Source organism: Astyanax mexicanus, chromosome 1 (genome assembly GCF_023375975.1).
Source record: "Astyanax mexicanus isolate ESR-SI-001 chromosome 1, AstMex3_surface, whole genome shotgun sequence".
Classification (NCBI taxonomy): Eukaryota; Metazoa; Chordata; class Actinopteri; order Characiformes; family Acestrorhamphidae; genus Astyanax; species Astyanax mexicanus.
The window spans coordinates 64,262,982-64,335,070 of record NC_064408.1 but is presented as its reverse complement, the minus strand read 5'-3'; the positions used below and the strand labels follow the sequence as shown (position 1 = coordinate 64,335,070).

General features: G+C 37.5%; 1 protein-coding gene across 4 annotated transcripts; it reads left to right on the top strand.

Annotated features, from left to right (window-relative positions):
• Positions 1-31,050: 31,050 nt before the first annotated feature.
• On the top strand, positions 31,051-70,221 carry kita (KIT proto-oncogene, receptor tyrosine kinase a). Of its 4 annotated transcripts, none has more exons than XM_022664448.2 (21): positions 31,051-31,292; positions 43,120-43,380; positions 44,131-44,415; positions 45,661-45,800; positions 46,639-46,807; positions 48,855-49,041; positions 49,142-49,257; positions 49,866-49,980; positions 52,848-53,032; positions 57,127-57,233; positions 58,456-58,582; positions 58,821-58,925; positions 59,316-59,426; positions 59,627-59,759; positions 59,854-59,936; positions 60,048-60,175; positions 61,350-61,472; positions 62,435-62,546; positions 63,617-63,716; positions 65,180-65,285; positions 65,416-70,221. In XM_022664448.2, the coding sequence occupies exons 1-21, from the start codon at positions 31,238-31,240 to the stop codon at positions 65,590-65,592; spliced, it is 2,925 nt and encodes a 974-aa protein (XP_022520169.1). In that variant the 5' UTR covers positions 31,051-31,237; the 3' UTR covers positions 65,593-70,221. The 4 variants fall into 4 exon arrangements, with proteins under 4 accessions (XP_022520169.1, XP_022520167.1, XP_022520162.1 ...); XM_022664446.2 differs by having other exon boundaries at positions 44,128-44,415; XM_022664441.2 differs by having other exon boundaries at positions 44,116-44,415.
• Positions 70,222-72,089: the final 1,868 nt, after the last annotated feature.

The following is a 72,089-nucleotide window of genomic DNA, read 5'->3' as shown; positions in this document are numbered from 1 at the left end:
CACAGCACAGTAATGACTCAAATAAACAATACAATGCTTCCTTACATGGTTAACTGGTTCTTTACAAACAATAAAAAAAAATCTTAAACCATGTATTAAACAGCCGTAAATATACAACAAAAAGCTTCAAATTCATGTTTAATATTTATATGTTTATATATGTTTATATTTGCATAAATATATTTTGTGTGTTTCCAAACACAACCTCTCTGCTTTTCTTTGTTATGGAGCTTTTCCATAATAAAAAAAAGAGAGAAGGGTTTAGGTTGAGGTGTAGGTTGAGTTTAGATTTAGGTTAGCGTATATTAAAGGTTATTTTCGGGTATAGGCTAAGGTTAGATTTGGGTTAGGTTTAGATTGTGGTGTGGGTTAAATTTAGGTTTAGGTTGTGGTGTAGTTTAAGTTGACGTTTATGTTGAGGTGTAGTTTAAGTTTAGGTCTAGGTTTGATGTGTAAGTTAAATTTAAGTTTATGTTGAGGTGTAGTTTATGTTGACGTTTATGTTGAGGTGTAGTTTAAGTTTAGATTTGATGTATAAGTTAAATTTAAGTTTATGTTGAGGTGTAGTTTATGTTTAGGTTTAGGTTTGATGTGTAAGTTAAGTTTAAGTTTAGGTTTGTTTAGAGAGATTCTTTGTTCACATTGTTTTAAGCGATTTTACAGAATCAAATATATCATACTTATCTTTAAGAGTGCATATTGAAAATACTCGGTAAAAACAGATTGTACTTTTCACTAAAAACATTTTAACATCATGTTTATATCTTTGTGAATGGGATGTGTAGAAGTAGTCAGTTGCAGATTGATGCCTTGCAGTTTCTCTGCACTGGTGGCTAGTTGATCCTTTCAGCTCGGCTAGGCTGTCACTCAGCTCTCTCTTTTCAGGTCAACTAGTCTCTTTTGCAAATATACAGAATTTATGTATACAGCTGCAAGAAACAGTATGTGACCAATACTGAGATATTTGGAAGGAACATACAACGCTATGTGTGGAGAAAAAAGGCACAGCACTCCATCATCAAAACCTCATCCCAACTGTGAAACATGGTGTAGGGGGCATCATGGTTTGAGGCTGCTTTGCCTCCTCAGGGTCTGGACGGACTGCAGTCATCAACTAAAAAAACGAATTCCCAAGTTAACCAAGATATTTTGCAGGAAAACTTAAGACCATCTGTTCACCAACTGAAGCTGAACAGGGGATGGATCATGCAACAGAACAACGACCCAAAACATAGAAGTAAATCTGGAGAGTCCTGACCTCAACTTAATTGAGATGCAGTGGCCTCAAGACCTCAAGAGAGCGATTCACACCAGATATCCCAAGATTATTGCTGAACGAAAACTGAAGTTTTGTGAAGAGGAATTCTCCAAAATTCCTCATGAATGTTGTTCAGGTCTGATCTGATCTGCAACTACAGGAAATGTTTGTTTGAGGTTTTTGCTGGCAAAGAAGGATCAACCATTTATTAAACTCAAAGGTTTACATATGTTTAACCCCCTCACTGTGAATAATAACTTGTTGTGTTCAATAAAACCATGCAAACATATAATTTTTGTGTGGTTATAGTTTAATCAGACTGTGTTTGTCTATTGTTGTGACTTAGATGAAGATCAGAACACATTTCATGACCAATTTATGCAGAAATCCAGGTAATCCCAAAAGCTTCACATACTTTTTCTTGCAACTGTATAAGCTTACCCTGAAGTTAATGACAAATATGCTACTTGGTTACTGTTATTTGATTAAGGGTGTTCAGGCCTCTGTTTATCAGCTGTGTTTTATATGATCAAAGATTTCACTCTAGTTTTCAGGCAGGTAACAACTGGACTCTGACCTCTGACCTAACTATAGAGTTTTACAGGCCGCTAATGACACCGACGGACATGCGGCAGGAATGAGGTAAACCGGTAAGTGTAAAGTGAGACTCTCTCAGCCTCTCAGTCCAGGTCAGACGTGTTAACTGCTCTCGTTAGGGCTGCACTGACAGCTTCACTCCAACAAAAATAAACACGGACCTGTTTGCTACACGGGTGTGAAAGAAATGAAATAGAAGGAAAAGCTACACTCAGGCCAAAAACAAACTGAATTGAGGAAATATTTTAGTTCCTCTGAGATTTGTTCGCTTGTAATCGCTCTTATGACCTTTTCAACATTTACAATATGTTCCAACTGCATTTCTAAATTTGCAGTAAAGTTACTTATACTGAAACTGGCAGTTAAGTGCTGGAAAACCAGGGATTTCAGTTAAATGCTGAAGCAGAAAGCTTTCCCAACAAATACAAATCCTTTGGCCCCTTGTGAAATACTGCTAAAATACATGTAGTCTCCCCTTTTCATATCTACATCCTGTTTGTGATGGATCAAAGTGCAGAAAATGTTTGATTGCACCTGTGTGCCGTTAACTGCAAGTTGCAGATAAGTCTTTTAGGATTTGGAAATCAAGAAACCATTCCGTTTACCTTGAATGCTGAAGCTGGGAATGATGTTTTTGTGGTGTCCAGTAAAACAGCATCAGCTGCATGCATTGCATTGTTCATAGTTTCACAGATCTACAGTCACTAATGGTCACATCAGCATTCTAATCTTCAGAAGCCATGCGTTGGCATGTGCATTAAATAAAACTGTCTATTAGGGAAGTCAATCTTTCTCTTTCACTTTATTTATGAGAGGATATAACATTTCCATTGCTAGAAAAGGACAAATATGATTCATTTTATTGTTAATATAGTTTAATTCAGGCTTTAAAGCTCAAAAAAGAATTGCTTGCGTGAGAGTAAATAATTATGCAAATGTAATTTTTGTATCATACAATGGGGTTTTTATTTCTTGACCTTAGAAACTAAGAAGCCAAATGCGGCAGAACGGTCATAAGTTCTCCTAATAGAGTTTAATGAAGCTGTATCATCACTAAGCGAATTAAGCGATCAAGCTGTTTTATAAGAAGACCACGCTGCTCTAGTTCTGCCTTTTTCTCTGAACACTTTACACTTCTTTCTGTAATAAGTACATAAAATAATTCTGTACTTTTACTTTCAGTACTTGAGTAGTTAATTTTACAGTAAACGAACTGCAACACTTAAGTGCTAAAAGTGTTGAATATTTTAGTACTTCCACTCAAGTGTGGTGCTTCAAGACACTTCAACACTTTAACATCTACTGGGTCTCTAGTATTTTATACATGTTTGATAACATATATACACATATTATAGAAGCATTAGGGTAATGAGGGTAAAAGAGGGTAGGGTAAAATAATCTAGAACTGGTAAGAAAAGCACATATAAACACATGAAGCAAGGAGAGGAAGCGTGGAGCGGTTTATTACAAAACGGGAACCAATAACCGAACAAAAAAAAAAAACATGATAAACAAACTCAGAAACAATGAATACACAGAGACAAGGAACTAATGAAAACCATCAACCAAACAGAAGTAAAGAAGTGCAAGAACAAACAACCTATCACTGAAACAGATAACATCTGGGAACGGGTAATGAGGGGATGGAGCTACAAATGAACACAGGTGGGAGCACTGAAGACATGGGCGGAGACAAGGAGAACACACAAAGGGCCATGTGCTTAAGAAAGGTAAAAAACAAACATGAGGGCAGAACAAACACAGAGACAGACAGGAGAGACAGAACAGGACGAGAATGTGACAGAATGGTACCAGGCACGGCTCTCAGCAGATTAAAAGGGTAAAACCTGAATATTCAACAAATTTTTCAATAGTCTACAAGCAGCTTGTGATACGTCCCAGTTAGCATCACTTTGTGCACTCTTAATGTAACATTTCAAGATATCGCAAAAGTCTTACAATATGTGTTTGACATTATTCTTAAATTAAATGAGCAATATTATAATAAGATTGAAATAGAACTAGCTAGCTTGCTAGTAACCAAAACCAATACCATGACACTGGTCGAGGTAATGCACTGTACAGTACATGCAACAAAATATTGTTAAATAAAAATTAGATCCCTATTTTAATGTTCTATAGGTGAGCCATTAACGCAAAAGGCATGTACTTAGGTGTAACATGAAAAAAAAACAATCAGCGTGTCACTTGTCACTCCCTTTAAGAAGCAGTTGTGCTTTGACTTTGGCACATTGGTGCCAAAGTTAACAGTGCAGAACTTTGTGCGTCCCACAAAGTTGGACGTGGGTTCATGCTGTGTATGTGCGACAGCAGGTCATTTAATGGAACAGCAATGTCATTTGTATTTTGTATTCTGTTTATTTATTTATTGTTGATGTAAAAGCTGGATTTGCACGCTGCAGCACCTCCATGTGTGTGTGTGTGTGTAGGAAGCAGGGGTGTACACACACTGAGCATATACCTTGCTCATGGTGCACCTGCGAAGCTAAGATAGGTATGGGCTCTGAGTGTTGACTGTTGTTAGGGTTTAAATCGGTCAGTGGCGCACCTTTTTCTTCCGCCACCAAGATAGAAACACACCAGAAATTTACCTGAACGCACCTCACTTCCAGACCACCACTCCTATCAATTCTATTTTAACGATGTGGGCATAAGATGTGAAGCATTGTATAAGTATAAGCAATGTATAAGATGTATAAGCATTGCAATGGCCATTTGTTTTCTTTCCCTTTTTAGTTCAATTGTAGCTCACAGCCTCAGGGACAGTGTTGGGCACGTTACTTTGAAAAAGTAATTAGTTATAGTTACTCGTTACTTCTCCAAAAAAGTAACTGAGTTACTAACGGAGTTACTCCACTATAAAAGTAATTAGTTACCAGTAAAAGTAACTATCGCGTTACTTTTATTATTCGCCCGTCAAAAAAAAGGAAATCAATTATGCATTTACTATTATTATTAAAAAAATAACAAACCAAAATAAACCCAAAATGTTGACAAAAATATAATCTAACGAATTTCAAAAAAATAAAACGAAATTCTCCACACAACCAAAGAAAATTACTAAAACTTGTAATACTGAAAAAAACGGAAAAACGCATCTGGGGATGAAATTAAACAAACCAAGCCACACTCAAAAAAAATATGTATATATAAAACAAAATAATAGACAAAAACAACAATTTAATGCCCGTTAAAATGGTATTAATATAACAGCTTCACCAAAAGAGAATAGAGCTTAGATTGTGCCCAAAAAATCCGACCCGACCCAGCCGGAGCCCGTGCACGTTCTGCCCGAGCCCGACCAAACCCGAACCATAAACTGTCATTATGAGCCCGACCCGATCCGCCCCATAAACTGTCTGTTTTCGGGCTGATTGAATGAGCGAAATATAATCAGAATTATGTTAATTAACACTGTAACATAAAAGCATAGAACTATTATTTAATTTAAATAATTTTTAAGAACAGCTACACACAGCTCTGCAAGTCAAACGCGGAGGCGTTCACGTGCGCCCAGAGCTACGTGATTACATTTTTCATTTTTATTATAGTTTAATTTTATTTTGTTTTTATTTTTTCTGTTCAGTAAGTTTTTAGGGTGGGCTTGCTAGCGCGAGCGCTTTACACAAAAACTGAAGCACCACAAGGTGCCACGCGCTCGGCACAACAACTCCCGCTGTACAACTCCGCTGTACAACAGCGCTTATAAATAAATTAAACGCAAAAATTAGGGTATTCTATCAGTAATTTCAGTTCGTTTTAGTTAGTTTTATAAACACAAAATACAGTTCGAGATAGTTATGTTTTTTCCTTTTAATTACCGTTTTTATTAGATTCAGTTAACACAAATGTTTTTCACTTTCAGTTTTCGCTATTTCGTTCCCTTTAGTGAACAATAATAATTGGTTACTTAGCAACATTGTGATTATCACACCAGAGCTTTATATAAAATAAAAATAGGAGCCCGATTTCGGGTCGGTCCTCGGGTCAGGTCGGGTTCGGGCAGAGAATCTAAGCTCTAAAAGAGAAAGCAGCAGCACCACAAAAACCGGAGCAGCTAAAAAGAGTTTAACGTCCTTAATTCGCAACTTGGCCTGTCCACGGCAATCACTGAATTAATTAGAACAGCAAATAGTCACAATTGTGCCTCACTTCACCACGCCAAACCACAGGCACAGCGGCCAGAAGCTCAAGTTCACCGGAAAGAGGAGGGGTTAACCAGGGCAAAGCAAAGTTAAAACAAAAAAAAGTTCATAGAGCGGCTAAAGTAACGTGCAGTAACGGGGTGTCGGAAATGGTAACGGCGTTATAGTTACAGTCATAGTAATTAGTTAGATTACTCGTTACTGAAAAAAAGTAACGGCGTTAGTTTTAACGCCGTTACTCCCAACACTGCTCAGGGATGACTGTATAGTGAGAAAGCTGACGAGCATGTGAATCCTGATGGCTACAGGAACAACCAGGCAAAGCAAACATTCAACCAACCGGACAGAACAACATTTTCTGTTGTGCATACAACACTGATTATTACCAATGAATACCAGGCCACAGGCAGCTAACTGCAAGCTAACATTTTTAACTCTTCAGTCTTAACATCACTTAGTTAAATAATTCATGGTTAATAGTAATAGTAATACAGCAGGGAGAGTTTCTAACTAGTGTCTTTTCTGGGGCACTTTGCATAAACCCCCAAGCTTACATGTGTTTGTTTCATTTAAATATTTGTCTACGTTCTTTAATACTCTTAAATCAGCTTATACGCTGACTCATTCGTGTTATGTCTGGCTCACATGCCGTTGCAGCAATCACTTTCTAGAACCACAACAAACGCCTTTCTTAAACATTTGCTGAGTGTCACATGGTGCCATGACTGCCAGAGAAGCTTCCAAACAAGAGCAGCTGAAAGCACCTAACTGAACTTGTTGTTTTTCTTCTGGTCCCTCACTCTACTCATCTTTCCATGTTCTATCCATCACAGGGGACAGGCTAATGTTTGAACACACACTTGTACAGACAGAGGCGCAGTTGGCAAAGCAGATGTGAACAATAGGGAGTCTTCATGCTCTGTGGGGCTAGGATAAGGGACACTGGTAGCTTTGGGCAATGTTCACAAAATCACATGCGTTGCTCTAAAAAGAGATCTTTAACTCAAAGCCCACTTTGTCGCCCTCAACGCAGACTGGAGAGAGAAGTTCTACAGGGTGACTAACCGAATGTAAATTTGTGGTATAAAAGGTACAAATACAGAGAAAAAATAATAGGAGACATTTATTATACAGATAAATCAATACACTACCCTACCAGTCAAAAGCCTTAGAACATCTTAATTTTTTCTGTTTATTTTGAAGCCCATTAAAAATCTCTTTAGGTCCAGGAAAAACATGAAATGGTATAGAAATCCTGTAATCCTAATTGGTATTAGCAGTAGGCTCCCCAGGCTTTTAAGAACAACAAAAAAACTAAACATTAAAACAATGTATGTTGCAAAAAAAATAATTAAAAAAAAATTACATACTGGAAAAAAAAAACGTACAGCTGCTCTGTAGTAATTGGAATACACTGAGCTTTGGAAATGGATGCAAAAAAATAATAATTTATCAAGCATTTGATGGTAGTAAAAAGCAGTACTGCAGCATTTACAAAACACACAGCAGATTCAGGAAAAAATAAGGGTGTTCCAAAACATTGAATCGTTCAAATAAATAAAGGAAGTTAATAAAACCAGGAAAATAAAAAATAGGTTTTGATCAAATTAAATCTACATTGAACTGAACTTATTTTTACTGTTTGCACATAGACAGATATTACATCTAGGATAAAGGGTCTGGATTGCGGAGTTTTTCAATCAAATTAACAAAAATATTTTTTTGTTTTAATCAAAATGTCCTGCTGTGTCTTAAATGCAAAACATAGTTTTTGATATAATACAAAAAATAATAGGGAAAGAAAAGTAAAGGGCCAATATGATTAATGACATGAGAATCCAAATAAAGTAAACTCTTGAGCTGTTTGATCCTGTAACAGTGTTTACTGTGGTAAGTGGTGTTTATGGTCTTGTTGTGTCCAGTGAAAGAACTATGACTAATTGCTTACATACTTTGCATTGTTTCACAGATCTACAGTCGCTCATGGTGATGTCACCGGTCTAATCTTCAGAAATATGGCATTAGCATGTGTATTACTTTAAGCACTTTGTAATTAGCGGTGTCAAGCTCTCTCTCTCTCAAATGCTATGTGTCAAATAAGAGTTACTATATACAGTAACTATATATTTATATAGTCTGAGAGTTTCTCTGTAATAGATTTAACAACTATATTCTTTTTGTGTCATAAAATTGGAGACAGTTTGGCAGTTATTATTTCTTGATCTCAGAAACAGCCCAAAGCCACAGAGCTCTCATAAGTTGTTTAATAGTCTCTAATAGTTTTACATACTGCGCATGCAATGCAGTTTATTCATTAACTGTTTATTCATTAGTGTCCAAAGCAAAATGATCATGGGTGTACTGAAAATAAATAAAAATAGTACAATATATTGGTTAAACAACAAAGAATATTCTGATTTTTCTGTCATTTTAAGCAAGATTGTAGGAAAGAAAGAAAATATCCACTGTTATTTTCTGTTTGACTTTATGACATAGCTCTGGATGTGTTAAACTGTAGCTCTGCTTTGCATGTGTCTGACTGTAATACAACTGTAGATCTGCTTTGTATGAGTCGGGATGTAGCTCTGGATGTGTCAAATTATAGCTTTAGATGTGTCTAACTGTAGTTCTGGATGTTTCTGACTGTAGCTCTAGATGTTTTAATTGTAGCTCTGGATGTGTCTGACTGCAGCTCTGCTCTGGATGTTTTCGACTGTATGCTTTAAATCGTAGCTCTGAATGTGCTACAGAATATGTCTGTAGCTCTGGATGCTTCAAACTGTAGCTTTGGATATGTCTTTCTGTAGCTCTGAATGAGTCTGACTGTATGCTTTAAACTGTAGCTCTGAGTGTAACTTTTGGACCCTCTGGGTGTCTGTCCCAGTTAAAAGTTCAATTTGATGCATTGTCATGCAAACCAAAATATCTGAGTAATATTTTGAATAAGCTTAATGTTGGGTAGCTAATGTAACGTTAAGAGTAAGCAATAATTTACCTTTAGCTTATTAATCAGTCTAAAAACACTTAATTACTGGAATTAGGGACTAATTGTATTTTAGTATTGTGTGTATCATTGTACCAAAGCTAGACAAAGCTAGACAAAGCTAGACAAAGCGACAATTTTGACTTCAGACACTTAAAGCTATTGTCTAAATAAAAGCAGTGATAGCTTTAATCTAGTCAACGAGCTAAAGGTAGTGCTGCTTTGTACACTTTTGTTCTCCCTGGAGAAAGAAAATAAGACTACGAATATCATAAACAAATATGAAGTGATACTGGAGTAGGTACACAAATACCGTGGTCCTATAAATAATGCCACTGGTGAAAGGGAAACAGTTGCACCAGGGAGAGCAAAAACAAAGTGAAAATGTGAAAGAATAATTTAAAGTGTACAAGAAGTGGCTGTGAATTCTGCTTTCTGTAGCTAAAAAAAAGGCACATTAGAGACGGGCTTGTGGTGGTGCTTCAGACAGAGAACTGTCGAAAATGATTACAATAGACATTGGATTTCACCCTTGAGACAGTGTGTAGACAGGCTCGTCAGTCGTAACAAATCAAAGCCCAAATCTCTGCAGAACAGAGCAACTGAAATATGTGAAGTCGTGCACAAACCAACACAAGACAGCTTTGTGCAGCCAAAGGACAAAAATGTGCTATGGGCAATACAGCATACAAAAAAAAAAACTCAAGTATGCTGAACTTTATTATTCTACAGGGCACTGATGTGTACTTGTGCACAATAATGATCAATGCACATAAAGTTATACAGTGCTTTAGTTATACAGAATGTACAGTAACTACTACTGCATATGTATGTGAAGCCATATTTCACATGTATATTTGTGTGCAATTAAAACATTTCTAGTAAGAATTACAACTAAATTTATATTTATTATTTTTCCAAACAGGGATTAAGCCAAGCCAAAGTCGTAGACATTTTCTTTTTTCTTTTTAATGGAAATCCTCCAAAATACTGTGTAGCCTCAGACTAAGCTTAATCCCTGCCTGGAAAACTGCCTATATGTGTATTACAAATATGCTAAAACAGACATTCATTAATATTCACAATAAAGCAGTAAATCCAGACTCTATTCCTTGATTATGTTCTTGTTGGAAGTTAAAGGTTAATGTAAGTGTGAACATGTGGCGTAAAGTAGCCTGGGGGAATGATTACATATGGCCTAAAAGTTACTATATTTCATTAAAACAACTCAGTTAACTCAGTCAATGTAACATATTAAGATAAATCTGGCCTAAATTAAAATACTACATTATACATATACAGTATATTTCAAAGGCGATCCACTACTACTTACCAGCATTTAAGAGAAGTACAAGACACAGCAACATTTGTCTTGGATCCATCACAGTGTAGGATGGTACTGAGCCATGATCATGATGAATGTTTTGTATCCAAGATGCAGATACCGCTGTTATCTCAGAGCATATGTCTGAAACTATGAAGATGAAGCCAAATCCCACACAAGCCAATGCCTTAATGGAATGTCCTGGATGTGAACTATCAAGCTTTGGGAATTTCATGCTTAAGGTCACCACAAGGACAATGAGTATCACTTTAACATGCATGTTGTCGAAGGGTATGCGGTTAATAATCTTTTGGGCTGGGAGGTTCCAGTAGCTAAGGGCCTTTTTTTTCCGCACAATAATAGACGTGTCTATCATGTCTAGCGAGTTAGCAAGCTTTTAAAAATGTCTCTTGAAAACTCAAAGCTGGTGCAACACTATACTCCGTTAGTGCAGCTAGCTGATTGCCAGCACCTCTACAGCCCAAGGCAAAAGAGGAATTGGATTGAATGGTCAAATGTGTTATTAAAGGGATCATGGAACTGACTGCCCTTGCCAAGAACAAAGGGCAAGGTGAGGATATGTGTGGGCCTCAATCTTCTGTTCCAAGCAGTGGAAAGAGAAAGTACACTCTGCAAATCCTCAATGACATATTGCCCAGGCTGGCTGGTTTGAAGTTCTTCTTACTACTGGATAAAGCCAGCAGGATTTGGCAGATTCAGTTGGACAGAGAAAGTGCAAAGCTCACAACCTTCACAAGACCATTCGGAAAGGTATTTTTTTCATCACCTGCCCTTTGGAATAACAAGCACGAGCAAGAGTTTTTCCAGCAAGAAATAAAAATCACCTTAAGCCATCATGGAGGCACTGTAGCTTACACGGATAAGATAATCACCTGTGGCAAGATCCAAGAGGAGCATGATCAATGCCTTCGCAAAGTATTCACGGCACTCAGAAATGCTGAGCTGAAGCATTAACAAAGAAATATGTCTAATAAGTCAATAACAACTGCAATTTTTGAGATGGCATTGACAAGGATGGCATAGACAGATATCAAAAAGCTGAAAGTTATTAAGAAAAAAAAAATCCAGTGCCTGTTTCAAATCTACTCTTGAGCATCGTGCATTGTTTGAGCCGCTTCTTAACTAGAAAATGGAGTTTTTCTCCTAGAAAATGATTACAGTTATACATGTTTTGTTGTACACGTATCTATTTATTTTGTGTGTAATGGAGCAACACTAAAACAACAAAATTTCACACAAAATCCAAAAAGTAAAACATTGTGGGTAAATAACTTTGTTTTAAGCATGCGATGCTCGTTTAAACTCACCTGTGGAAAGTAAAAACATAAGCAATATAAAAAATATACAAATATAAAATTTATTTCTGAAACCATTTAAAAAAAGAGAGAAGTTGACTCAAACTTTGCATTGTGTGTCTGTGTGCCACACTACGCATGAAGAACAAAAATAGGAGAAGACAACCGAAATATCAAAAACTCAATATTACAAGTCCATCTCCATGGATCTTGATGTTCCTTTGCCTACAGTGCGCAACATAATCAAGAAATGTACAACCCATGGCACTTTAGCTAATCTCTCTGAAGGTTGTAACATAGAAAAGTGTGTACGGTGGAAAAGCAGCCCCAATCAAGTACCAAATAAATTCATGCTGTTCTGGAGGTACTGTTCAGGGTACGTCCTAGGTCATGGGCCTTCCAGCAGGACAATGACCCCAAACTTCAAAAAGAATGAATGGAAATGGATGGAAATAAAGCACTGGAAAGTTCTGAAGTTGCCAGCAATGAGTCCTGATCTAAATCCTATTAAACACCTGTGGAGAGATCTTAAAATTGCTGTTGGGAGAAGGCACCCCTCAAATAAGAGAGACCTGGAGCAGTTTGCAAAAGAAGAGTGATCTGATATTCCAGTTGAGAGGTGTAAGAAGGTTGTTGATGGTTATAGGAAGCGATTAATTTCAGTTTTTTTTTTTCCAAAGAGTGTGCCAAAAAGACAACAGTTTTGTCCATTATATGGACACACACACAGATGAATTTGCTGCGACTCACATACACACACACACACTTGTAGCGAGGTCATACGTCATGTGATTGAGATTGGGAGTGATAAAACAGCACAAAAATAGTTTTTTTGCAAATAATTACATAATTTTTATTCTTTTTTTCTTGTTTTTTGTATTGTTCCAATACAAACAAAGAAAATAAACATATGTATAAGAAAACATCTGTAATCAATACTTCTTCTGGGAGAAATATCAACTCTTTCTGCCATGACTTTATTTAATATAACCACTAAACAAACTCCCAAAGGCTAAAGCCCGTATATGGGAGGTCTGACACAAGAGCAGGCTTTCTCAATGATTAAACATGCAGAGGCTGAACTAACTGTGAGGACCACGAAACATCTCAGAAGTGAGATGTTTGCGTGTCATGAAAATTCATGAGTAAGAGCTGAAATCCTGTTGTTCTTCCCCATCCACTCCTTCGCCCAAACTAAAACAGCCTGAAAAGAGCAGCACAGGAGCACTTTTTCACTAAAACAGTCTCACACTTTACAGTTTAGCAATAAAGTAGCTAAGCATGAGGAACAGAGAGAAGGGTTGTCCTTGGATATTGACCATTAGCCATTAGTAGAGGCTAGGCTCATTTTGGTGTTTCAAAGTGGATATGTGGCCTGGCTGCACACCAGTAGGGTTTCTGTACTGGCACACACACACACACACACACACACAGACGAATTTGCTGCGACTCACATACACACACACACTTGTAGTGAGGTCATACGTCATGTGATTGAGATTGGGAGTGATAAAACAGCACAAAAATAGTTTTTTTGCATATAATTACATAATTTTTATTCTTTTTCTCTTGTTTTTTGTATTGTTCCAATACAAACAAAGAAAATAAACATATGTATAAGAAAACATCTGTAATCAATACTTCTTCTGGGAGAAATATCAACTCTTTCTGCCATGACTTTATTTAATATAACCACTAAACAAACTCGCAAAGGCTAAAGCCCGTATATGGGAGGTCTGACACAAGAGCAGGCTTTCTCAATGATTAAACATGCAGAGGCTGAACTAACTGTGAGGACCACGAAACACATACTCAACCACAAGGAGCATGTCCTCGCTCTTCTCACTTACGATGCCATACCAATTTAAGCCGTGGGCTGCATTTCAGCCCAGTTTCTGCTGAGACACCAGCTAAGAACTAGAACTAGAGTCCCTATATTAGAAGATGTTGTTAACACAACAGTCAATTCTGATTTAAATTTAATTAAATGTCACCAATGTAAAAATCAAATACGTATTTTAGAATGTAATTTGTACTGTAGCAATTGTTCTCTACCTGAAGCCCAACTGAATAGAGCCTGATGGAGTAAAAGACCAGACCAGTCATAGTCCAGCCAAAGCCCCAAATCTACTGCTTCGTCAAATTCTATACCTGAGAAAGGGTCATGAAGAGGACAGGAACTCAACACAACTGATAAGTACTCAAGAGAGATAATGCAACTGCTAACAAAACAGCCTGTTGCTGAACCAGCTCAAGTGGTCACCACTTCTTGAAGGTGGGTCATAAAACTCATCTATATGATTTAGTGTATGGATAGCCAAATGAGACAGAATAACAGTTGGTGTTTTTACTACTGAGCAAAAAGTTGAAGTAGTTGAAGTAAAACTAAAATAAAAATGAAGAAGAAAAAAGTAAATATATTAAAAAATGAAACAAAATAAAAAAATAAAATGTAATCATTTTGTTGGTGAAGGCATATTAACTAGTTGTTATTATTAGCTCTCCATAATGGACAGCATGTAGAAGTAATGAGGTCAGTTTAAATGATAATTTAATATAAAAATGTAGTATTCCTCAGTTTCTCAGACATTTCTGATTTTTTTCAGAATTACAGGTGCTACTGATTCAGGATTTCTCTGGGATTTTGGGATTTTGGTTGTCTGTCCAGAAAAAAAAGAACAACATTATTGAACATGTTTATATTAAAATAGCACTTTCAAAATCATTGTGATGCTCTACTGTGATGCTAGCTACACTAAGTAACTTTGAAGGGAATATACCTATATTCATAATTTCATAACAGTTAACATAAAATATTAGTTAATCCGGTGCAGTTCCTATTGTGTTGCAAAAGAATTCGCTATAATGTAGGGTTGCCTACAACAACTTACAGCATGCAAGTGAAACTGGAGGAGGTAGTGTCAGCCGCATTGCCATCTCACAATCTCTGGCTTTTGCTAAAAGTTTATTCTTTTGTTATATGCCCTCAAAATTATCCTTATTATCCGATTAGACCATATGTAAAATTATTGTTAAACTAAAGAATGAAATATTAGGAGTAAACTTTGCGTTATTTACTTTAGGTAACAGTAGGGTATTGTTAAAGGCATCATTTCACTAGACACCATTTAGTACTTGCTCTTTTTGAAATACAGTAGGTGACTCCTACATTACATCTACTGGCTATATTATCCAATAAAAAAACGAGTGAATTAGGAAAAGCCACTGGACTGACGTCAACCTGTAAATTAGATTAGATTCATGGCCTCGCCCACCTTGGTTCACGACCACCCACTGCAGAGCCATGGAGGGAGCATCACAGTGCTGTAAGCCAATCAGAAGTGAGATGTTTGCGTGTCATGAAAATTCATGAGTAAGAGCTGAAATCCTGTTGTTCTTCCCCATCCACTCCTTCGCCCAAACTAAAACAGCCTGAAAAGAGCAGCACAGGAGCACTTTTTCACTAAAACAGTCTCACACTTTACAGTTTAGCAATAAAGTAGCTAAGCATGAGGAACAGAGAGAAGGGTTGTCCTTGGATATTGACCATTAGCCATTAGTAGAGGCTAGGCTCATTTTGGTGTTTCAAAGTGGATATGTGGCCTGGCTGCACACCAGTAGGGTTTCTGTACTGGCACACACACACACACACAGACGAATTTGCTGCGACTCACATACACACACACACTTGTAGCGAGGTCATACGTCATGTGATTGAGATTGGGAGTGATAAAACAGCACAAAAATAGTTTTTCTTTCTTTGCATTGCCTACAGACATGCGTAGGGTGGCTGCACAGTCACACACAGAGGCCCTTGTGTCTGAGGGCCGTGCATTTGTGTGCGTGTGTGTTTGTGTATGAATACACACATTCACCCTTGTCCTGGAAGCCGAGCAGGGTTTGCTTTTAGGTCTGACCACAGGTTTTCAGCCTCACACAAACGCTCACAGACAAACGCATCCATACACACTCACTCACACACACTAACAAACACACACAGAACCAAGGTGGTTTCATAAATTCTTTATGGCGTCCTCTATCTTGTGATACCACTTGAATGTTGTCTTTAACAGGTCCCTTAAGGAGGCTCTGTTTAGACATGGAACATTATCCACAATGTATTCAGTGTTTCCAAGTGCACCTGAGGGCTCTATAGTGATATGATGGATCACTGTTACCTCAGCAGTAGCAAGCTCTCCCCTGAGTGGTGCACGCTGTGCTTGAATGTCAGAGTCCTGTAATAGATTGGAGTATAGGCTAGTCTGGTCTGGGCTTGAGGATCGATGAGTGGTGTTAGGAGAGGATATCTGTGTGACTGTAAGAGGACGGGGTTAATCGTTTGAAATGCTCTGATTTAATTTACATTAAGATCACGTTCCTCTTAAAGCTAAACACCTGACCCTTCCATCGACCGGCTCTTTGCTGAAGTGCCAGGGAAGTTACACGAGCTGTTACTGTGTGTGTGCATTGATGTGCGGTTGTGTAGGTGAGAGTGTGAGCGTTGGGAAGACTTCTATTCAGTTTGAATTAGTCAAGGCCCTCAAAATAAAAAAAGAAAAAAAAAAAGTTTATTGCATTTCATACAGTTGCAAGAAAAAGTATGTGAACCCTTTGGGATTACTTGCATTTCTGCATTAAATTGGCCATTAAATGTGTTCTGATCTTCATCTAGTCACAACAATAGACAAACACAGTCTGCTTAAACTAATACCACACAAAAATATATATGTTTGTATGATTTTATTGAACACAACATGTTATCATTCACAGTGCAGGGTGGAAAAGTATGTGAACCAGACTATATTTAAGGGGGTTTACACACTTATAGTTCTTTTTTCTGGTCTAAATCTGATTAGTTTGCTGTTTACTTGGAGTGTTTTCTCCCTCCGTTAGGTCTGGTTTCACACAGGCATAAACCTAAATGCACCAAAATGCGCACCAATAAACCATGAGATCACGCTGTGTCCTCTGATTGGTCAGAGCTGTCTGGCGTGGGAGTAAATATATGAAGAAAGTAAAAATAGCGAGAAGATTCTGTGTTTTGGCGTGAATATCTGTGCTTTAACACTGAACGCTGAAACTCTGTGCTTTCAAACACAGTGTTTGGACTTGCAGCGCAGATGTGTACATAGTAAACCGAGTCACGCGCCTGTGAGCAGTGAACACAGCACAGACAGCGTGTGCATGGAACAGACACAGCGGTTGTCCATAGCTGTGGTAATTAGTGGATATCTGGCTAATAAACCAGTTTAAACTGCACCTTATCAGCAGTTTAGCTCAAATAAAAAGGAGTATATTTGATAGCTGGGTCGGATCAAGACCGAATCACGTTCTCACCACAAGTGAACCGCTTCAGAGTTCGTTTGGGACTGGACCGAGACCACCTGCTCTAGGTGGTCTCGGTCCGGGTCATTTTCAGTTTTACACCTGCTCAATCAAACCGCAATAAAATTACAAATGAACCAGAGTTCGTTTTAACCGGACCAAATAGTGCTGGTGTGAAAACGCCCTAACAGTATCCAGACACTCCTTTTTATTGCTGAATTCAGCTTTAGCTCAAACAGTATTTCAGTTGCACACCCAGTTTTGTACACAGTCGTATCAGAATATTATGACCACCTCCTTGTTTATACACACTTAATCCATTTGATCAGCTGAGCACACAGAAGCACTTCGTAGTGTAGAATTACAGACTGTAGTTTTTTTGTTATCATAGAACCACAAAGTGCTTCTATATAGTTATAAGACTAAAATGAACAGTGTGTATATATATATATATATATATATATATATATATATATATATATATATATATATATATCCTCAGAAAAAAATATTACCAATACTTTAGGATGCTATTGAGCCACCATAGAATGAGCCTTACGGTCTCCATGTCAGTATTAAATTTCATCTAGAGAGAGATACAAGCCCCCGTTTCCCAGCGTGATGCTGTTAAGTAGTGGAACTGCGTACCATCCAGTGCCTTCAGAATGAATGAGTGGTAATTGTCACCAGAAACAAGTAATATAACTAATCTCACTAAAGTTCTTATGACTCAAATCCTCACAGCAATCTGGTGTAAAGTCTACTCAAAAGAGCAGAGGATGCTGTTGTTAGATAGCACTTTTTTTTAACAAAACAGACTTACAACAGCATGTATATTTATGGTAAATCATTTTAAAAGTACTAACTTAAAGGTATAGTGTTGAATAGTAGTTGAACAGTAGTTGAATAGTAGTTATGGTGTTGTGGTGAAACACAGCATAAAAACAGTGATTTGATACATGGGGTGCCTGAATAAGGTTAACAAATTATTAACCAAAAACATTAAATAAATTTAATAAATAAATAAATAAATAAAAAGTCCTACATCCATTAAGCAAACCACTTTAGAATATCTCTAAAATATACAATATCAGTAAAGATATGGACACATCTTATTACATTTTTATTAAATTGTGTTTTAACTCTTTTACTGGTCTCATGTTATAATTGTTTGTCTCAAATCCCTTGTTCTTATGGACTGAAGGGACTGTGTGCGTATATAGATTTAGTTATAGAGACATAAATCACCTGTTCATAAATATAAATGTTACCATGAAATACATTTCAGCAGCCAAGTGGAACATAATTGAAGGGAAAGCTCTTTTATGACTGTGTCCAAACATTAACAGTATTGTCTATTGCACATGCAAAATTGTCGGATTCATGCAAATATCTGACTGCAAATATAAAACACTGTATTCAAACCACTGAACCAGCACTTTGTTGGGCAGCATATTTTATTAAAAATTGAGTGCTTATCTCAACTTTTTATTGTTTGCTTAATCAGCTTAAGTGACCAACATTTCTATAGAACGTAATTTGTGATAATTATTTATTTTATTTTGTTAATCTAAAAAAAGTACTTTGGACTTGTTTTACAGTTTTACTGACTCTTTAAGTGACACAGCCCTTAAACAGCCTTCTGAAAGAAACTGAAACTGGCGAAAATAGAGCTGGTGTGAGATTTATGTAATATTCTTTGTATAGCCCATAGATCTGCATAAAAAGCGGTATAATATGCCCCCCTTAAAGGTTAAAAAAAAACTAGGCAAATGTTTTACCAACGTTATTAAATAGAAACAACTAATTTATTTAAGGAATCGTATTGCCTAAAGAGGAAGATGGATGATCAGGAGTGGCATAAAGTTATCCAAAAGCAGTGTGTAAGACTGGTGGAGGAGAACATGCCAAGATGTATAAAAACTGTGATTAAAAAACAGGGTTATTCCAGCAAATATTGATTTCTGAACACTTCAAACGGTATGTTATATGAACTTGTTTTCTTTGCATTATTTGAGATCTGAAAGCTCTGTATATTTTATGTTATTTCAGCCATTTCTAATTTTCTGCAAATAAATGCTTTAAATGACAATATTTTTATTTGGAATTTGGGAGAAATGTTGTCCGTAGTTTATAGAATAAAACAACAATGTTCATTTTACTCAAACATATACCTATAAGTAGCAAAATCAAAGAAACTGATTTAAAAGCTGAAGTGGTCTCTTTATTTTTATCATTTTTAATATATATATAAATAAATAATACATTTCATTTACTCCCACATAAAGGCTGTTATCATCTAATTTATGGTCTATGTATTCAGTCTCATTAATCATATAAGTAAAGTGTGAGTAAAGTGAATGACACCCAGGGGAAGGCAGCCTGGGGAAAATGTCAACATGCTGCTAAACGATGATAGAAGACAACACCCATGATGCAAACAGATAACACCAGGCTCCAATAGGAATGCTGGATTTGACTTTGTTTTACTCAACAAGGCTCCACTGTCAAAACATAAGCCTAACCCTACAGGTCAACGTAGTTCAGTGAAACAACACAAATTCTGTTGTTTTAGTCAGAATGTATTTTCATTCAGAAACATTAATAAGGGAGAATTAATAAAATACGCTGTTTTTTATGTTATATTCAGTCACTGATATACACATTTAGTTAGCCTGTCTTTGTTAGCTTAGTTATGTAAATTATGTAATGTAAATTGTAAATAAGTTAGGTTAACTTAGTTAGTTTATTTAGAAGAAAAGTTATCGTTTACAGTGTATGTGTCGTATAATCATAATAGATCTATAACACAGGGTTCGTACGGGTGCTTGAAATTGCTTGAATTTTAAACGTCCTTTTTTTACAGGCCTGGAAAGTGCTGGGATTTTGGAGAAAGTGCTTGAAAATGCTTGTAATTCTAACTACATTTACTTTACAATAAATAACTATCTGACTAAATAAATTTTCTTAAAGAAAAAACTGCAGAGAGTAAATTTATAAAGGCTTTAATTTCTTCTCCTTCTGCTATTAACAAACACAATTCTGGTTGTGTTTACGTAAACATAATAGCATCTCTTGCAGTGTGACACAAAGCAAATCAATAATTTCGAGTATATGTATGTATAAATGCTCTCGACTCATCCTGAATTTGACATATTACGGTAACTCAATCAGCTCAATCAAATGAATAGGGCTGTCACAGTGGGGGATGACCCAGGCAGGGTGACGAGGAAAGCGGACACAAGTGCAGGTAAGGACTAAATAAATAAATAATTTATGAAATAAATAACAAAGAAACAAGAAAACGCGTAACAAAGATAATAAACCAATAACCAAAATAAACAGTGAAACAAAATAACATAAACCTAAACAAACAAGATATACTAGAAATAAACTAACAGGGCTAGGGAAATATATACAAGGGAATAAACTAATAAACACAAAGCAGGGGTATATACAGGGAGCTAAGGAAGACGGAATTAAACAAGAAACTAGAAACATGAACAAGGGATAAACACAGAGACTAAGGCGCGAGGAACAGAGCCTATGAAACAGACAGAGACGAACGACAGGGGAAGGTGCAAAGACCGACGGAGACAAAGTGGTAGAGGAGGGCTATATATACTAACAGGAAACACTTTAGAATTGGAAACACCTGGGGAAGGGGCGGAGCTACAAATGATAAACAGGTGGTGGAAAACTACTGACAGGAGACACAGAGGGGCACAGGTCACGTGGGAATAACACACAGAGACATGAGACAAGACCAGGACGTGACAAGGGCAAACATGCAGTGAAGAACATTGGTATTTAAATTGTGTAAAACGACACAAATAAATGTATAATTTTTTGCTATTTAGTATCTTTTTTCTCAGTAGCATAGTCGCTGTGAAGTGTGGAGAATAGTTTTGAGATATATTGATTATGGCTAAATCGCAGTTTTGAGAAATTACAGTTATCATTAATTTACCACAGCTGAAAGACTGGAAAAACAGCATCCCAGCAGTAAAGCATGGGCCTCATGTTTTAGCAGGATAATAATTTCAGTATTGGAATTATTACTGTCTAGAACAACCTGCCTGTCATTTTAATATAGAATATTTAAATCTAATAGTTGAAAGCTTACAACAACCCATATAAGACCCTGAATGTACTGTTAATAAGTATATGTGTGGTGGCTGGATCAATGCTTTTACACATATGCATGTCCGTAAGGCTGTCCCTCACATTCCCCTTAGGTACTCACACTATGACTAAGTCTTCTATTAACTTACATAATGTCTGTACTTATGTATTTTTTAACACAGTAATGATTATGAACAGGCTGATCTATCATTAGCATAACTATAGGATGCAAAGCTGGAGGGAACTAGGATATGCAGGATCGACCATGTGACTGACTGAAGGCCCTGTTGTCCTAAAGATGCCTTAGGTGTGAAGACCCTTTTAGCACAGAATACTTTTGTTCTAGTAAAAATACTGCATTCTAGCTGCTGGACATTTTTTAACTTGGTTGTCCTTTACATTTTATGCGCTCAGTCTCAGTCTATTGATGCTAATCAAATACAGTTGCAAGAAAAAGTATGTGAACCCTTTGGGATTACTCAGATTTCTGCATAAATTGGTCATTAAATGTGTTCTGATCATCATCTAAGTCAGTGGTTCCCAACCTATGGGTCGCGACCCAACCTATGGGTCGCCAAAGATCCACGATGGGTCGCGTGGCCCTCTTGATTTTAAGGGGTTTAATTTTAATACTATATATAGTCTAGGGTAAGCAAAATTTGCCGCGCTGCGCTGCGCTCTCTCTGTCTCTCTCTCTCTCACTCTCTGGCGCGCGCGCGGGCGCTCTCTCCGGCAGCGCGAGGCTGAATATAATAATATAATAATATAAGAATATAAAACTCAGTTTAGTTAAATAAATGAAAATGAGTGAGGGCCTGTAAAGTTAATCAATTATTGTCCAATATTTGGACAGGTTGAGGTTTTGGTGAGCTGTTTTACTGATTTGAAACTGAAACTGAAACTGATATTATTCTTTTTTTTTGTTTGTTTGTTTTTATTTTATATAAATAATTTTTTATTCATTTTAAATAGTTGTATTATTTTATTGATCTAATTATTTTTTTCTTCATAAGATAAAAAATCCTTATGTTTTATGTATCAATTTTTCCTTTTTTACGTGTTTATTTTATTCATCTATAGTAAATGTCAGTTTTTATTTGTCATTTCTAACCCCCCCCCCCAACCCAATTATACACTTACATCTTTTACATTTGGGGGGGGGGGGTTATGTTGGGTCACCAAAGCTTACAATGGTAAAAATATGGGTCCCTGAAGAAAAAGGTTGGGAACCACTGATCTAAGTCACAACAATAGACATACACAGTCTGATTAAACTAATACCACACAAAAATATATATATGTTTGCATGATTTTATTGAACACAACATGTTAACATTCACAGTGAGGGGGGAAAAGTATGTGAACTTCTAGGCTAATTGAAGCCAGGATGTGATGAGATTGGATGTGTTGGTTAAAGCTGTCCTGCCCTATAAAAACACACACCAGTTTTGAATTGGCTGTTCTGAAGAAGCATTGCTTGATGTGAATCATGCCTCGCACAAAAAAGCTCTCAGAAGACCTACGTTCAAGAATTGTTGACTTGCATGAAGCTGGAAAGGTACAAAGTTATCTCTAAAAGCCTTAATGATCATGTGTCCACGGCAAGACAGACGGTCTACAAACGGTCGTCCTGTAAAGATGACTGCAATAGCACAGCACAGAATGATCAATGAGGTGAGGAAGAATCCTAGACTTTCAGCTGAAGACTTACAGAAATATCTGGCTCATGCTCACATTTTTGTTGACAAATCTACAAAAAGGAAAACATTAAGCAAGAATGGAGTTTATGGGAGGACACCATGTAGAAACCTCTGCTGTCCATGTTTGAAGTTTGCAAAAGAGCACCTGAATGTTTCACAGCAGAACGGGTTAAAAATACTGTGGACAGATGAAACTAAAATTAAGTTGTTTGGAAGGAACACACAATGCTATGTGTGGAGAAAAAAGTCACAGCACACCAGCATCAAAAACTCATTCCAACTGTGAAACATGGTGGAGGGGGCATCATGTTTTGGGGCTGCTTTGCTGCCTCAGAGCCTGGACGGATTGCCGTCATTAACGGAAAAATAAATTCCCAAGTTAACTAAGATATTTTGCAGGAAAGCGTAAGACCATCAGAAGCAAATACGCCTTCTGGAGAGTCCTGACCTCAGCCCAATTGAGATGCTGTGGCACGACCTCAAGAGAGAGAGTCACACCAGATATCCCAAGAATATTGCTGAACTGAAACAGTTTAGTGAAGAGGAATTATTCAAAATTCCTCCTGACTGTTGTGCAGGTCTGATCTGAAACTACAGGAAACGTTTGGTTGAGGTTTTTGCTGCCAAAGGAGGTTCAACCAGTTATTAAATCCGTAGGTTCACATACTTCCCCCCCCTCACTGTGAATGTTAACATGTTGTGTTCAATAAAAACATGCAAAAATATATATTTTTGTGTGGTATTAGTTTAAGCAGACTGTGTTTGTCTATTGTTGTGACTTGATGAAGATCAGAACACATTTAATGACCAATTTCTGCAGAAATCCAAGTATTCCTAAAAGAGTTTACATACTTTTTCTTGCAACTGTGTTTATTACATTATTTAAACAGATACTACTACTAATACTACCCTAATAAACAGCTTAATCTAATGGTGTTTCATCATTTAGGCGAACGTGCCTTAAGGATGTGCTCAGCATAAAACAGGTTTGTTACACTGCACTGCCAATCACACACTACTGTAGGGCTGTTTCCAGGCTATAATATAGTAAAAAATAAGTCATATAAAAATATTAATTTAATAATGAGTTAATGAGCATTATTAAAAGCTTGCATGACAGTGGTTCAGTTGGCTAAACTTCACATTGGGTTAAGGTAACACAGAAGCGTTTACAGTAATAGTGGTGGACAATAACCTTGTTACATGGTGCATTTTCATAATGCATGGAGTAATGATTCTATACCTGGTAGGGGTGGAGCAGTTTTTCTAGGAATGAGCAGAGATTGCAATGTGCAAAGTTTTATCATGTGTATCACCCCATTCTGTCCTGTGGGTGCAAAACTACTTAATGTAAAAGAGCCTTTAAATTTACTTTAAAGGTAAATTAAATGTTATACTTACTCTCAAGTTCTTCACGAGTGACTGAGTACTCCCGTCCTCTCAGGATGACGTTTACCTTAGCTCTGTTCTACAAAAGTCACCACTGTTTTTCCTCAGCTATCCTGGATAAAATGTTAGCTCCTAATATTCAGATGAACATCTTCTCATTGAAACAGCCTGGGTCAAAAAGAAACATTCACAGTATGTTTTTATGTATTTTTTTATTTATTTAATCATATATGTTTTAGCGCTGACTCCATACTAATCCATAAGCCCTATAAACTTATCTATGCTAGCCACGACACCAGGACTTTTAAAATATTGTGCAATATATGCAAAATTTATATTGACATTTTTAAGGGGATCATTATGACATCACATCAAAAGTTGGGGACAAAAAATAACAGGTGAGAAAATTAACCATCGTGTTAATTAACTTGTGTAAATTAACTTCTCATGAGCACAAATGTGAAACTCACAAGCAAAAAAAAAGGGAAATGGTGTGCGCGCTGAACAAAATATAGCTCTCGAGGCCACCCTAACCCCGCCCCCAAACTGTCAAAACCACCCCTTTCAAAACTCAAGTGCAAAAAACTCACTGTGAATTCAAGAGGGAAAAAACACAGAGAAGAGAAAAATGAAGCTTGAGAGCGACATTCTTTTCAGCGCGCACAAAATTTCTATTTTTTTGCTTGTGAGTTTCACACTTGTGCTCATGAGAAGTTACTTTACACTCACAAAATGTTAAAACACGATGGTTAATTTCTTTTACCTGTTATTTTTTCACCCCAGACTTTTGCCATTCATGTGACGCCATAGATATTATTTTTGCATTTAGACATCACACCTTAGTAACTTGTATGTAATATGTAGTGCCCTATATAAAAGGCTCAGGGGTTAAACAACAAAAGCTTCCTTTGACGGAATACATTGTCAAATCGGACACAACACAACAGTTTTTGTGTGGATGATATATATATATTGTCCCATAAATATTTGTAATAAACAATATTATTGGAATTTTAAGACCATTTTATGTCACTGATATAATAATTTCATAAAATAATATAGTATAAAATTACAATTAGATTTAACAGTAATGAATGAACTTTGAAATTCTTAAAAATAATCAGATATTCAAACTGACATTAATTTTTTTTTTCAAATACACTGCTGTAACACTGTTTTACTGGCAGAAGAAACATACTTCTTTGTTTGTTTCAAACCATCAGTGAAAAGCGCATTCAGTGGACACTAAAGGCCAATTTATACTCCTGTGTTAAACCTATGCCATACCCTGCACGTAGACGTGGACCCTACACCATAGCCTAGGCTGTAGCTCGACGCACACCTCTCCAGAAATTTAACTACGCGTTGCCCAAGGAAGACATCAGCGGCTATGATTGGTCCACTGAGCCACCCTGACATTCCTGTCTTGGAGCGACACAGACACACACACACGTAGGAGTAGAAATGCGTTCCGCTGCATAGAGTATATTGTGCATTGACTCGCTGTAAAATATATATGCATTAATGCTGATGCTAATACATACACAGACAAACAAACACACTACAATAGTCAGTAGTCAACAAAAAAACAACAAATATCAGTATAAAGTGATGCTAATACACACACTCACACAATCGCTGCAATGTTTTAAAGGCACTCCTCATGGCAAACTAGAGTTTGATTTTCAGACTGGGCACCTAATAACAAGATTATTAACTTTTGTTATCATGACTCTGCGTATCATGATTCAAATATAAATTTCCATGAAAATGAGCTTTAGCCTGATGCTGTAGATGCTGAACACATACGAAGGACATTCTGTGGTATTCTTCTGAAATCTTAATGAACAAAAAAAAAAGACTACTAGACAGGTTTGAACCGCCGCTCATGCAGCTTTGCCATCAAGGGTAGATGGCGCTCTCTCCCCACATCACTAAAGGGTGATGTCCGCAGCACAGGCTGTCTGTGATCTGATGTATCAGAACCGAGTCGCTGCGCTTTCCTCTATGTGCGCTGTGATGCTACTCAGCAATGCCGCATCAGCAGCAGTGCGAAAAGAAGCGATACCTGGCTTTACATGTATCGGAGAAGGCATGTGCTAGTCTTCACCTTTCTGGTGTTGGGGCATCACTAGTGATAGAGGGAGTCCTAATGAGTGGGTTGAGTAATTGGCCATGTAAATAGGGCAAGTTAGAAATAAAATTATATATTAAAAAAAGGCATAATGTTAGATAATGTTTCTGTTCTCCAGTTTTCTCCCACACCCATGCAAGCAGGCCATGAGATCAGCAACTCATGACGTAAACCTTTTATCAATATTAAAGGAGTTATTAAACTGAGAAATCAACCATAACCATACAGCTCATCACACTGTAGCTAACCTCCCTGGAGGTTGAACAGAAGAGAAAAAAATACTAAAAGATTCCATTGATGAATTGTTCGAATTGTGGCTAAAAAACCTCAATCAAATCAATTGGAACCCCTTCCAAATAAATTCAAGCTGACCAGCAGACACAAGATACAGCAGTGTCAACTTGCACTAACCACTGCCATCTGAGTGAAATGGGAAGCTATGGTATGAGACCCAAGAGGATCCCACTGTTGACACACAGAACTTCTCCAATGAAGCTATAACCCTCCTGGGAGAAGGTCCTGCTGACAGAAGGGTCCAAAACAGAGTTTTTTTTGGTAAAACACATCATTGTACCATATGCTTAAAACCAAAGGAGGCCTTCCAAGAAAAGAAAAAGGCCCACACGTCAAACATGGTGGAAGTTCAAAGATGTTTTTGAAGAACAGGGCCCTATGTCAGAAAGCTTGGTCATGGGATTTCCAGCAGTGGATTGACCCAAAGCAAAATTCATAAAACACCTAGAACTATTTAGACAAAGAACTGAAGTTGAGAGAAGACACCCTGAGAGACCACATCAAATCACAGAGACCCAGAGCAGTTGGTAAAATAATAAATGGTTCAAGATTCTAGTAGAGAGGTGTGAGAACCATATTTATAGGTCAGAATCAATATAACATTTTGCGTCTGTAGCATAGTTGCTCAAATTGTGTAATAATAAAATAATCCCAAGAATTACTTTGAATGATCACATTATAACAAATACAAAAGATAGTCCAACTTCACTTTAGATAACTTTTTTGTTCGTTTTATACTGGATTTTTTATGTGGGGGTGGGCTTTTTGGCATGTTTACAGTGCTGCCTGGTTAAGCTGAATAATTTTTTAAAAGTGGTTAAATGACAAAACAAAACAAAAAATAATTATATATTCTTAGAGTTTTATAGATGTTTTTTTTATCTAGGCAATATTCATTTATCTAACCTTTATATCATTGACATTACAACCTGTATGCTGTTTTTTCAAGTAATATTATTCATTTCACCTATTATTTATCACAGTGTCTGCATACTCTATACAAGTTTGCAACTGTGGTCAATCATGTTTTCATTAAAAAGCAATTTTTGCTCACATTGTCCACCAGTCGTTTTTTACATTACTGTGTCAAACAGTGCAGTTTTCTGATACTGACCTAAATGATAAAGTTGACAAGATTTTAGTTATTGCTTTTACAAGGTATGCATAAGAATATTAAGTGTATTTTGTCCAATCCTCTTCTGAGTTTTTCTGTCTCAGATTTTTTCTCTCTCTCTTACTCCACCAGAGAAAAAGAAACATTTTCAGTCAACTGGTATGTCTTGCCATGATTCTAATGAATTAATTATTGACCATTTTGTGCCTTATTGGTATTTTTTATATCAGGAAAGACTGATTCACTTAAGCATTTTCACAAGCTACAAAGATTTTCAGAAGTGAGGTAGAACAGAGTTACAATAATACATGCCCCATCAACAAAATAAACAAGACAGATTCTAACATTTTTATGCATTTTTTTACTATATCTGAACATTAAGGGATATTATTATATTATTATACAATATATGTTGTGGGCACATCCTTGGAATACATTACCCTGCAAATTTACCCCTTATATTTTGCAGTCACTGCTGCACGAGTATTCCAAGAAATATACAAATCTGCAGCTGCCATATCAGGTTTTATAGTAGTACATTCAGTGCTGAAAATAGACACTCAAGCATCTTGTAAAAAAAGGAGAAATCTTACTTTGGTTTTGCCATAATCTGAAGAGAAACATAGCTCAGGCCATCAGATACTATCAATCCAACTAACATATTTGTTGAGAAGCACAGCAGATACAGCAGACACATACAGTACTGTGCTAAGATCAGAGAAAACTCTTCAGTTATGTCATTTAGAGAAAATGCAACTAAGCAACACTTGGTAGACCCCAATCAGACAAACAGCATTTTAAGATTTAACTGTTCATCTGAAAATATTCCCAGGTACTGTGAGAGGAAGACTCTGCTGTGCTGTGAGCCTAAAGGAATGTAAAGCTTCTAAACTTGCTTAAACAAATTAAGACAAGGTTTGCTCAAGGTTCGCCAGATCTGCGTTTTCGATCAGCTACTTACTGCCCCACCGGAGCTACTGATCAGTGTAGCCCCTCAGATTAAAGTCCCCTGACAAGCAATAATAGGCTGCTGAAATGAACACTAAACAAGACAGAGAGAGAAACACACATCTGTTCGTACTACATATTGTAAACACACAAACTGTCCCTTAGATTGTGTCAAAGTGTCTTAAATATAGACCAACAGAAATGATCCAAAATGACCTGAAATAAACTCTTTCTTCTTCCATTGACAACTAAAAAGGTTTACGTCTCTCCTGTAAAGTTTCTCATGGGAAAGCAACAATATGGACCCTGTGGGTCTAGATAAAATCTTTAACTCCATAATGCAATTTGATGCAGCTTCAAATGGCTGCTGTTTCTGAACACCACTCACCTTCATTCATTCACATTTTCTGTTTTTCCCTCTTTGAGAAGAGGTTAGCAAACTACTGTTTACACCCTTTAATCACAAAAAGATGAAAAGAGCATCCCTAGTGGGCTACAGAAGAAATCCTGCCTTTTACAACAGCTAACCCCAGCTGGATAATATTTGGTAGACATTTGTGGAGTATAGTACTTAACACTTGAAACTCTTCATGATTCATGGTAACGAAAACTTTCTTTGCTCTTTTTTCTCTGTTTGTTAAGCTGTTATGCTTTGTCCTTGTGTTGTAGCCAACTACTCAATGTTCTCCTGTCAAACAAGACATAAAACTATGTTTCCTGGCTAAAAGTAATAAATCCGTATTGATGTAATTGTTGGCCCTAAAAATAGCCAAATGGCATGATCCTCATGCACATCATTACAGAAAGAAAAAAAATGAACAGAACTCAGTCCCCTCGGTTAAATGTACAAATGGTGATTCATTTAACTTTAGAAAATAACATTTACTTAATGTTTAATAATAACATATATAACAGAATATGTTATATAATTCTAACAACATGAAAAAAATGCAATCTTAAGTTGTAATGAGTCCAGAGCTAATTTAAAATCACCTTTCTCAAAGCTACAAATGCCAGCCCATCACAGACCCATTTATTCACACAATAATACTTATTAAAAATAGCCAGTTTGTAGAGATGATGGGAACCATATAACCTAAGTGTGTCAGTTGCAGATATGTTTGAAGTATGAGAAACACAGACTTGAGTAAAAGTACAAGTGCTCTATCAAAAAGTGACTTAAGTAGAAGTTGAAGTGTTTTTAAGCACCACACTTAAGTATTGCACACTTTTTGTACTTAAGTATTGCAAGTAGTTTATTTTAAAATGTACTGCTCAAGTACTGAAAGTAAAACTATTTTGTTATGTAGTTATTACAGAAAGCAGTCAATAGTTTGAGTATTATATTGCTGGCAGGCAGCAGAGCGTATAGCAGAATGGGAGCAGCGAGGTCTTTTTATAAGACAGCTTGATCTATTGATTCACTTAATAATGAGGCAGCTTTATTGCAAAATGGTGAATGCATAATACAGTAGTTTAGTACCTATATATATATATATATATATATATATATATATATTTATTTATATTGTCATGTAAAAATCTTATACAGGTTATTCCACCAAATATTGATCTCTGAACTCTTAACATTTTATAAATGTGAACTTGTTTTCTTTGCATTATTTGAGATCTGAAAGCTCTGCATCTTTTTTGTTATTTCAGCCAGTTCTCATTTTCTGCAAATAAATGCTCTAAATTACAATAGTTTTGTTTGGAATGTGGGAGAAATGTTGTCCGTAGTTTATAGAATAAAGCAACAATGTTCAGTTTACTCAAGCATATACCTATAAATAGCTAAATCAGAGAAACTGATTCAGAAACTGAACTGGTCTCTTTTTTTCCAGAGCTGTTAAAATTTATTTTGCATTATTTCTATTGGTTCATTCATCAAGAAAACACAGAGTTGGCCAATAGGATTATTTTTTATCATGAAGCTTGTAACTTCATGGACTTCAACTGATGAAGTAACATCTGAATATGAGATATACCCGATGGCAGGCTTACAAATTGAGGTTATTTCCTTACACTCCTTTAAACTGCATTTGTGCCTCGTTACCAGTTTTTATGATCAGGAAGAAAACACTTATGCACCTTCCCTGAGTTATAAAACCGCTGGATTACTTTCATTCGGCTGCAGTAAAAGTCTTCTGTGCGGATCATAGTCCTATCAGTTGACATTATCAGTACTTAACATGGATTTAATCATCAACCCAGTGCACAAAACGAGCACTTCTGACACCTCGTAATGCGATGCGTGTCAGGAGTCAGGTATGTCAAGAACGTCGGAAAAAAAAGGTGTGATCGCCCCGCCCACTTCAGCCAGACTCGGCCTCTCCGCTTAATAACACATGACACGGTGCTCGGGGTAAACACACGGCACTGGCCCTTTAAGAGCAGCCCGCTCCTGGAGCAGCACTAGCGTCGCACCACCGCCGACTGACTCCTCAGCGGCATTAGTGAACGAGACGCTATACTGAGTAGAGAGACACACGAACCTGACGACACGCTCACACTCACACTCACCAGCACAGCCCCACACAGGACAACTAGATGGAATTATAACTATGGAATACCAGTGGGTACTGCTGTCCTTCTTGTTGCAGTGTATATTTCGACCAGGTAAGTCATAATGAGAGAGAGAGAGAGAGAGAGAGAGAGAGAGAGAGAGAGAGAGAGAGAGAAAGAGAGGTGCTAAGCAAGCTCGTTACAAACTTCACTAGGAGTGTGAGAGGAGAGAGGAGGATGGTGGAGCTGCACTTGTCTCCTGGTATAACTAACGTAGCTGTTATCCTCATCATTGCGCTGAAGTAACTAGAGTTAGCTAACTAACACCTTTCTCATTGAAACTCACAACAGATTTTTTTAACCTTTTCGGACCTGAATTGTGTGCTGGATTGTGTGATGGAAAAAATATATAAATAATAATAATACTGTTTTCTGTCTGTAATGGACACAAAGGAAGACTCTAATATTATAATATAAAATCTGTAATAACGTTAAATCCAATGGACTGAAATAAGTAACTGTTTTGTATGTCTACTCTCTATTCTGTCTTTTTTAATTTGCCTCTTTGACTCTAGTGCTGGGTTTTTTTCCAGTGCAGTGGGCGGGGCTAAGCTATTGTTTTATTGGCTTATAAACTTTTTCATTATCTCATGTATAGTCTATTCTGATTAACAACATGTCTCAATTAGTGTCATGTGCAACGAAACATTTGAGAAAAAAAAAGAAAATACATGATGTCTAATGTAGTGGATGTAGGGTCTGAAAGGCTTAAAAAAGGGTACCACTTTAAAATAAGACTACCTTTATAAAGGGTTTATAAATGGTTGAAAGGGCAACAATATAGATGGCTGTAGGTTCACTATTTGGCAAACAACAGGTCATTGTTGCCCTTTCAATGTATGTGTTATAACTGATTATTAATGATTTTAAGGCATTTACAACCTAATTAGTAGCCATTAATAAACTAATTGTAAACCATTTATAAACCCTTTATAAAGGTTGTCTTATTTTAAAGTGGTACCAAAAAAAGCTATCTAAACTAATTTAGTCTACCGGTAACCCTTTTTCAATTAGCAGCGTTATTATTGTATGGATAGCTAACCTAATCTATCTATCTATCTATCTATCTATCTATCTATCTATCTATCTATCTATCTATCTATCTATCTATCTATATATCTATCTTTAAGCTGTTTGTCCTCAGACTGACAGGTTTTCTGCCCCCAGTCGTTAAACTGGTGTTTGTTTTTTAAATGTGTGTCGTTATGTTTGGGGTTTGAGTGTGCGCGCGCGCACGCAGCCGCTAACGGTCACTCTCGGCTAATTAGTTCAGTTAAGCTAGCTATGAAGAAATTAGTTAACGCTAGCTCTGCTAGCTCTCAATAAGCTAAGCTAAGTTAGCTTGCAATAAAAACCACAGTCACTAACTAACGCTACTTGTTGCTCCTGAAGGAGAAGTTTCAGCAGTGATGCCACCAGAGCGGTGGGTGATCTTTCCTCTCCTCCTCCGTGTGTGTGTGTGTGTGTGTGCGTGAGCTCTGTGCCCCTTTTTTCTCTTAAGTCACTGAAGCCTCTGAGAGAGAAACTGGATCTCAGAGAGCTGCGAGCCGCTGCTGAGGACAGTAAATGATCCAGAGCCGCTCTCAATAATTAATCAAACACGGAGAGAATAAACAGGCGTCGAAAAAAAAGCAAAACAACAGCACCACCAGTCCCCCATCTCCCTTAGTTACTGGATCTTAATAAGTTTGATCGATTTGATTATCAGTTATGTGTCAGGTAACTTAATCAGATATATCTAGCTAATATTCTAGTTACCTGCCAGCTGTCGCACATCATACACACAAAAAAACAGAGGTACGAAATAAGTACTTGCTTGTACTCAAAGGTACACTTTTCATAATTGTACCCTCAGAGATATAATCTTGGTCTTTACAGGGCCAGATGTGTTCCCTCTGAAGTCTTTCCTAACAGCAGAAAGTACAGATTTGTACCATTTATCCAACTGAAAGGTACATTTGGTATTCTGTATGTGAATTTTTCTTTTGAAAGCCAGACAATTCTGGATCTTGACACATATTCAGTTGATGATAATGTTTATAATCATTATAATCTTTACTGGTACCAAAAACATGGGTACAAAAAAAGACTTTCACTGAAAGGTACTCTGTTGTACTTAGTATAAGGTACAGACCCCAGTAACAAACTTTGTACTCTTTTAAGTACATTTCTGTACTTATTTTTTTTGTGTGTGTATTCACAGTAGCTTCTGTAGATGTTAGCTAGCTAACCAAGCTACCTAACTAGAAAAAACAGCACGTAGGATAAAATAAGCATCATATCAGAAAAAAAGCTCCCAGCAGAAGTAGTGAAAGAAGTAGAAGTAACCTAGGTTAGGTTAGCTGGGATGCTTGGATGGCTAAAATTACTGTATAAGGGTAAATATATAGATAAATTATGTGATGAGGTAGTTTGTGCTATTTTAAATGACCATTTATACTTATGTAATTAAAACCTTAAGATCAGCTTGTATAATCCATACAACTATAAAACATGCATTTAAACAATATTTTAAGTTGTTAGCCAGTGCATGCGCAAAACTGCTAAGTAGCATCTATCAACAGAACACTGAAGTCTGCTGTTTTTGCTGACCGTGTCAGACCAGACCCCCCTAGCCCCCTACCCCCACCAGACTGACCCCCAGGCTCTCCCTCTCCTGATACAAGCATCAGACCAGCTGCCGCCTCTCCTGACTGCTGCTGCTGCTATCTGCCTTAGACTAGATGTATACTGTCTATTTGCACCCTCTATTTACACCCTATATTTACACTGTCTTACTCCTTTTATAATCATTTTCTCTTTTAACCATCATCAACCTAATAAAACATTCAGCTCAAGACCAGCTCATCATCCAGAAAAAAAAGAAAACACACCCTTTGCTGGCCAAGAGCCAGTAAACAAGCAGGCCAACCAGCATAGGGTATGTTTTTTCTGGATGACCTGCTGGTCTTAAGCTGGATATTAGGACACACAAGCAGAGAAAAGACCTTTGTGGTGCTACAGTGACATTTTTGTATATCCCACAAGAGCACAGACAGTTTCTGAATATTGATTGCAATAAATTCGGTAAGCAGCTCATTCCTGTCTTATTCTTGTATGCACATGACTGTAAATAGTTTAAGGTTCAAATTCTGATGCAACATAAATGACAACAACAATTTCATTCCTTATATTTTAACAATTTGTTCTAAGAAATATCAACATAAAACATTTCATAAAAGCATTTTCATGGTTAAACTGATTGGAACAGACCTGTAGAAGCAAAACTACCCTTTCTGAAAGGAGCCAGTTTAACTTAAGCTCTAACCCAGCATACCTACATTCTGTAAATTAGGTCACATGAACAAACATCCATTCACTTACTGTCCTGTGATGCACTCAGTATATGTTCAGTATATGGCACTTTGGAATGTCATGAGTTAAAATGATGGACAGAATGCTGTAAGGAACTTTCCACAACCTTAAAAGGGTCTGTGACTTTTATTTAGTTTTGTATCCCTAGTAGTATGAGCAGAGGAGGAGCCCTTTATGAGCCCTGGTTCCTCCCATGCACTGTAAGCATAGATAAGTTGAATTTACTTAAGGATAAGCCTTAAGATTTACTGAAAACTTGAGTTAATCAGATTAAAAACTTTGTTATTATGCCTACTTTGTAGGTACATTTCATTGACTTCTATGTCATTGTTATATCAATTGCTTTGCATAATGATTCTGCTTTAAATGTTATGGTAAAATAATTTGATTTAATTTAAGTAAAATACTGATTTCAAATAGAAAAAGCTAGGACAGTAAAGAGCATACAGCCAGTTGCTGCAGCTTAAAAAATAATGCTTGTTCTTACAGCCTTCAACATAGTGACCAGGCAATTATTTAGATGTGATCAATAAGTTTAACTAAAGTAGCCTCAGGGGGAATCACTTCACACTGATGGTGAGTCTCAGACACTGGGGGACACACCCAGTATGCAAATAGAATGGGTCAGAAACAAATGGAAAAGAAGCTGGCAATGGCAACAGACTTACCGCAGTTATTATTAAGTTTATAAGTTAATTTAACTCAAAGATCTCAAAGAAAAGAGAGTTTGAATGTTTATGTGCCCACAAATGTTCTCCTAATTTTAGTTGAGTAATGTTTGAAAATACCCAAGTTAATATGAAAAAGACTTAGATTGTTTGAGTTGAAACTGTGGGTTTAGAGTGTGGGAGTCTTCAGTTGTAAAAAGCTCTACACAACTGAATTTGACTTGACCTGACCTGATCTGAGGTCTGTCAGCTGCAGCAGGTGATAGATACGCTAGGAGCGTAAGCAGCCGTTGCTGACGGTAACTAGTTAGCGATGCAGACAGCGGAGAGGTGTAAACGCTCCCGGTTCATTATTAACTGGAAGCTGGTGTATCTCGACACGCATGGACACGCCTGCTGAAGCTCGGTTTCGCCTCTTTCACAGCGTGTCTGTGTGATGGTGGTGGTGGGCAGAAGACGGTCAATAATGTTGCCGATAAGCAGGGCGTTCTGTGGAATCAGGTACCTTTGCATACAGGAGCGGCCGTTTCAGTTCGGAGCTCAGTTTAGCAACAAGTGGCGCGAGCGCGTGCGTGTATGTGTTTTATCGTCCATATCAGATACCCCCCACTAAAGTCCTTACTGGCACTCAAAACGTAACCCAGTTAACCCAACAGACATGAAGTTAGCGTTAATAAGCTGCGCTGCATCTGTTGTACAGCAGCAGCGCTGCCAGGACTCCTGTGCGCGCGTGCGTGTTCGCGCGTGTATGTGCGCGTGTGTGCGCGCGTGACAATGTATTTAGTCAGTTTGGGGACCTCGCTTATGATTCAGGAGTGTGACGTTTCAGGGATACTTGGTCTGTACCCGTGATACCCATATGCCTGCATGTGTAGGCTGCTGAGGTCAGGTTAGGTAATGCCGCGATTCTCTTCAGTATATTCAGATATTAGAGGCAGTACCCCCTATAAGGATAGGAATACAAATACGCTGTGCGTGAGTATTATGACGCCCCACGTTACACACAGCGTGCTGTACTGCAGAGTCTACACTGAATATGTATCAAGCTTATACCGTGATGAAACACATGGTCATTATTTTAACAATTTCGAAGTTATAAAAAGTATCTGCCCTTTAAATTTAACATTGCGCATCGAGGTAGACTAGATGTATCTTCATTAATCATCTTAGTCTGTTTTAGAGAAGCCCTCCTTTTCTGTGTAATTAAATGTAACTATATTAGGACTGTACTTGATTTTGATGTATGTACTGGTTATGACAGAATCATTTTAATAAAACATGAATCTAGCAGTAGTTCTTTACATTTTTAATTCATGTTTGGACAAGTAGAAATTAACTTGATTAATGGAATATCTGTTTTATTGTAAATTTCAAAATGGGATAATCAAAATTGCACATCTTTACATATAGAATCTGTTGCTGTGGTCATCTCTGTAATTAATCGTGTGCTTCTGCCAGAAAACTGTAAAAGAAAAAGTCTGTTCATGTGCCAGTGATTCTCATATTTTGTACTTTTGCTTGCTTTCTTTTCTTCGTGGACAACTATTTGCTTATTGAAATAAGATGAGCAGTAGAGCAGGCCAGTAGAACTATTTTATAATAATATAAAAGACAAATGTACTCAATATGCATACACATAGTATTTTAGCCACAGAAAAGTAACAGACGCAATTATACCAAACAAATACAAAGCATTTAAAAAAGGAAAAATAATAAGTCAGTTACAAAAACCTTCAGCTACTTGCTTTCTTAAAAAATAGCAAAGTTAAACTTTTTGTACGTTTTTGGCTTTTACAAAAGTTTTGTATGCTTGAACAGTTTTGACTACTATTTAATAGCTCGGAATTTTGGAAATTGTAATTGACAATTGCTTATATATTTGAAGGATAATGAGATTTAATTATTTTACAATACACACACACAGACACACACACACAAATACACACACACACCAGTGGGATGCTGTGGGTAGGGTTGCAGCGGTAACCGGTTTCACGGTATACCGTGGTATTAAAATGCACGGTTATCATACCGTGTGTGTTTGCTTATTACCGGTAAAAAGCAAGCCAGCGGAGAAAGTCACCCGCGCATGCGCAACTCTGCTCCGCTTCAGCTGCTCAGCACACAGCGGTGAGAATGGCAGAAAGTGCATCAGACTAGAGCCTAGATTCTCTGCCCGAACCAGACCTGACCCGAGGACCGACCCGAAATCGGGTCCGTTCGGGCCGAGATTTCCCACCACATTCCTCGGGCCGGGTCGGGTTGGGCTCCAGAAAATAGTCTGAGATGTAGGCATCTGTTTTTTAATTATATATTTTATTTTTAAATAAAGCTCTGGTGTGATAATCACAATGTTAATGCTAAGTAACAAATTATTATTGTTAATGAAAACGAACCAAATAACGAAAACTGAAAGTGAAACTTAACCAACTTATTTATAAGCGCTGTTTTCACTCCCGCAGTTCTACAGCGGGAGGTGTTGTGCCGATTCTGTCCGCGAAGCGGGAGTCGGATTGAGCAGGGAGTCGGATTCGGCATAACAGCGGCAGCGCGGCTGCACCTCGCGGTCCGCGGTGTTAGTTGTAAGCGCTCGCGCTAGCCGCAAAATACGACAGAAAACACTGAGAAACTGCAGAATTATGAATTGGACTAAAATGAGCACGAGGAGATAAAAGAGAACCTTTACCTGTGAGTAGCTCACATCAGAACACGCAAATCTCTCTCTCTCTCTGTGTCTCTCTCTCTCGCACGTGAACTTCTCCGCACTGTGTTTAGCTGTTCTTAAAAATCATTTTTATTAAATAATAGTTCTATGCTTCTATGTTAGTGTTAATTAACATAATTCTGATCATATTTCGCTCATTCAAACAGCCTGAAAACAGACTTGTAATCTTGTAATCAACAAGCTTGTAATCAATGTGGCCGTAGTCACAGCTAAAGGAGGAAATACATCAAACCTGTTCTCCCATCTCCGAGAACACCACCCCGCTGTGCAGCGCAAAGTATGTGTTCAGTTTATAATTTTACCTAAATAACCTAAATAAAACTTCTTTGTAGTCGTGCACAACCCATGCGGTAAGCGCCCGCAAAAGCGCTGAGTTATCCGAAATTTGGGCACGCAGGTACAGGCGTGAAGTGCGTGCTACGATGGATTCACGTGTGTCCGTGTAAAGGTCCTGGCCGGACTGGATGTGAAAGACGCCATTCATTTACATGCGTTAATTTTCAAATTCTGACGTGCCTGTTTTTCATATGTTGAAGGTTTTAAGGTGTGAAAGCCTTAAAATAGAAATCTCTATTGTGAGGATCATGTCAGAAATAAATCCCCTCTTTCTGCAGTATCTGGTTATATACCAACTTTTTTTATATATATATACACTCTTAATGCCCTTAAGAGTAGTGGGAAAACATGGTTTCCTTCACCTGATGGTGTAGTTTCTACAATAAATAGTTAATTGAACAAAAAAACTTTGTTGTAATTTCTTTAAGGGTCAGTTTAATAATATATGTAACAAACTGTGATACCGTGATAACCGTGATACCGCGGTATTTTCCGAGACGGTTATCATACCGTGAAAATCTCATACCGTTGCAACCCTAGCTGTGGGATGCAGTGGATGCCACAGATGATCTATTCTCTCCCTTACTTCTTTAAATATTAAAGAGAGTACCAGATCTTTCTGAGTGTATGTGGTAGGTTAGGTGGTTGTTCATGTGTCAGTTACCTTGTCTGCTGCAGTAAAGGAATGCCATGTACGGTATGTCAGTGTTCAGGGCTTCATTACCAGTGAGGCTTTCAATAAGCTGATGACGAGTTGAATCCAGTGTGGTTTCTGTACAACTTGGAACTCTATGTTGCATCCCTTTTTAGAATCCACTCCCTACTCTCCCTACATTTGCAGTTAAAAAAACATTTAAAATACAAAAATGACTAAATATATAAATAAAGTTGTCAAGTCATCAACGTTGCCTTCATAATACAACCCATATTCAACATTATGACTGACATATAATCAAAAAAAGACCTACTCGTGCAGCCTGCAGTGCCTGAGGGATTCTATCAAACTGCTCCTAGTAAGCACTGACCCTGGCTGAGTCAGCTGTGTTGGCAGAAGGTAATATGCTGAAATGTGCAGGGCAGGGCTGCTCTCTGAGTGTAGTTGAGAAACACAGGTTTAGGACACTGTAGTTCACTGTAGGTTTGAAGCCAGTGTCTTTCATCGCTGCAGGATGAAAGCTAGATACCTGATCAATCTGCATCTCTGCAGCAAGACCAACAGCCTTCGCCAGCTGAAAAGATTGGCCCCTTTTTTTGCCATGTTATCTTGTTTTTTTCCTCCCTCAGGCAGCTGTATATCTTGTTCAAACATGTTTTTCGATGCCAAAAGTCAAAGAGGCATCATTATGAAAGAAGAATATGACCTCAACACCAACAACGAATGCCTGTACCTGTGTTTGTTTGTGTGCGTGTATTTTTGTATTTGTGTGTTTTGTGCTCTCCATGGTTTTGTATGATTGCCTGAAGTCTTTTTTCAGAAAAGCAGATGAGTGAGCTCTCTGAGAAAGAAACATCACCTCTTGGGTTTGTTGCTCATGCTTGTGCCTATTCTCTCTCTCTCTCTCTCTCTCTCTCTCTCTTTCTCTCTTTCTTGCTCTTACTCATTCTTTCTCTAGGGACTGATGATCTCTACCAGGTCTTCTCAATACTCTCTTCAAGCATGTGTTCTAAGCAGGGTGAATCATTTGTAGTGATGTTTTGGATAAAAACTACTCATTTGCTTGTTTGTTTGTTCATTTATGTACATACGTGTTTGTAGAGAATACTGTATATGTGCACAATATGAATGGAACGAGCCCAGAAAATGAAGTCCAGGAGAGATTTCCCCTATTGCCATCATCATAATTATCATCTTAAAAATTAATTAATCATATACAGATGGCAGAAACCCAGTTTTGTAACAACATTTATGCAACTTGCTTTTGGCAACAGTTTTATTAATGTGATATAGTTTATTTATATGGAAATTTAGTTCATATTTGAAGTAGGTTAATTATTTTTGCTTTGTGTTTATTGGTGTGTGCAAGATTTTTATACATGACAATAAAATGTTTATGATAGGGTTGTTGTTTTTATCACTGTTCTACATCCATCTTAGCTGTGGGCACATTTGACCTCAGAAAAAAAACAGCAGCAGCAGCATGTGGTCTATAAAGGAACTGATAAATGGTGCAGGTCTCATAGTTGTGGTGCTTTTCCCAGCTTCAGGGGGCTTCATTCTCCATTGTTTACAGAAAACTATCACAGGGCCATATATCCATTTAAAACAGCAGTGGCTTCAGGAACCAGTCAGACCTCACAATAGAACATTTACTGTAAACCAGGAACCTGTTAACCAGAGTAAACACACCAGCAGCGGGTAATCCCAGTTTACACACAAAATGAACATATAAAAAGGTCTATGCCTTATGAGGACTGCTGTTGTTGGCAGATTCTGTTGTAAAAATACTACAAACTAAAGGCCTGAAACAAAATTTTATGGCACATTTTATGGCCAGTAACATGATAGCACAGTATTACAAGTTTTAAACACCAGCTTAGAGTCTTTTACGGCTTGTTTGTGTAAGATTCTTGGGTTTGTCGTTGATGATATTTAAATCGGCACAACCTTCAGCTTGTGCTTCTTGAGGTCGTCTGTTGTGGATTTTTGATCCTCCAATTTGTTTAAAATTGTGCACAGCAACTCTTCACATATGTTTTTCATCTTCTACTCGTGTAACTATTTACAGTATCTGGAGTACCCCAACTTTTTCCATGGCACTGAATATATATAATACTGAAACTCGCAGAAGTAATGTTACTCCGAAATGTTACTCTGCCTTGAATGGTTTTAGAAAAAAAAAACAATTACTGCTGTAGAGTCACAAATACAGTCAAATAAATGAATTACATAAATATTTTTTTGTCATTACCAAAACCAGTCAGATCTGTCGGTTCATTACAGATAATAAAATATATTTTTTTAAGTAAAATAAAACATCTTTGATATTCCAGCTCTGATTTACACATTAACATGACTTAATAAAGTAACATATTCTGTATCCACTGAGTGACAGTTTATAAATCCTCTCACAAATTCTGTTTGAGGAAGTTGCTTGTCAGAATGTAATTTACGATGGTTATTTTCTGCCCACTAGTTGTTCTCCTTTTGTGTTTACCTCTGATTCTGAACAGACTCCCTGCTGGGGGCTGCCTGGAAGCTGCATTCAGCTGCATTCAGAGTTCCCAGAAAGTCACCTGTTTGACTGGTTTCTTCAGATAGACCTCTAAAATTAAGGGTATCTTTAAAATAAGGGTGCAGTAGTAACTGCGTCTCCATTGGACATTGATGTGTAACTAATGGTTCTGGCAAAACCCTTTGTTTGCTTGTCTCACATAAAAAAACACGTTTTTCCAATCCACTTGTATATGCTTCCTTATCCCTCTGTGCAAACATTCATATCCGTGTTAGTAGAACATTTTCAGTTACTTTTTTTCCCTTTCCTTGTTTTTGGGCTTCTGAGTTTAACCTTTAAACCACCATCACACCTGTGCGTGTCGTGATGATATCATTTATTAAAATGTAGTTGGTGCTACACAGTAATGAGTGTGGTTATCATATGTGTTGGAAACAAAAACGCTCTTGTGTGACGATCAGTTAAAGAAGGATATGGAACAGTTGTTAGACTACAAACACTGCAGGGAATTCTTGGGGGAAAAAACAAACCTATATGCAAATGTATCTGTTCCTCGACACAGTTTGCCTGGGTGTGTCTGTTGTGAACTGTCATGGTCTATTCCTCTGAACCTGCCTGTTTCTTAGAGGCATATGGCCTCTGACATTGTAAGGAGGACACAGTTATATCAAATGAAGATGTGCTCAGTGGAGACACTTTGTTATACTTTGGTTTAATGTATAACAGTGTAACTGTATATAGCAACTGTAGTTATTAACAGCCACCTTAAATAATTAAGTGTTCTTGTTAGGGGTATAATAATGCATTGATGGGACATGATGTATCATGTGGTAATTCATCTGCATCAGTTTTAAAATATTGAAGTATAAATAAATAAAGTCATTTTGTGGCTAACACAGTTGTGCATAATACCCCAAAAGCATAGTGTATTGTTTTATTGCTTATACTACTGTGTAAATAGTAACTTAATCTGCTCTACAATATATCTTTCAATATTGCCATCGCAACGTGAACATGCTTAATTGTGACATCAAAGGCAAATGTTTCTATTATTATTATGATGCAAAAATTAAATCCATGTGATTCACATGTTCTGTGATATCTGCCAAATATCATTTATTTTACAACAATACTGGATACATTATTAATGCATTATTACAAGTGCATTATTAATCATATGACTTCATCTTGGATCACGTAACTCACATGACATGAAAATTCTAATATAAAAATACATATCTACTGCAATATTCTTTTTTTTTTTAGCTTCCCAATTTCCTCCAGTGTTTGTAAAAACACTGTTATTGTATTTTATTATTTTTTTTATTCAGCTCATTTCTAAAGAATCGCAACTGTAATTAATATTAGTCAAAGTTGCTCCCCTAATTTTAAATGTCAATTAATTCAGTTCTTAATTATTTCAATTACAATAACACATGAATAAAGCAAATTATGTTTTTTAAAGGTTGACTTTTAATTTGTTTGCATGGTGATTTTTTTTAACGTGCTTTAATTTTCTCTATATTTACATTATGTCTACAGAAATCTAGCTATATCTAGGATTAGCTTTTCCACTGATTTTCCAGTTTAAACTGAGGGTCCTGTTTCTGTCTGTTTTTAATCAGGCAGTTCCAGACTCACAATTTCCCCGGACCAGCCCGCACTCACCGTCCCGTTAAACGACAAACTCGTCCTGCGCTGCCGAAGTGAAGGGCCAGTGCAGTGGCAGCGGGAAGACCGTCCGGGACGCAACGTGAGAGACGAGCAGAGGCGGGACAACGAGTCGGTCATCACTATAACCAAGGCAAAACTGCATCACATGGGAAGATATGTGTGCCTGGAGCAGCACTCAGGAGAGAAGAGCTCCATCTACGTGTATGTTAAAGGTAGGAGCTCATAAGTGCCTTTTTGTTTGCGAGGGATAGGTATGCATGTGTGTGTCTGAGAAAGAGAGTCTGTATAGCAGAGTGAGACCGTCTGAAGCTTGTGTGTGTGTATGTGTGGGTGTCTATGTATATGTGTGTCTGTGTCTGTAAGCACAACTTCAGTGTGTCTGCCTGTGGTTAATATGTCTGAACTCTCAAATAATAAGGGCCTCAGCATGTGTGCTGAGCAAGTACATAGAGAAAGTGCTAAAACAATAAAAACAACACCAGGGTCATAAGCACATAAACACACCCATAATCACGCTACACATTTATGCAGTTATAACTCCATATAAATCTTCTAGCCCTGTGCTGCGGTCTGGATCCTGGGTAAAGAATCCCATCTACGTTTTCTTTTTTCTGTTTTATTTTATGTTAGTCGTAGCTCCATTCAGGAGTCCAACCTCCAAGACCCTCTAGTAGACCCCATAAGTAGACTTTGCTCAGCATCCAATAGAAACTCTGCATTGGAAGCAAATTAAGGAACATTACAAGCTGTGTCTGTGCCACCATGTTTATATAGCTGCTGTATTGCTGTGTGTTGTGTTGAAGGGTATTTGCACTCTTTTGGTCTGCTTTACTCCAATCCACTTTCTCTTTCTGTCTGTCTCTGCCTTTCCTTCTCTCTTTCTTTCTCATGCACTGTCATTTCTTAATCTAAGCCCCTCGGTTGTGTTTCATTGGTTCTTGATTTAGCCTTCCTCTCAGCAGATCCTGACAACGCCTTCAGGAGGGCCATCATAACAGACATCATGGCGGGGGCAGGCGATGTTGCTTCCATCCCGTGCCTGGCCACAGACCCCAGCATGACAGACCTGCGACTGGAGACATGCAACAATCTCCCCCTGCCTGCAGGGATGAGATACACTGCCAGCACGGAGACAGGCGTCTCAGTGAGCAGTACGCAGCCTGCCTACGAGGGATGCTATGTCTGCGTAGGAACCCTAAACGGAAATACAGTCAAATCTGTGGAATATCAACTCAGCGTGCGACTGGGTGAGAGAGATTTTTTATTAAAACTTTTATGATTTTCTAGTTTTCAAATATGCCAACTAAATAGTCATATCAAAATATTGTGACCATTTCTGTTTTCTACATACACTGTCTATTTTATCAACTTCACTGACCATATCAGAGCACAGAATGTAGTCCTTTTGGTTCTCTGAATACTATATTATCCTCTTTTCACCCTGTTTTTCAGTGGTCCGTACCCCTCAAGGCCAAATCATAGCAGGCGTTATTTTGTTGTTGGATCATTCTCAGCACTGTAGTGACACTGATTAGCATGGTGGTGGTGTATGAGGTGTTAGTGTGTGTTGTGCTGGAATGAGTGGATCAGACACAGCAATGCTGCTGGAGTTTTTAAACAATGTGTTCACTCACTGTCCTCCACTCTATTAGACACTCCTACCTATAGCTGTTCTACTTTTTAGTTGTAAAGTTAGAAGCATAAATAGAAGCTCTGAATCTGTTTCTACACAGTTTAGTAGGGCATAGGGATGGGTATTGAAATTTGATACCAAAAAGGCCCCGAATGACATGTCTTGGTACTACCGAGTACCGAAACTTGCATGAAACTCGCATAAATGCAGAGAGTGCGTACGGTGCAGTATAAACAGTTCATTCATGTTCCCTCTCTGAATGGGGTGTGAATGGAGCATAATAACGTATACATAGATTATGTTTTCTGGTTATGGAACTACAAAAATCTTCTAAATGGTCAGTGGAGCTGACTATGTTTGTAGAAACAAGGAGGCGGTCATAATATTCTTATATCATGGCCATATATACTACTGTATGTAGTTGTATGTATTCTTTTTTTGTATAATGACCTAACATTAGTATGGTAGCAGTGTTTATATGTGTTTGTCATGTCATAATTGGTTAGCCTTAATTAGTGACAACAGCATAGTCTAGGTTGGTAGCCTATCATTTATTCAGTCACAGCCTTATGTAGTGCCTCTAAAGAAAGATCACTGGAGTTTTTTCATTAGGTTGAATGGAAAGCAACTCCAACTTTCTCCAGCTCTTGCTACAAGAGAAAACATTTGAGGGCCAAGCATGGGTAGGTCAACTACTAGGTTTAGTTAGTGTATTACATCAGAGAAATCAAATTGCAGTGTTGAACCTTGGCTCTTTAGCACTCTAATACCAGTCCTGACCTTTGGCCAATAATATCTGTGTGCCTGAGGGTTCTCTGTCTTAATGTTAATCCTTTGTTTTGTGATGGTTGTGTATTAGTTCCAGACAAGCCCCCACTTATTGCGCTGCGTGAGCCCAGAAGGGTAATTCTGACTCAGGGCCAGAAACTCAGCCTTACTTGCAACACCTCCAACGTCAACAGTGACATCAAAGTTAGCTGGATTCCACCTGCTGGAGTGGTAAGAACAGTTGTATTATCACTAAATAAAAATAGAAAATTTAGACTGTGATCTCATCCAAGGGATACAAATTTTTGTCTGCTGCAATTTGGTGTCTTGACTTGACTTATTACAAAGAACTTTATAAGACCAATTGTTATAGTCTTGACATAGTTCATCAGATTTACATACAGGGGTTGGACAATGAAACTGAAACACCTGTCATTTTTGTGTGGGAGGTTTCATGGCTAAATTGGATCAGCCTGGTGGTCAACCTTCATTAATTGCACATTGCACCATTAAGAGCAGAGTGTGAAGGTTCAATTAGCAGGGTAAGAGCACAGTTCTGCTCAAAATATTGCAATGCACACAACATTATGGGTGACATACCAGAGTTCAAAAGAGGACAAATTGTTGGTGCATGTCTTGCTGGCGCATCTGTGACCAAGACAGTAAGTCTTTGTGATGTATCAAGAGCCACGGTATCCAGGGTAATGTCAGCATACCACCAAGAAGGACCAACCACATCCAACAGGATTAACTGTGGACGCAAGTGGAAGCTGTCTGAAAGGGATGTTCGGTGTTAACCCGGATTGTATCCAAAAAACATAAAACCACGGCTGAACAAATCACGGCAGAATTCAGTGTGCATCTCAACTCTCCTGTTTCCACCAGAACAATAAATTATTGTGGTGTAAAACCAGGTGTTTCAGTTTAATTGTCCAACCCCTGTACATCTGCGAAATTAGAATCAAACTTAAATATTAATCTTTCATTCATTGTTTTTGTTCACAGTCCACAGATATAGCAATATAGTTCACAGAATGTGAGGCATGTGTCCTTCTTTGTGTCTTTACAGGTTGCCTCTGTACAGCAGTCCTCTAAACTTTTGACCGAACCCATCTCACACATCCGCACAGCCACCCTTCAAGTTCCGGCCGTGAAGATGCAGGATTCTGGAAGTTATCGCTGTGAAGCTCAGAACTACAGAGGGATCAGCACGGAGACAGTCTGGGTGGATGTCTTCAGTAAGGCTGCCTATCATAAAGCATAAACAAACATTCAGTCTAGTCCAAAGTCTTTGTTTGAGGCACATTTGTATTTTAGCAGGACATGTATTAATATGAAGTAATATTGGCATAACAGTACTGTCTTTAGTTTCTTTAGGGACACTCTTTAACTAAGTTTATGTATTATAACATAATAAATACATTAATTGCACGCTTTATATTGATAGGATTCCAAATTTCAGGGATTTGCACATGCGCACACACGCAGCCTGTTTAGATCCTTTAGAGAAGTATTAGCAATAGAATAGAACTATCTGGAGCAGAAAGACCTGACATTTTACCCAGACGTGGGCTACAAGGATATACATCCCCTGCAGCATTGAGATGTGGAGAAGTAACACTGTTTTCTTTTTAGTGATGGTGCTCCATCCAGAACTTTTGGAATGATTTAGGGAGTTGAGGTTAAGGGATTAGGTGCGGCTGACCTCACTAACACTTTTATTGCTGAATAAAAGTTATTGCAATAAAACCTTCACAGGAACGCAACCAGAATTTAGAAGAATGTCTTTCCTGGACAGTAGAGACAGCTTAGAGAGAAAAGTCTTTTTAATTAAAATGTTTGAAGAAACAATTACATAACATTACATTACACAGCATTTAGCGGACGCTTTCATCCAAAGCGAATTAAAAATAATTATGTACATTAGCAATAGAGAACATAGAAGTTCAAGGAAGAAGGCTAAAGGGAAATAATGAGATACAGAGGGAAAGGAGGGGGAACAGGAAATGAGGTCAGAAGTAGTTAGTTTGTTAAAGGGTGTTAGGAGTTTTTGATCCACCATTGGGGAACTCTGAGAACAGTCTAGGTTACTTTGTGTGAATGTTTGGTTAAGCCAAGCGACGTTCAATGAAGGAGCACAGCGACCGGGAGATAATGTAAGCCATCAGAAGTGAGTGCAGGTAGGGCTGCAATGATTAGTCGATATAATCGACGATGTTGATTATTTAAATTTGTCGACTACAAATTGAATTGCCGACTAATTGTTCATTTGTAACAGTACCGCATTACACAAAGTGCTGGAAACAGAAGGACTTACCAGAACACTAAGGGTTCCCCAGTGTAGGGTTGTCAGACGGAATTTACTAGCGGTTAGCTTCTAATGCTAATGCTGCTGCACCCAGCCTTTGTGGAAATCTGGAAATCTAAGCTTAAAAATAAACAGAATATGTGAATAAACAGAAGCACTTTACTCACCCACAAAATAGTTTTCAGGAGAGAAATCTGTGTAAGCTAACAGCCAGTGCTTGTTTAACTTGAAATAAATAAATATATATATATATATGTATATTAGAATTACAGTTTGGTTTACCTCGCTTAGCTTTACTCAACTTAGTTATTTCCTTTTATATGGTTAGTTTAGCATAGATTAGCTACTCAACTAACGAAGTAGTGCCTGTTTCATCATAAGGATATTTAAATCTCATGTTCAGCTGTTTTTCTGTTGTTTTTAGAGATGAAGGACAAGGCAGAAAAAATTGTTGACTAATCGACTAATCGAAAACTTACAAATAATTATTAGTTGCAGCCCTAGAGTGCAGGTAGGAAGAAGCCTGTTCTGTCATCACCTTGTAGGCGATTGTAAGAGCTTTTAATTTGATACGAGCAGCAACCAGTAGCCAGTAAAGCTCAATGAGCAGTGGGGTGACATGTGCCTGTATGGGCTGGTTGAAAACCAGGTGCTCTGCTGTGTTTTAAACCATCTGTAGTAGCTTTACTACACTGGGGGAGGCCTGTTAGCATTGCATTGCAGTAGTCGAGACGTGAGATGACCACTGCTTGTATCTGTCTGATATGTGTGTAAAGGAAAGCTCTTCATCAACCATATCACCCAGGTTCCTAGCAACCTTTGTCATAATGTTGTTTTAGGTACATGTGGTAACCAGTTGAACCAGTTGCTGGTTACACAGACATAGAAACTAGCGTTCATGGAGTTTTTAGACTCTAAATGAGCTGATTTGAGTTGAATTGAAACAATGCAACATTTCAATGTGTGTGTTTTGTTAGGTGAAGGATTTATTAACTTGACACGTGTTGAAAACGGGACATGGAGGGTGCGAGAAGGAGAGAGTCTGTCTCTGCGTGTGGACATGGATGCCTACCCCAAACCTCACACTTTATCCTGGACCTACAACAGGCGAAATCTCACCAACACCACTGACCACGTCATTACCACACATTCACACATGTACAGGTACATAAGTAACTGTCCAATCAATATTTAGTCTTGTTTAGTATCAGTTTAAAATCTGATCTTTGACACAAACACTGTTTAATTGTTGTTTCTACATCAGTTATAGCAGCGAGTTGAAGCTGGTGCGTTTAAAAGTGTCTGAGAGTGGAGTCTACACCTTTCTGGCCACAAACGGTGACGTGTCAGTCCATCAAAAGTTTGAAGTTCATGTCATAAGTAAGTTCTAAAGAACAAATATTTGACTTTTCTGTGATGTGAAAGGAGAGAGTGGGCATATTTGTTCTGCTTCATTAAGTCAGGTGATATCTCAGCATTGTGTTGCTCTGTTTGTCACTGAATCGTCTAAAAAAAAAGAGCTGCATTAACTGTTAAAGTCTGTCTTAGACCATAAGCCTGTTCTTTATTGTACAAGGCTGCACTGAACAAATAATGACAGGTAACAGAGAGTCGTATTTAAGCTTTTCAAACACGTCAGTATTATAACAAATTATGATTGAATTTCTCATTTACTCCAGTTCAAGGTATCTTTGTAATGCTATTGACTGTTGCCTGGTTTCCATTCAAACAGTTCATAAAAGTTATAAAATGATGACATTTTAGAAGGTCAGGAATGAAAGCTCCAGGCACATGTGTTTATTAGTCTATTGCTAATGTATGGTGTTTATGGGTTACAAGCTGAGACTACATTTCATCTGTGCTCTGAACAAGGGTGGTATATAGAGTGTAATCTTCTATTTCTTACTCTAATGGCAGCAAATTGAAAAGCTATAATATAGTTCTGTTTACTAATGTTAACTGACAAGTGTATATGATTTGATTCCTAGGTAAACCAGCAATAGTGTATCATCAAGGACCAGTTGATGGACAGGTGCGATGTGTGGCCGAGGGCTATCCCACACCTCAGATCACATGGTATTACTGTGACCAGCCCCATGCTAGGTAATCACCCTCTAACAGCAGTACTTGCATTTGAAACATTATAACCAGCTTCTTTCCTACACAACTGATCTAACTGATAAGTCCATAAACAGAGTAACAACATCAGTGTGAAGAAAAAGCATCAGAGCAACACACAGTTAGCAGTAAAGCACTGTGTGAATAGTGCTTTAAAATATATAGAATTGTAACAGCTAGATAAAAATCCTAAAATATTAGATGTACTGTATGTTAGTTTTATTGTAATATCTTAAAATCTTTGATATTTTTGGTTCCTTTCTATTTTTACTAAGCATCAGTACTGCATGTATACACTATAGGGAAAACACAATTTACTGTTGCCACTGTTTAATAAGATGTAATTGTCTTTCTTTATCTAACTGTTTAGAAGTCAGTGTTAAAGAGTTAAGTGTTATTCTGTCATAATGTCCTCCTCCACTAGTCTTACACGCTGCTTTTGAATTACTCTATGCCTCTCCTGGTGCAAAAATTCAAGCAGTTCAGTTTGGTTTGATGGCTTGTGATCATTCATCTTCCTCTTGATTATATTCCAGAGGTTTTCTGTTAGGTAAAATTAAAGAAACTCATTTTTAAGTGGTCTCTTATTTTTTTCCAGAGCTGTATATTCTTTCAGTATGCGTGCGTGCCTTTCACATGCTAGTGGGACCACATGACATTCTACACGTTCTTTATATAGCCGAGGTGAGGCCAGATCATGACGTTGGGCAGGCTAGTTAATCGGCTAACATGATGTTTGACGATTGGACAGAGCGGATTAACTCTGCAATTGGTGGAATGGAGTAATTTGACTCTATCAAGACCGTGGCAGTGAACTTGTGATTAGTTACTGATAGCCATGTGGTGACATGGGAACAATGAGTTCATAAAGAGATGGTTATATTTAGACAACACTATACCGTGTGAACACCTGGTGTCCATGGAAACGCCAATCCATCTCAGCTGATGAGTCACCGACTATTGTCCAATCACTTGTTAAGCATGATTATGTCCATCCAGGATAACCTACTCATCCACATCTCTGCTCTGGATCTTTTTGGATTTAAACATGATTAATATTTTTAAATGCTTGTATATGGTTGCATGCAACAAGGAATAACAAATCAGGATTAGATAGACACACACAATGATTAAGAAGAAAAGCATTGCTAAAACCTGTGCACTAAGATTGCTAGATGCTGTTTGCATGCTGGTGTTAAAGCGCTACTTCTTCTGGTATTCCACAAGTGGGGAATGTTGTGCTGGAGGCTGTTGTGCAGCTTCCTGACCAATCTGTTTTTTTTTTTTTATATAACAGATGCTTCTGTATGCTGCTGGATAAAAATAATAATAATAATAATATGAATAAGTGTATAACACAGCAAAAGCTATATATACAAACTTTAATACAGGACATTTTTATCTAATACAAGATTGTTTACTGTGAGCTTATATCATTTCTGTGCACAAATTGGGAAAAAAACGTGCAGTGATGGAGTATGAATGTTAGGATTTATTTCAGTGTGTTAAAAATAAACTTTGTGACAGTACTACAACGGAATGCACAGGTCTGGGCATTCAACAAAAGACATCACCATGACACTTATCACATTTCTGGATTTTTCCATAAACATCTTCCTTTGATTTCCCACCCACATTTCTCTGGTTTCTTTGGTATGTTTGTAATGGGCGGGCATAGTACTTGTAAAAAACACAGACACACCTCTCAATACGGCCACTATATATTGTATTATTTAGGGCTGCAGCTATCGATTATTTTAGTAATCGAGTACTATACTGAAAAATTGATTAGATTAATCGAGTAATCGGATAAAACATAAAATAAGAGATTTCATAAAATAAGAAATTTCACTTAGAAATGAATGAGCAATTGGTTTAATTTTTTAATTCACAACATACATTTCCACATTGCAAACACAAATAGAAATAAATAAAACACAAAAAATAGACATAAATAACACAAGTAATAATTTTATAATTAAATAATTTAAGTCCAATTATTTCAACTTAGGATTTCTTGTAAGTATTAAATATAGGGCATTAATGAAGGCATAAAGGTTGTCTTTATGTTGTGCATCTTAGCTAAATGACAATAAAGTTCATGGCCAGCTAACTTTAACATGTATTTATTTATAAACTCCACAGCGCTATGTTTACTGATTACATAAAGCCTGTATTAAGTCTAGAACTTGTCTCTGTTGTAATAAACTAACCACACACATTAGACAGTATTAATAATAATCAGCACTCCACAGTGGTGTCGTGATGTTATTAAGGTTATATTAATGTTAATCTCATTGATTTGTCAGGAGTTAAATTAACCTGCTCTTTGCTTCAAAAACCACGCTGTTTCACATTAAAAGTCCATGCTAAATTCTGTGCTCTGCGTTTTAAAATTAATTAAATGATTACTTGAGGCACAGAAAAATAATCAATCAATTATTTAAATTGAGTAACATGAATTACTTGAGTAATCGTTTCACCCCTAGTATTATTATACTAGATACAATGTACATAACTAATACTCACCTTAAGCATGTTTTTTTTTTGTAGTCTTGTATTGTTTTCAATTGATTTTTACAGTCCCAAATAAGTAAAATAGAATGTATGGAAAACAGTGATTCTTAAATGTATACTTATTTGGTTGAAGACAGTTTAAAGATATTTCTTGTTTTGTTTGGTCAACTTTTAACCCATTTATGACCCTTAAATTGCTGCTGTTACAACAGTTTTTGTACAACGTCTTGCAGGCCTGAAGTTCATGAATCAGTGTTTATTCACAAATAAGAAATACAGAGCTTGCTCTTCATTGGACAACTTACTGAATGGAGGTTTGTCATGTGATACCTCAGGTGTTCTAATTTGTTGAATGCTACCCAAGAGGAGGAGGACGTCGTAACGGTAACCATGACTAACCCGCCCTTTGGGAAGGGAGCGGTAGAGAGCCGTCTGAACATCACCAAGAGCAATTACCCCACCCTGGAGTGTGTGGCTTCAGCTGACGGCGAGATCGTCTATACATTGTTCTCCATCAGTGGTGAGTGTTAATACGCACACAGACACAGTACACATGCAGATTTAACCCTTGTCCTGAACAGGTAATCTGATGGAATGGAAGAAGCCCACTGAGGATGACAAGACCCGATCTGTTTCCAGGAAATCGTTGGTTAATTCTGTGTGTTTGACGGTCTCAGGTTTCTTTGTTTAAAGATTTATTTGCATGCATGCTCACACTACAGAATGTTACACAAACAGCTTAAACTTGTAAAAGAATACCTCCCTTGTCCATGTTGCTAATGATAAATGAGAGCTGATAGGTGTCAGTGAGTGATATAAAACTGAAAACAGGCCAGTGATCCTCTTTGGCATGCATTCAGTATTATTCTGGGCAAAACTTTTCTTAAGGATTGATGTGTTTATAGTGGGGCTGTCATTGTCAAAGCATTAACGCACATGATGAATTTGGAATTAGTAACGTGTTATTAATTTTTTTAAAGAAAATGTATTACGCCAATGCTGTGATTTTTTTTCTGGAGTAGTTCGCTTAAGAACGTGATCTGGTCTAGATCCGACCAGCTATTAAATATACTTATTTTTATTTGAACTAAACTGCTGATTAGGTGCAGTTTAATCTGATATACTAGCCAGATAATATAGTGCTGTGAGCAAACACTATCTCTGCCGCTCCATGCTGTTTACACAGTGCAGTATGTGCAGCGTTCACTGTTCACGATAAAGCAGCTTCACACTGCACAGATATACACGCTGGAATAGTTTCTTGCTCCTGTGACAGACAGCTCTGTCCAATCGGAGCAGAGGATTTATTGGTGCACATTTTGGTGCGTTTAGGTTTATGGCTGTGTGAAACCAAACCAAACAAAGGGAGAAACGCTGCAAGGAAAACAAACTCCTCAACTGATCCGGACCATAGAAACTTTTACAACTACAGGTGTGAAAACGTACTTTTATACTCAGCAAATTAAGATCTTCAATTCAGAAAAATATTCTTTTTTCCAGCGCCCCTTGTTAGCTTTATCTCCCCTTAAATATACAAGTACAGACCAATATTTTAATTGACACCACTAATATAAATATAATTGCATTTTACATTTCTTACATTCATTCATATATATATATATATATATATATATATATATATATATATATATATATATCCAGTATAAAAACTTGCGTCTTATAAAGAACAAGTGCTATTAATCGCAGTTAATCGCAGATTAATCTGATTACATTTTTTATCGATTGACACCACAAGGAGCTATATAATTTGAACTTCATTCATTCATTCACAAGTTTGTGGTTGTGTTTTTTCCACCACTAAAACATTTTAGTGCTTGTTTTTGGTACTGAAAGTCTTGTTTTTTTGTACACTTTAATGTAATGTCCACTACATTAGAATTGTTGGCAGTGCTTCATCACCTGACGCTTGTTTTTTATGTTCCTATTTCTGCATCTTTTGTGCTTCGTTTAATTTCTCTCACCTTTCTCTCCCTCGTTTTGTGTTATCTACATGCGTGCCTGGTCTGGTCTGGGCTACCACTGCCAAACAGCTTTTGGCTTCATCTGCTCTTGGTTTCCTAGTAATTATTGAGGATCTCAACAGAGGAAATGTTGCAGATCTCCTGCTCTCTCCTTACCTGTTGTTTTTGTAACGTATCGCCTGAACCGCAGCACATAATCGAAGTCATCTGGCTCTTGGAGGGCGCCTACTCCACCCCTCTGTTTTGATCTGTCTGTAAAACCTTTGCACTGCTTGCAGTGAACCTTTCACAGGGTTATCGGAGTAGAACCATCAGATCAAAGCTGTGCTGTTATATAAATATGGTTACCGGGGTCTGTTATCTATAATGTTGTGTTTTTTGTAAACATAGCATCACTAGCTTGCTAACTGTAAGGGATTATTCTGCTGCTTTTGTTTTGGTGGTAGAGATGTTCAGGGGTTTCTTTCTATCTTAATCTCCCTAAGCATCAGTGATGCATGTATGCACTGTAGAGTGAAACACAGTTCACTGTTGCCTTGTTTAGCAAGGTTTTATTGCACCATTTAATATGTTGTTAGCCAGATGTTCTGAAAGCAAACTTTTGTCAGATAGTGAACAGTGAAGTCTGGTTGCTGGGTTACTGTGTGTGATGGGATAGAGCCGTTAGGGGAGGATTGGGGGATCGGGGTAGTTTGGAACTGCATGAGTGCCCTGTGCCAGCAGGAAAGCTTGTTAAGTGAGGCAAGACTAACTTATTCAAACTGCTGCAGTTTATGTTGACGTGCCAGCAGAATGATTGGCACTGTGAGGCTCAGGCTAGCCTATGCAGTAGAGCTGTATACAGCGTGTGTGGGTGTGGGTGATTGCATGTGTTTTGGACACGCTGTGACAATGGAGGGAGCGATGGAGAGAGGGAGGGAGGGATGGAGGCAGGGAGGGAGGGATGCGGTGGAGGGGGTGGTAAAAAGCCAGTGACAGGTTTACAGGGGATTACTTCCTGCAGAGTCTGCATTCTCTGATTTGAAATGGAGAGAAAGCTCCTTATGGCTAAAGAGCTTATTACACCTCGGAGTACAAAGCAGAAAAACAATAACACACACACACACACACATGCCTGCATGCATACTAGAGCATGCAAAAGTTTAGGCACCGATGATCAAAAATTCTGCTTCTGTAAATAATTATTTTCAAAATGCATAAATTGCAAGAAAGAAAAAAATGTTTATTATCTTATTATTATTAGTTGGCAAAAGGCATGAAATTAAAGATAAACTGTTATTCTGAACCTTTTAAGCAAGATAAGTGTATCTGCTTATCCAGACATAGTTAAACCACAGAAATGCGTAATTGAAGCTGGTGAGCAAAAGAGTGTGCAATAGAATTCTCAATAAAATCACCAAATTCATTCACTCTAAATTCACAATGCACATTTTAAAATACTTTTTTAGCATGCATTCTCAACAAAAGGAAATGCCAAGGGTTGCAAACATTAGAAGTGTTATAATGTGTATAGGATGTGTATAGGTCACAAAAAACAGTCCATATAAAATGCCCCAAGACCTTACAGCACCAAAAGCCTAAAAATGTTTTATTTAAAACATAAACGTAAAGACTCTTACCTGCTTTAAAAAGTGATTGAAAACTGTGATACTTACCAAACCTTTTCTTTTCTGTTAGTTTGGAACTGAAAAGATAAAAAAACATAGTTATTCACAGTCAGAGAATGCCTAAACATGGCTCAGACTTCAGTAAAAAAAAGGCCACTATCACACAAAGCTATGTGTAATATTTGTTGTATGTTAATTGTGTATACTGTATTTATTTTGTTCAGAAAAATGGACTACTGTCCTCAGGGGACACCAATTGCTGTTTCCACTGATGGCCCTTTACAATTGTTCTTCTCTTTACGCCTTTCCCCTTATTTTAGAAGTCGCACTGTAGGGAAGTATAAATTGTACTTAAATTGTCAGGCTTGGTAAGCCACGTAGATTTGTGACTTGATTTAGTTGTCTGGGTTGTCCAGGTTTGGCTGACACATGTCTACTGAGTATTTAGGATACTTTTAACATAATCTGACTTTAATAACTCCCTCAACTTGTGACCTTTTCTCATTTATCAGAAAAGCCTTTTTGGGCTTAGGTATCTCTATGCTGTCAAGGCACTGAAATTTCATATCTCACATTCAGCCGAACGTTTATTCTGCTGAAATGGCTGTGCTCCTGCAATGTGTCAAACGTGGCAAATTTATTTTTTGACTACAAAGTAGTATATTTAAAACATCTGATGGAAAATCCATTTCTGAGAAATGCTGTTTTGAAATTTGGGTGAACATGAACACAGTGGAAAAAGTTAATTTTAAGGTACAGGGTGAATCTTAAGAAATGTCTTTCTGACTACAGACAAAATCAACATAATGTTGCTAGAGGAACTTAACAAGCTGATCAAAAGCATGTTCTATTTGAAACCGGTTTAACTATGTAAAACATTTTACTCATGTTTTACCCCACATTTGTTTTTGCACTGCTCTTAACTACTAACCTGCCTAGCCTAATATTTACTTAATTGCACATTATTTTGATTTTTTTCTGGATTAGATTGTAATTTGTTTTTTTTTTTTGTTTTTTTTTTTCAGAGCGACCTGTTCATCAAGAACTCTTCACTCCACTGCTGATTGGCTTTGTTGTGGCAGCAGCAATCCTCTGCCTCATCCTGTTTGTTCTCACCTACAAGTACTTGCAGGTAAAGCATCAACTTTTCCTACCCACAGTCCCGGGACCCCACACTATGCTTACTTTGGTTATTTTTCTTGTCTTTCACACTTGATTTAACTAATTATCACCCCCTCATGTGCTGTAACTGGTGTGATGGTTTAGTATAGTGAATAATACAGCACTGGAAAAAATGAAGAGACCACTTCAGTTTCTGAATCAGTTTCTCTGATTTTGCTATTTATAGGTATATGTTTGTGTAAAATGAACATTGTTGTTTTATTCTATAAACTACGCACAACATTTTTCCCAAATTCCAAATAAAAATATTGTCATTTAGAGCATTTATTTGCAGAAAATGAGAAATGGCTGAAATAACAAAAAAAAGATGCAGAGCTTTCAGACCTCAAATAATGCAAAGAAAACAAGTTAATATTCATAAAGTTGTAAGAGTTCAGAAATCAATATTTGGCGAATAACCCTGGTTTTTAATCACAGTTTTCATGCATCTTGGCATGTTCTCCTCCACCAGTCTTACACACTGCTTTTGGATAACTTTATGCCACACTCCTGATGCAAAAATTCAAGCAGTTCAGTTTGGTTTGATGGCTTGTGATCATCTATCTTCCTCTTGATTATATTCCAGATGTTTTCAATTTGGTAAAATCAAAGAAACTCATAACTTTTATGTGAGCTTTTATTTTTTTGCTCCAGAGCTGTATATATATGTTTTTTCTGTAACTGTGGCTCTACAGATTGCCATGATTCACCTTAAGATCATTAGGATCTTTGAGATATTTGAATGCATTTCTAAACTGTAAACTCTGTCCAGCTGTACAGTATTTGTTATATGTAGCAGCCCTCCCACTATGCAAAGGAGCCATACAATACTGTACCAGTGTACACACACTTACTGTATTTATTAGGTCAATAGAACTGGGGCAGTGCCTCTCTGCTCTGTAACTCACTTTGTTTACCTGCTGCTGTAGATTTGTTGCTTTTTGCTTGCAAACACTGCTGCACACACACATGCATACAAGGCAGACCTCTGAACACTCATTTTCTTTAAAGGGAATTTATTTTAGTACTTACAATTACAATAAAATTAATGGCTTAAATGCTTTTATTGATTTCTGTGTAATAGTGTGAATACTAACCGATACCAACTATTTTTATTTAGATCTATGAATGAGTTTATGAAGCTGCTTCTTTCTTTTCACTACCCCTCTTGTTACCCTCTGTCTACCTTCCAGAAACCCAAATACCAGATTCAGTGGAAAGTCATTGAGGGAATCCATGGAAACAATTATGTGTATATTGATCCAACTCAGCTTCCATATGACCACCAGTGGGAGTTTCCCCGTGACAAGCTGCGATTTGGTAAATTGATTGATGTTAATTTACATTTACTGTTAAGACTCACTTTTTTTTTCCTCGCACCAAAAATGCAATTAATTAACCTGCAATAAAGTACAGTAAAAGACCTAAAAAAAAGCAGGCCAAATGATCTTTATTTGAACTGTGATAAAAGGGAGCTTAATTTATAACATGTGTCAACACTTACACATCTTTTTTTTTTTCACATCACATTTCATATAATTTTTTTTTCTGCTCATAGGTAAAACTCTGGGGTCGGGAGCATTCGGAAAGGTGGTGGAGGCTACAGCCTATGGAATGTCCAAGGCAGACACGGTGATGACTGTGGCGGTCAAAATGCTGAAACGTAAGTAGAGAGAAAAAGAAAAAAGGAATCAATGTAAAACACGGGTAAATGTTCATTAGTTCTTGGGCTTTTCGTTGACATTGAGTGAGTAATTCAGAGGACAAGCCATAAAATGCAGCAAGGAAACCGGTTATTGTGGATGTGCTGTGGTGTTTCCCTGGGGGAACAGAATCAGACAAGGCTGTAGGCTTTGATCTTTTACTGGCTGGCCATATAAGTCTTTAGCAGACTCCTTCTGTTAAGAACCCATGACTGAAATCCTCATTAGAAGCTCTTTATTATGTTATTGCTGTAGGGGTGGAAGAAAATATTAGAAAATTATATTTTTATGACAGTTTTTCCTTGAATGTGATTTAAACAGCGTGTTTGTGGTTTACTGTCGTGTTGCAGCGAGTGCCCATTCCACTGAGAAAGAGGCTCTGATGTCAGAACTGAAGGTTCTCAGTTATCTCGGCAACCACATAAACATTGTGAACTTATTAGGAGCCTGCACTGTCGGAGGTGAGAGGAATAAGAGAGAGATGATGATGTTTGATGATATGTTTAATACCTGCTACTCAAGTTTGTCTTAAGCATATTGAGATATGAGATTCAAGTCATATCATCCAGCCCTAAAATAGTTATTTCCTGCAATATGTGTGTTATTTTATATGCATATTTGTGTGAAATGCTCATTCCACACTGATGGAACTGTTCCTCAGGTCCAACTCTGGTGATAACTGAATACTGCTGCTTCGGGGATCTGCTGAACTTCCTGCGCAGGAAGCGCGAGTCCTTCTACTGCTCCAGTCTGGGAGAGGACTGTTACTATAGGAATGTCATGCTGCAGCCAGAGTAAGTGTCATATCAGCTATATTATAAAAAAGATGAATAATCTGTGTTTCTCAGTATAATAATTAGTGTTTATTTCTTTGTTTTTATCTTGCAGTGAAGGTAGAAACGGCTATATGACAATGCGGCCTTCGGTTAGGGGAGTTTTGTCCACTGAGAAACAACGTTCACCTCAGAAAGGTAGGAAAAATTTCTCTCTTCTCTTCTCCTTCATTTTAAAATCCAAAAACGACGTTTATGATGCGTGCAGTCTCTTAAATCTCTTTCTCTATTAATGTCTCTCCTTGCTAGGCTCATATAGTGAGTGTGATGTCATCAGTGAGGTCCTGCAGGAGGACGGTTTGGCTCTGGACACAGAAGACCTGCTCAGTTTCTCCTATCAAGTCGCCAAAGGGATGGACTTCCTGGCTTCCAAAAATGTATGTCTCTTGTCTTCTTATTATTTTCATGCTTTTCTTTTCACTATATCTCTTCTCTTATTCTCTATTATCTTCTACTCTCTTTTCTTGACTTCTTCCGTTCTGTTTATTTTCTTGCACTTCTCTTTTTATTGTTTTTTTCCTTTCTTCTGTTCTCTTCCCTTTGTTCTCCCACGTCATTTCGTGCTCTCTTCTCCTGTGATAGCAACAGGATACTCTGACTCCTCTCTGTGCTTCTACACAAAGCTCTGGGATCATATTTTACCTTCTGGATTTCCAGTCATGGTTTAGTTTTACAGAGCTCGCAGGGTTGCTTATAAGCACATGCTGTTTGTTCACAAACACGCTCACAAGTAGGTTAAAAGCTCATCTGCATCTTAGTTCACAGCTTCATTTTCAGGTAACCTGTGAGCCATTTTTTATTAGTTTGTTTTTTGCACAATTCCTCAATAAGCAGTCGAAAAGCAAAACATTTATTATCTTAAAACTTAACCCAGCCGCTCAAAATCCTTTTAGGCAAGCCTCTAAAGCAAATAGTCAACATGTCTTAGAAACTAATGCTCGTATGCTTGTTAAAACTGTAGCTGACTTCAGATTCCAGCTACATTGTTTGCGTCTAAAGAGAATTTATAATGGCCTCTGTTTTTAAGGGTTTGGAAGGTAATTTTACTGCTGAGAACAATGTGCACTTTTAAAGGTAGCCTGGTTTATGTCCCTGTTATGTCCTGCAGTGTGTCTGCTGTTCCTCAAGAGCATCTGTTTGTTGTTGCTGCACAAGAAAGTTGTTGCTTTCCAAGGTTATCTCCTGTCAGTTAGCGTTTGAGTGACTGTAATGATTCTTCAAATGCTGTGTTTATTTTTTTCTGGTGATCTTTTTTGGAGTCCTGATTAAGATGAACGTGATTTAACTTGCCTGAGAATTAAAAAAATATACATTTAGTTGTATGTGTTTAGTTAAAGAACAAGTTCAACATTGATCTGAGTATTTCATCACCACCCTGTTAAATGTTTGCCTAGCAGCTGAGTGTTAATGAGTTTGTGCCTGCGTGCCACATTGTGTTGTGTTATTAATAATATCTGCAGAGAAGTTTCTTAAGTTTGTATTGAAATTTGTTCAATTTGTGTTTGTCTCTGTATGTATGTGTGTGTGTGTGTGTGTGTGTGTGTGTTTTAGTGCATTCACAGGGACCTGGCAGCCAGAAACATTCTGCTCACACAAGGTAGAGTGGCCAAGATTTGCGATTTTGGACTTGCCCGCGACATCACTACTGATTCCAACTATGTGGTCAAAGGCAATGTGAGTGCTTTCATGCTTTTCTAAATTATTTGATTAATAACTGGAAGTTTGATGATTCACTTACATATCTCTGCATAGCTCTTCAGATTGCCAAACAGATAAAGTTGCCTCCAGATATATTCCTGAACTAGATAATGCTACACATGCCTGCATGAATGTGAAATCTGCTAGGCATTCTTGGCAAATCAAAATGTGCTAGTTTAGCCAAAAATATATGATACGCCCTTCTGGCAAGTTAAAGTACACCCCTGGTCAAATTGCATGCTTTGATTATGGGTTGTATTTCATAAAATGGATTTAACTTAAAGAAAACAACATTTCAACAGGATCGGCAAATGTAAACTTTTGCATATGATTCTATGTCTGCCACTGGATGGGTAAATGTGTGTTCTTATAGAAATTCTGCTTTTCAGTGTTCAGTATTTATGATTTTAGCATACAGCTATTGTTTAGGCAGGATTCAGTAAAGCCTTGTGGATGTAGTATCTTAAAACATTGAATTGGATTGCTATTTATTACACACAAGCATTTTTGGACAAGCTGAGAGAAAACAAACTATTACTAAAAAGTTAAATGAGCATGTGGTTTGACACAGTAAAATAATATTTACAGGATCGGTATGGGAAATGCAGCGTTCCACACATCTGTCAAGTGTTGTTCTCCCCGCTTCAACAGAGTGTCAGAGAGCATTTAGCGGATATGCAGTGTAACACAGTTCTTACAAATGTTGTTCTGCCCGCTGACCCAAGCCTGAAATAGCTAACTAGAGGTGCTAATCTCCCTGTACAGCCTGTGAAATAGCAATGTTACATTAAAGCTGTGATTCTATAGTTAAAAAGCTATATAATATTGTTTAAACTAGTAGGTTTCATCCAATAAATGTATTTATTTTTCTATAAAGTCTTTTGAAATAAACATTAAAAATAAAATTGAGTGTAAAAAGACTGTTTTGTCTTTTGCAGGCACGTCTCCCGGTGAAGTGGATGTCTCCTGAGAGTATATTTGAGTGTGTTTACACATTCGAGAGTGATGTCTGGTCTTACGGCATCTTGCTATGGGAGATCTTCTCTCTAGGTATGTGCTTGGTTATTGTTAGCAGTTAAAACATAGGAGGAGATTTACTAGAATATTTTTCCAATAAAAAGAGATGCATTTTATTGACCAGCTGCTGGAGCTTTTAGCCCGTGTTATAAGAGCTAAGGACTGTTCTGCAGTACTTTTACAGTACTTTTTTATAAATGAAAAAGTTACTAAAGTTCTTCACACTGTGTGCATCTGCTTGTGTGCTTGTGTGTTTTTTTTTAACCTGCACACATTGAACACATTGAAAATCCTCTGGCCGAGCAATCTCTACATTACTTAACATACTCATTATCCTGTTCGTGCTCTGGCTTCTTCTGAAGAATGTCACAGCCTTTGATGCATTGTACACTGCTAAATGATTACACTCACCACAAGTTTAAAATCACTGTACTCTGCATAAGAAAGTATTAGAGACACATTTTTTTAAGAATCTGTTCTGTAACTACTGATGCATTTTGTCTGCATGTCAAATATTGTGATGAACCCTATGTAAAGTGAAACTCCCTTTAAATGAAGTGAATGGCTGTTTTTGAGTTATTGTAAGGGCACAGCAAATTTTACACTATTATACAAGCTGAACTCTGACTACTCTTATTTTCAGTGTTGATCCATGAAAAGACATAATAAAATATATTTGCAAAAAATTGATTTTACTCACTTTTGTGAGATACTATATTTTATTAAATTGCCCAGCTCTGTTAGTGCATGATTACATACATCTATACTTACCCAATACATACATGCCCAAACTGTGCAGCACTAGTTTTGGTGTCTGTTAAAACTTGAAGCATTGAATGAAAACTTTTATCAGTCTGTTCTGGTGGAAATTGGCTTTCATGCTAAAAAAAAAGCATGCGAGCCAAATAAGGCTTTAAACTGTGCTGGTCAGATGATAATTTAGAACAGAACTATGTTTTTAGAAGATAAATTGGCCACCTAAACTGATGCAAAGTGCCAGTAGACTACTAACAGAGGAATGCATCTCTTAGTAAATCTGTCCCTTGGCAGTTTTGCAGTCTTAGGACAGATACTAACCTTGTAATAATGCTGGTTCTTTGCAGGGAGCAGTCCTTATCCAGGTATGCCTGTGGACTCCAGATTTTACAAGATGATTAAGGAGGGTTACCGGATGGATTCGCCGGAGTTTGCTCCGGGTGAAATGTAAGTTAATGTGTGGGTGGGTGAGTGAATGAGTGTGAGTGCTGCTGCTCCTGTTTTGTGCTTTATTCAGTAGTTGGATCTAATAAGAGACATTCAGTGGTAATGTTTGAACTAGGGTTGCAACGGTATGAGATTTTCACGGTATGATAACCGTCTCAGAAAATACCGCGGTATCACGGTTATCACGGTATCACAGTTTGTTACATATATTATTAAACTGACCCTTAAAGAAATTACAACAAAGTTCAATTAACTATTTATTGTAGAAACCTGGAACAACTATATAGATAATGTCTCCTTAAAAAAAATAAACTGTACACCATTAGGTGAAGGAAACCAGGTTTTTCCACTACTCTTAAGGTCATTAAGGGTGTATATAATTATATATATATATATATATATATATATATATATATATATATATATACACACACACACACACACACACGTGTCACACATTACATGTCCTCTAAGAAGTAAAGATCCTGTGTTTAAAATATTCAGTACAATTATTTAAGTTTAAATTATTTAATATCTGATAAACTGAGCCTGGGTCAGTGTCTGATCAACAACTGTTGTAAACGTCCGTTTTCCTGCCAAGTTGGTATATAACCAGATAGAGGGGATTTATTTCTGAGTCTGGTTTTAACACATGAAAAACAGGCACGTCAGAATTTGAAAATTAACGCATGTAAATGAATGGCGTCTTTCACATCCAGTCCGGCGAGCACCTTTACACGGACACGTGAATCCGTCGTAGCACGCACTTCACGCCTGTACCTGCGTGCCCAAATTTCGGATAACTCAGCGCTTTTGCGGGCGCTTACCGCATGGGTTGTGCACGACTACAAAGAGATTTTATTTATGTTCAGATTAAAATTACTAAAATTACTAAAAACTAAACACATACTTTGCGCTGCACGGCGGGGTGGTGTTCTTGGAGATGGGGGAACAGGTTTGACGTATGTCCACCTTTAGCTGTGACTTTACAGCCACATTGATTATAAATCGGATAACCATCCTCGGGTGCGTTCGGCGGGTCTCTGAAATAGTCCCACACTGCTGATTTTAGTTTAGCCTTTTTTTAGGCGGACGGAGATTTGTTTAGTCTGATGCACTTTCTGCCGTTCTCACCGCTGTGTGCTGAGCAGCTGAAGCGGAGCAGAGTTGCGCATGCGCGGGTGAGTTTCTCCGCTGGCTTGCGTTTTACCGGTAATAAGCAAACACACACGGTATGATAACCGTGCATTTTAATACCATGGTATACCGTGAAACCGGTTACCGCTGCAACCCTAGTTTGAACAGGTGACATATTTTAGAACACAAAGACATGACAAGACAAGATAATGCTGATTCACTGGCACACAGGAAATCTCACCTCATATTGGAAATATGTTGTTGACAAGGAGAAATTATGTGTGTGTGAGTGCGTTATGTAAATATTTTGCTGGGTTTTTTTTCAGGTATGAAATCATGCACTCATGTTGGGATGCAGAACCCTTCAAGAGACCGTCTTTTGAAAAAATTGTGGAGAAAATTGAGCAGCAGATCTCCGACAGCACCAAACATGTATGTCGTTTATTTTTAGACACGTGCACACTCACCCCCACCTATAGCCATGTATTTAGATAAATAATTCTTCATTATTGGGTCCAAATTAAATGTCTTTCTGTCTTCTTTGTCATTATGTTTCTTCCAGATCTATCTGAACTTCAGCTCCAGGTTGCCTGTGGTAACAGGGTCCCACGAGGAGCCCAGCCCTCAACCCCCGTGCTTCAACCCAGCTGGAAGTAGCCACAACACTCCCACCCAACCCCTGCTGTCCAGTGATGATGTCTTCCTAGAAAGTGAAGCTTCCACGCAGTCACGTGTGTGAAGAAGCCCATGGAAACGATCTCCCAGTGCATGCTGAGGTGTCCAGATCAGTTCTGGACATGGACTGAGACTTCAAGCCCTTCAGACAGACCCTGGAGTCAGTGTAGCAGCATGCAAAGAACTCGTGGAACGGCTGAAACCCTGATCCATTAATTAGGGCAGAAATCAGCCGTATCATCTTCTCACTCTCTTCTGTCACCGATGTATATAGTGACCCCTGCCAGAAATGGGACGGACTGCTTTCAACCTTTTCCCCATTACTTTGGTGCAGTGGGATCATGGGACATGGAGCTTTACAGAAGGTCTCACATTTTCCTTCGTTCTTTGATGTTCTGATGTGGTTAACCACTGTGGCACCTTCCATTTGCTCTACAGACTTAACCTGGTTCTTCTACGGTACGCTTCTCCACACACAGAGGTACAGGGAAACAGAGTTTGGTGAAGAATGATGAAGTCTCAATTCTCAAAGTTATGGATTGTATGTATTCGTTCTTGTTTATTGAGACACAGAGCGTGGCCAGAGAGTTGCATTCAGAGATGATCAGTGGTTTTACAGGTGTACTTTCGACAAGCACTATCGAATTTCCCAGCAAGATGTGTCCTTTAAGCTTCAAACCTTTCCTTTACCTTTTCCTAAAGACGTTGGCGCTGTGTTTGGTATGACGGTTTTTGGCAGCTTCAGAACATTGCCTCAGTATTAGTCAATTTCATGTATTTGACTGTTGCTCCAGTTACTATCAGTACAGATTTGATATTGTGAATGGGTGATATTCAAATAGCAAGGTGACACAGATGTTATTTTCCTTTGTTAGGTTTATCTACTGTCGCTGTAGCTTTAACGAAAGGTTTTATAAGGATGTAAAAGCAACATAAACCAAATATTAGAGGCCTGATTCTTTAATTTATCAAATAGTAGTCTTGTAGTCTGTAGCTTTTTTGGGTAGTTCCTTTACTGTAGTTATAGTGTAACAGGACTATTTTCTTTTGTCTGGACTTCTGGCGTCACATATTATTATTATTATTATTATTATTATTATTATTATTATTATTATTATTATTATTATTATTATTATTATTTGTTTTTGAAAAATTCTTAATATAACTTTCATTCCACCAATTTAAGTAGCATCTCAAGAGTGCTGAAATGCAAAAGGTGATAGAAACCTTTTGCTCATTGTTTACTTTTAAGAACTGTCTGTGTTGAGTAACATTTCAGCTTTAAATTCAGTATTATGCTTGGTTTGTTATGTGAAGGATTTTGTCTAGTATGTTAAAAACCAAATTTGAAACAGTTTGTTGTTCTGGCCAAAGTGAAGGTAGTAGTTGCAAAACTGGAGGAGTCAACAGACTCAGTTTACACACTGCTTGACACATCTGGTTCTCATCTACTTACCTGTACGTAGAGGTGGCTACATGTTTAACACCCTGCTGTGTTTCACCAGTGGATCTTACGCTCACACACTATTTTAGGTAGTTCTGCCTAGAATTTTAAGGTAGTTGAGGAGCACGGTAGCTTTTTGTAGCAGTAGTCATTTTGTTAACAGTAGACATAGGAGATGGCAACGATGTAGAGTACTAGGTTTTTGTACATTTGTACAAATATAGTTTTTGCTAAAGCTTTTGCTGTAAGGTATTGTACTTTAGCGTTTGCTATCTGTGTATCTTATGTACATAAAGCAGTCTGAACAAGTGTCTTGAGGATCTTCACTCAAGACAAGTTATTAAGGTTAGGATTCGACTCAGATTTAGAGACATTTCTGAGTGTTTTCTTGACAAAAGAGAACAGATGATTATTTTTTTTCATAGTTCTCAGCAGTCAACATTCTGACCTTTTGAACATTTTTTCATACAACACCAACTGTCGTGCCTCATAATTACTTGTAGGACTCTCTGCTCTCTTTCTCTCTCTCTCTCTCTTTTGCCAATGAGAATCGTGCTGTCGAAGGAGAAGCCAATAGAAAGCTACTGCTTCTTTAGAATCGGGTGCCAATGGGGTGTGTGCTCTCTATTGGAGCATCCAATGAGAAACTTTTCAGTGGATCTGACAGTGGAGGGATAGCTGCTGTGAGGGAGAGCCATTGAGAGGATTTTTTGGTGAAGGTGTAGCTAATGGGATTCTCATTCCTTGTCAACTTTCCAATGGATAAAGAGCAGCCTCGCATTTGAAGCGGAGAGTTTGGTGGAATATTGAAGGAATACTCGTTACAGCGTTTTTCAGCAGCGTTGATTGATTTGGTAAAACAATATAACTACGATTATACTGAGATTAAACTGCTGTGTTCTTGTTTTGTTTTATGTTTCGGACAATAAGATTAAATTAACAAATTTTACTGGCTTTGGCCTAAAGGCTGAATGTATTGTACAAGACCATGTACACATCACATTCTAACACACTTAAAAGAGAAGTCAATAGATAGCATTCTTTTTTTGGGGGTTAAAGGTATGTTGAAGTAATGGGAAATACATAGAAATACATTGTCTGGGGCAATCAACTGTTAATCTTTAATATGACTTCTAAACTTAAATAAAGCAACATCATTAAAAATGATCAGTATATATACAATAAATATCTTTGTCTAAAAAAAAGGATGTGAACCCTGGCATTATACTGCCATCCCCATGCTTAACAGTCAGAATGAGGCTTATGGTCAAATGCTCTGTTCAGGATGGATTCAGCAACCGTAACATTTTCCATTTAAGTCAAATAGCTTTGAATTCATCTGTCCTCATAATTCACATTCCTCCATTAAGATTCTGGCTTATCCATGCCTTGAAAACTTCAAACAGACTTCAGTGTTCTTTTTGGAGAATAGTAGCTTTCTTCCTTTTGTCTCGCCATGCACATTATTCCACCTGACTGTTCACCTAATGGAGGACTCATTAATATTGAAGCCTGTAGGGTCTTGGATCTTAAAAAAATGTTAGCCTGAAGTTTTTTGGGGTGTATTCTCATGAAATTCCCCACCATGACCATGATGCGTTTATTTGGTGGACCTCCACAATCATCTGTCTCACAGTGGATTGATGGAGGCCAAACACTTTATAAATGGTTTTGTAACCTGTTCCAGCCTAATGAGCTTCGATTAGTCTTGTTCTGAGACTTCAGGAATCTCATTTGTTCAAGGCTTGGGGCTCTTCCATAAACCCGTGTAATGAAGACCAGACTATAATAGTGAAGATCCAAGTTTACGTTCTTAAAACAGGGAAACTCCTGACTTTAGGTAACTTGAGTCTTGAGAAATGTATACTCTTCGAGGTTCACATGCTATTTCCAGCAAAGATATTTAGGGTTGGATCATTTTGCTAAACAAATGAATGTAAAAACTATATTTTTATGTATTAGAGTCATTATTTTACTAGTTTCTCTTGACTAGTTTTGGGGATAAGATGAAATTTGATCAGATTTCACAACAAATTTGAGCGTAAATAAAAAAAAATGAAGGGGCTCAGAAATTCCCAGCAGCAGTGTATGTTACAGATGCAGCAAAATGCTGAAGTGTTCTTTTAAGATTATGAGCTGCAGACAGAGTGATTCAGACTATGGCAGGTAGCCTCTGCTGTTACATCAGTAGTCAGGACACCCGGTCAGTAGCTGATTTCCCAGCTCTCTCTCTCTCTCTCTCTCTCTCTCTCTCTCTCTTTTCTTTGTGTCCAGCTGCTTCCTCCGGCGGAAGTGTCGCTTCCAGGGAGGCCGAGCTGGGGACGTCCCAGCCTCTCTCACTCTCTCTGTCTCCCCCCCCACTCACTTCCCTCTCTCCCTCTTCCCACACTGAAACATTGTTCCGAGGTGGCATCTGGCCGAGGCTGCTGTCTGCGCTTGTGTGCATGTGTGCGAGTGTGTGTGTGTGTGTGTGTGTGTGTGTGTGTGTGTATGTGTATGTGTGTGTGCGTGTGGTCAGTGTAGCTTAAATGCAGGTCATTTTTGCTGGTAAGATACCAGAGCACTGATGGTTCCTCTAATAGAGTTTCTATCATTTTAATATTCACTTTATCAAACACACTGGATGCCACAAACAGACATTCAGCTACTGGTTTGTGGTAATATTAGCACTCTCAGCTCTCTTCCACTTGCTCTGTTTAAATATGACATAAAATATATAAATAATAACTTTTTTTGTTTTGTGTTTAGAGCAGTATGGTACGTTTTTGCTTATGCTGTAAACATTAAGTGCAACTTTTTTTGTTTTCATTGTGGAAGTTTTCATACTTTTTTCATATTCACTTTATCCATTGCATTGAAGTTGCTCTACCAGTTCTTCATCCTTGTCAAGTTCCTTACGTAACAGTTTAATTTGCCTGAAGCAAGTATACAGCTTCAGTCTCATCTGGTACAGCTGGCACATATTTTACATTTAATCTCATGTACACTGATGTAACCTCGACATATGGTCATGAAGCTTGGTAAGGAAACCGTACTCTCATGCATGGGTTATCTCCGTAGGTCTGTTTTCGGACTATTGACAGTAGAGGTATTTTTGGCCCTTAAAGAGAAGGTCTGTTATGTGCATTTCATTATTGTGTATTTATTTTACAGTTTTTATTTTTCAAACATTGGAAAAGTTGTATTGTGTAAAACCTGTTGTGTGTCTGTTGTCTTGTTATACACTGTAAATAAACAATTTAAATGTAACCTTTGCCTATGTATCTTATGATTATAGAGAGAAATTGTGTAAGAAAACAAATTAAATATTGTTTTTAACTGAAAAAGAAAAGGAGCACAGTTCAAAAATGTACATTTTTAGGATAACTTTGGGACAACCTTTTTACCAGATATTATTTTGCTTGTTTTGCTTTATACAGTCCCCTCCAAAGATGTTGGAAGTGTGAGGCCAACCCAGATATTTACATCTGGATCTGATATACAGTTTATAAGATAAGAATTTGAAGAGCTCTGTCTTTAGGATTTTATTAAAGGTAGTGAAGGACGCTGCTGATCTGGTAGTAGAAGATAGTTTGTTCCACCATTGGGGAACTCTGTATGAGAACAGACTGGATTGGTTTGTGTGAATGTTATGCATAGCTAGGTGATGTTCACTGGAGGACCACAGCGGCTGAGAAGGAACATAAGCCTTTAGCAGCAGGTGCAAGTAGAAAGGAATACTTATTATCTTATCTATTTTTTGTACACAAGAAAAATTGGTGAGTTCAGATCAAATGTGTAACTATATAACATACCCAGATGTAAATAGCGGGAAATAAAAGCTGAAATGTTGGTCTTTTTTTATTTGCCTTGCTTCACAACCTCTAAAACCTGCTCCCAATAATCACTAGTTTGCAACAGCATTAAGGATGGCTGTTATTAGAAACGAAAGGAGTAAAATAAAAGTCTGAAAGCATAAACAACCAGAGATTAGAAAGTCTTAGACTCATCTTTGTCTGTAAAAAGAAAGCATCTTAATGTTAAGATCATCCTACCTGGTAGAGAATGTACTGATACAGCTATCTAGTAATAAGATCTATACAGTTTTATGGCCAGAATTATGATTTTACAAGACTATTTCCAACTTTTTTCTATTTACTGATACGAAGCAGACCGTTTTTATGGTACAAGTTTACTTACACTTTAATTTGACACATTGCGCTCACCTTGTCTGTGATTTTTCAGAAGGCAAATGCAAAAATCGTTGCCTTGTCTGTCCAGTATACTATATATTTACTGACTTCAATATCACACCCGATACCGATGTTGGATTGATCGCTCCCGTCTCTACAAACAAGCTCTGTTCTGATGCATAGTAAAAGCTGAAACACTACTGAGATTTGCAGAATGAACAGATGGAGCTGAATTCAAACAGGTTGTTTCTCTTAGTCTCTGACAGAAATGGAAATATATTTACATTGATAATATTTACTATATTGACAATATTTACTATAAATTGTGTGTGCACTCTAGGTGATTACAGTATCTACAAAGCATGTCTAAATTATATATTTGAACATGGTTTGGAGGTAGTCTCCGACAGTACACACACAATTTATAGCAAATATTGTATCTCCCCTTAGAAACTCAGTGTAGACCGGTGCATTGAAATATGTTGGAGCCAATGATATTTACTCACAAATACTTATAAAAGTGCTTGATACAAGCCTTTGGAAGCTGTGAATTTTAAATATTTTCAGATATGTAGATCGTTGATGAGATGCTCATGTTTCTGAAAACATTGTGGTCAATATTATTCCATGGACAGCAAGCACAATGCTGTTACTAATCCAGAATAGTTAGTCCAAAGACAGTACAGTGTTTTCCTGGAAAATCTTACAGCACTTCATGCTTAACTCTGCTGACAACTTTTATAGAGATGTGGATTTCCTTTTCCAGCAATATTTGGCACACCGCCCACACTGATAAAAGTACCAATATTGATTTTTTCATTGTCTGTAAGCCATAATCATCCATAACAGAAGAAATAAATACTTAAAATAAATCTCTCTATGTCAGGGGTGTCCAAACTTTTTTAGTTGGGGGCCAGAAGGAGAAATATATTTGAAGTCACGGGC

Coding starts and splice junctions, on each gene's coding strand:
- kita (XM_022664441.2), top strand. CDS start 31,238: ATGGAATACCAGTGGGTACTGCTGTCCTTCTTGTTGCAGTGTATATTT. Junction 59,427..59,626: donor AGGAGCCTGCACTGTCGGAG/GTGAGAGGAATA, acceptor ACTGTTCCTCAG/GTCCAACTCTGGTGATAACT. Junction 59,937..60,047: donor ACAACGTTCACCTCAGAAAG/GTAGGAAAAATT, acceptor TCTCCTTGCTAG/GCTCATATAGTGAGTGTGAT.